This window comes from Cryptomeria japonica, chromosome 8 (assembly GCF_030272615.1).
Source record: "Cryptomeria japonica chromosome 8, Sugi_1.0, whole genome shotgun sequence".
Classification (NCBI taxonomy): domain Eukaryota; kingdom Viridiplantae; phylum Streptophyta; class Pinopsida; order Cupressales; family Cupressaceae; genus Cryptomeria; species Cryptomeria japonica.
The window spans coordinates 24793198-24865286 of NC_081412.1; the positions used below are offsets into that span (position 1 = coordinate 24793198).

The 72089-nt window shown below is 36.3% G+C and overlaps 1 protein-coding gene across 1 annotated transcript; it reads right to left on the reverse strand.

Annotated features, from left to right (window-relative positions):
* Window positions 1–2154: 2154 nt before the first annotated feature.
* Window positions 2155–43471, reverse strand: LOC131078566 (protein NRT1/ PTR FAMILY 8.1). The gene is made up of 6 exons (XM_058016299.2): window positions 42968–43471; window positions 38858–39019; window positions 6857–7001; window positions 6439–6656; window positions 5749–6308; window positions 2155–3714 (listed from the first exon to the last, which is right to left on the reverse strand). Exons 2-6 carry the CDS (start codon window positions 38903–38905, stop codon window positions 2853–2855), a joined length of 1833 nt encoding a protein of 610 aa, XP_057872282.2. The 5' UTR covers window positions 38906–39019; window positions 42968–43471; the 3' UTR covers window positions 2155–2852.
* Between the last annotated feature and the right edge of the window lie 28618 nt (window positions 43472–72089).

A 72089-nucleotide genomic window follows, 5' to 3' on the forward strand; every position in this document is an offset into this window, starting at 1 on the left:
ATATGATTCCACACAAAATTAATTTCACCCCACTCGGAAACATAATAACCAGCAGGTCCGACTCACCACTAACGAGCCTATGTTTTCTAAACATTAAAAGCCCACACAAAAATGTTTCGAATCATTTATTTCCCATCATCGTGCTCTATCTAAGGGAATCGAACCAAAAAGAGACGGCTACAGAAAATGTTCTGTTGGCACGGTATAAGGAATCAAATTAATTGAAGTTGCATATAATAGATATCACGACTTCAACAGTTACACGCACACCACTCCAAACCGTAAATTCTGACACAGATAATTGGAAAGTCCGATAAGATTTAAAAAAAAAACGGAGGAGCAAAGATATATACTTGGTTCGAATTCATTAAAATCCACTATTATGCTCTGCCAACACGTATACCCAATTTCCACGAAGGCACCAAAAGAATCACATAGAACGGGCCCCGCACATCCACCATATCAAAAAGATTAGTAAGTCTTCAACAAATAATGACCTGGCATTTAGGCTGACTAAGCTGCTTGAAAGATGACAAGTAGGCAGACACATAGCTGAAGCATACACACAGGCAGAACAAGTAGTCATACAGGCACCTCAAGCTAGTAGGCAACTAGCTCAACCAAACAACCACCTCAAGCAACCAGATAGGCACCTCAAACAGCTCAAGCTGGCAGGCAGGCAGCTCAATTAAACTTGGAATAAAACTTGACATCAATGTCCAACACAGTGAAAAACATAGTGATGGGTGTAGCAATTATCTGGAAGTTGCATTGCTAATAACTTGTGCAATATTCAAATGCCTCTAAAAACCTTCATTGCCTCGTTAAATCACTGCAAAAACTGCTTTAAAAACTTTCAAACACCCTTTCTGCTGCTGGAAAAATGCCTTTTCTGATCATGTCATTTTAATCTTTAAAAAAAATACCATATTGGCTGGGTGCAACTGGCAGTATTTGGAAGATTCCTCTCTAAAAACTAAGAGAAAAATAAACTTCAAAAGAGTTCAAAACACTTCTATCAAATTTTTAAAACGCCTCCACAAATTTTCAAAATGCTGCACACAATATTCAAATCAAATTAATCTTCATTCAAATGTCTGGTCTGTTATTTCAAACGGCAGACACTTCTAACGATTCCTGTGCCCAAAAAAATGGATTGTCACTCAATCTCAACGTCCGGTTCAAAAACACACCTGTAGCAGATGGGGTTTTGTATATAATTTACAACAATGAATAAAATTAAGTGTCAAACAATGACATGAATGAACACAATGGAGAGTAAAAGGAGAAATGTAGATGGTTGATGGAGTCAAATGGGTTTTGCACATTGTCTACATTGCTCACCTGTTGACGGATGCAAGAATGGTGGAAAGCAATAGCAGTTGCATGTGGTCTTCACTGCAGTACGATTGCAAACACCATTTTGAGGAAAAAAAAAATGAATGGAGGGTGATCAGAGAGACGTCCAAGAAGAAACCTGCTCTGATACCATATTGAAAATGGAGAGAAAAAAAATGAGATTGCTCAAATTGAAAATCCAGGCATTCACATTACATGCAAATCATTTACATAAAACTGGCTTTAAAAAGCCATTATTTCCATAGGAAACCATAATATAACTCCCAAAACCAAATTTATTTGATAACTCCAAACACCAATTTTTCATTTAAATTAACAACAGCATGTTAATTTATTTATTTAACTATTTATTCAAAAATGTCAAGCACTAAATTCTAACAATTTTAATGAACATACTTTGGAAAACCCTAATGAGATAAGATGCCATATAACTAATGTCTGGTGAAATTTGAAACAACATAACCAGAAACATTATATTCTTAACTTAAATTAGATTCCATGGAACTAGCCACAGGAAATATAGATTTATTTTTATTTCGAAGTATCCTTTTCAAAATTTAGTCATTCGACTATATAATGCATACCGTTGATTTCACAGGATTTTGCTTTTAGAATATAAGGTAAGATAAATTACAAAAAGATAAATTTATTATAAGGAGATTATAATTCAACCAAGAATTCCTAAAAATTTAGAAGCAATTCTTTGTTCATCTTGCAGTAAGGAGAGTCAATTATAATACAGCACTAACACATGGAAGAAAGAAGCATGTACAGAAGACATGAGAATCAGCAAGATAGACGTGAAAAATCAAAATTTTTGGCATTTGGTGGTGATAAGGTAGCTCCCATGTAGAAATTTCTCCCCAACCAAATATTACAGCTACCTCATTCGTACTGGAGCGAGATGCTAACAGGATAGAAGTGGAAGTAGCCTCAACAATTCAAGTTTCCTGGCATTTGGTGAGGCAATAAGTCAACCAGGACTTTCCTATGAAGCTACTTGTCATGTTAATCTGTTCTAAAAATTATCTGATGTAGATCTGATACAAAATAATTCATCCACTGAAAAGAAAGTGACCTGGCTACTTGCTGACTTCATCGGATGATCCTCTTGCCAGGATCTGTTTTCCTTTCTAGAAACTGTTTTGCTTTGACAATCAACAATATTGCAAGCGGGCAACTTATTATTGTAAAAATATCAATTTTTCTCAACTACTAAGCAATATGCTTATGAATACAGCATTTTTTTTTCAGGTAAAAGTAATTCTCTATTACAAAAGTCAGACAACGTAATATTTGAATCATTGCAGCATTTTTATAAACATATGGCCTTAGATCAAACCCAATATAAGTCATTTAATCTAAATAGAGGCTACAATCACATTCCAATCTTGCCCCATTTCCTTCATAGTAGACAAGAACCTCGCCCTTGAACTTTGAACTTTCGAACTTTCATTTCTACTGAAGGGAAATGTATCCAACTTCAGAAGTCACTAGGGGCTAGAAATTGTTGATTTACTAGCCGGAAATGTTATAGCAGTCTTTTTGCACTTGTACCAATGAGCAATTATTAAGAAGAGGAGAAAGTTCAGAAAGCTGAGGAATGCCAAAAGCCAGAAAAAATAATCAATGTGTCCATAGTTCAAATTGGTCGGTATCCAACCAACCTCACCATGCCTAGTCGTAATGTTTGTTACAATGGTGACAAGTAAGGTACTCAAATAGCTTCCCAATGCTATTGTTGTAAGTGTCAGTGCACTGCACAGGCTGCGCATACCATCAGGAGCTTGATCATAGAAGAACTCTAAGTTCCCAATGTTTGTAAACACCTCAGCGGCACCAAGTATAAAGTACTGAGGAACTTGCCAAAAAATACTCATTGGTATATGATCCTTCTCATAGTAGTTGTGACGCCTCACAAATCTAAGTCTCTCTATTTCAACAATGGCAGCAACTGCCATTCCAACAGTAGATATGAATAAGCCGATTCCAATGCGCTGTAGGTGAGTGAAGCCTCTTCCGTGACCTGTATATTTACATGCAAATGGAACAATGATCTGATCATATACTGGCACCCAAAGTATAACACTGATGGAGTCAAATATGCTTAAGGATGCAGGTGGGATTCGGAAGTTGGGACCCACATGAAGATTCATAGTGTCTCCCTGTAAAATGAACAAAGTACTCATCTGAGTAAAAACAGTCGCAAATATAACTCCACAAGCCCAAATTGGAAGAAGGCGGATAATTGACTTCAGCTCCTCCACTTGAGTCACAGTGGTGAGCTGCCATGGACTAATGGTTCCTCTTATCCTCTTTTCATCTTCAGTTCGCGTTGCTGCCTTGTCAAGAAATCTGCACAAATACAATTTCTGGTAATCAGACTTGTGCTCCTGTGCTACTAGCCTCTACCTTCAGATTCTGTAAAACTTGAAAAATATGATAGAAAATACATATTTATGCACAACTGTAGGATAAAATTTCGGGATACTTTAATGGCACAACAAATATTTCTTATATCATAACTTTAAATTTAGATAAGATAAATAATGGATGCAGTAACTTATCACCACGAGCACCAAGAAGAAAAATTGATCAAAATATTGCTTAGATGTTTTTTTCTGATTCAAATTCGTAATGGCTGCTTTACTGGCAATGCCCTCACACTTTTATTATTTAAGATGACGAGGTGCTGAGTGTAGTTCTGGAGTCTGAATTAAATACTAGGTAACTTCACCTCACTCGAAGATGATAAATGGTGGAGGCTTGTCCCAGTGATGTCGTTTAATCATTTTTGGACAATAAGAATAATTTATTGCTTTATCGCTCCAGTAATAATAAACTTATTGAGCCACTGTCACTTAAATAAAACCATTTAATCCACTTCCATGGAAATCAGTGTTCATGTGTAACATATATCTATTACTATGGCCATTTCCTTTTTCTTAGAAATTTTCTGTCAAGCCAACAATCTGTATCATTATTCTAGGGTTGTTTTTATTTCTGCTACTTGAAATCATTATCTGCTATATAGGAAAAGAAGTCAAAGGCTTGACAGAGTTTTTAGATGAAAGTATTAAGAAGTGCTCGAGGAAAGCAAGTCGTCGGAATAAAGAAAAGGGATTGAAAGAATTTTAAGATGAAAGTATCGAGAAACACTTGAGGCAAGAAAGTCGAGTTGTTGGAATAAAGTAAATGGCTAGCGATCAACAGTCTAACTGAATAAAATAGAACTAAAACGATTTGTAGAAAAAATCAAGCTGGAAGAATTCCCTAATTAGTAACACTAATAATAAATAAGATAGGAGAGTCCCTCTAAAGGAAGGCACCTAAGAAATACGATAGTTTTTGAATACTTGGGAGAATTAATTCTGTGTAAAATATATTTATAATGTTTGGCAGGTAAACAAATATTTGTTTCTATCTAATGAAAAAAAATGCTAACTGAAGTATCTGTAGAATTGAACTCTTATGCTTAAAAGGTTTAGAAAAAACAATTTCATGCTTTGATACAATTATGAAAAGAATGCAAAAAGAATGATCTTGCACTATGGCGTGTGAATTGCTGACTGTATGAATTTTCACTTCTCTATCATATGACATGCTGACTTAAGGTTTTTGACACACATACTAAACTCAACGTTCTGATTTTCTGCTGAGGATTGCCTCGTGATTTGAAAGCCACATACATGTTAAGTGTTCCTATTTAATCTCTTAAACATTTGGAAGTAAATCCAACATGTGGTTATGATCTTGTCAGCTATGAATATCATAGGTATATATGCATCCAATACTACTCAAGAACGTCAGTGCCCTTTGTTGACCACTCACATAAATCAAACAATCTTATATATCATATATTATCTATGTAGAGTAGAAATATCAATATATCATTGATATATATCACCTTCATCCTGGCACGAATACTTTTGTGAAGAAAATTTATCTTGCATGATTATTTCATGGATACCCTAATCCTGTTTGAGTGAATTATTCCTAATGGAAGAATATTAACATCGCAAAACTGGGGATCTGAGAAATGTGTCCAGTTTGCTAGATTTCATGTCTCAATTTGAGATAATAGCTAATAAAGTATGATGCATGACATGGACAGAAAGCACGGTTTGAATATTGAGTAGACCACAAAATTGCCATTTGACATAGTTTACAGATGAAAGATGCAAGAAGCATAATAATGCAGACCTCTATGTTCAGAATGGCATTCATCGACTATCTATCAATATGCAGTGTAATTTTAAGAAAAGCAGCTCTTATGTGTTCATTTAATCATAATGATCTCACTAAAGATGTCACCATCAAAATAATCTCCAGCACTTACAGGAATTAGTTTTACTAATTGAACTAATAAATACCAGTAGATGAACTTACAGAAAGTTGTCTGTATGATCAAGTTTTTGGCTTCCTTCAATAGCCAATTCCTTGTCATGAACTTCATATAGAAGAAACTTATCTGAAGGAATTTGAATTCTCCATTTTCGTGTTGATGCAACCACCACTTGAGCTATTCGGGTTAAGGCACTGCCTGCAGGCTTTTTATGTCGATATAACTTTGTTCCAAGGAGAAAACTACATATTGCTATGCCCATGGTCACTGTAGGTATACCGAATCCCCAACCCCAACCAACATTAACTTGAATCCAGACAAGAACACTGGAAGCTACAAGAGCTCCAATATTTATTGATAAGTAAAACCAGTTGAAGAAGGAACTTTTCTTTTTCTTTTCTTCCTCGTCCATCTCATCAAATTGATCTGCTCCAAATGAGGAAACGCAAGGCTTGATGCCACCAGTTCCCAAAGCAATGAGATAAAGTGCAAGAAAACTTACACCAATTTGGACTTTAGATGAATGGCATTCATCATTTCCTTTGCTGCAAAATGGAGGCTTTAGTTTGGGTATGAATGCTGATAGAGTCAAAACAGTCATTCCCTGAAAGCGACCAAAGGATACCCCTCAGATAATTTCTGCATATATTTCCTACATCTTACTCAAAACATGGATATTCTCCATTCAAGTTGAAGGGTTAGAAAATCTTGCTGTAAACAAAGTTGGTACTCACAATAAAATAGACTGTAGAGAACACAGCAATCGTCCAGAATCGCCCCCAGTATGAATCTGCCAAGAAACCCCCCAGTAAGGGTGTTATGTAGCATGTTCCAGACCAGTTGGTATCATTATTGGCTGCAGTAGCATTGCTCTGACCGAAGCCATTCTTTAGGTAATGCACCAGATTTGTAGTGATTCCATAGTAAGCCAATCTCTCACAGCACTCATTTGCTACATAAAAATAACAGGAAATAAGGGACTATTCCCTAGATATCTTTGGAAATATGGAAGTGAACTACATCCATGTCTATTTTATTGACTAGCCCAACCTCTCATACATAACTAATCAGGGATTACTTAATATAGTTACAGATTTTTTAAGTTTGAATTCGACCTTGAAATTTTTGGGGGTAAGGTTATAGAATCAGTACCCAAAATGAACAGGCAGGCCCTCCAGTTTCCTGACTTGCTCTTGATAGAAGGGCTTCCACGAATGTCCACAGATGCATCCCGAGTGAAGACCTCATCAACTGGTTGTACTGATGGCAAGTATTTGTTTCTATGTATTTTATTTTCCTGAACATGTATCAAAAACCTCGGTTAGAACCAAATTGTTTCTATAACAAAATAAAACCTTCCCATGAAATATACAAGAAGCCAAAGTTGAGTCCCATAGTAGCAAAAATCATTTGGGGAAAAAATTGGCAAACCAAAAGTATAAGTTTTTTTGAAAAAATAGGGAAAAATCGGCCAAAAAGGAAAAACTTGGATTTAAAAAAGCCATAAAAAATTGTAGAAAAAGAGAGAAAAACTATTTTTCAAAAAAAACTTAAGGGCATTTCCTTAGCATAGAGATATAAATAGCAAATAAAATAGAGTTTAACCCATAAATTGTAGAAAATAATCGGTTAACTATTTTTTGTTGTTTATATTCATATTGCTGATTACATAGGTAAATATTCGGTTAACTTTTCAAGAGGGCAGTTAGCAAATACACCAAATAGTTGTCTAAGTTTGAGATCAAATATTAGCTAAGTCTACAAAGTAATTGAGATCAAAAGTTAACAGACAAATAGTAAAAGTGGAAGCCATTTTGAAGTGATCCAAGAATTTCATTGTGATTTTGGCAAGGAGTTTTGTAGGGTTAATTCAATATTTTAGAAAGCATATCAAATCATATTCCACAATTGCAATGCTTTATATCATAGCAACAAAAATCGTTTGGGAGAAAAAATCGGCAAACCAAGACTACAAGATTTTTTGAAAAAATGGGTAAAAAATTGGATTTTAAAAGATCACAAAAAATTGTAGAAAAATAGGCACTACTTTTTTTAAAACTTAAGGGCATTTCCATAGCATAGAGATATATAGAATAAATAAAATAGAGTTTAACCCATGATTGTAGAAAATAGATTGTTGTTGTTTATATTCATGTTGCTGAATACATATGCAAATATTCATTTAACTTTTTAAAAGGGTAGTCACCAAATACACCAAATAGTTGTCTAAGTCAAAGATCAAAGATTAGCTAAGTCTATGAAGAAGCTGAGATCAAATTTATCAGACAGAGATCTAGCTATTATTAGGAATTTAGTAAAAGTGGAAGCCATTTTTAAGTGATCCAAGACTTTCATTGTGATTGAGGCAAAGAGTTTTCTAGGGGTAGTGCAATATTTGAGAAAGCTTATCAAATCAAATTCCATAGTTGCAATGCTTTATATTCCCTGATGGCAATTGGCACGTCTTTTATATGGGGTAGAATTCAACAAAAGGCATTTGTTTAGCTGAAGTAGAAGATTAGCAAACCACTGGTTTTGGCAATACCTAGATTGCAACTACTATTTTAGGTAGAGACAAATTGTAATGATTGTGTGTTGGAGGCTCTTTTATTACAACTATGTAAGCTTTGTTTGTTGTCATTCAGGTTTATTTCATGGAGCAATTTAGATATATTGCTCACATAATGAATGGTATGTCTTTGTTTGAGGAAAAATTAACTATATCATTTATAAATTAAATATCATATATATATGTCTTTAGACGTTTAGTGTTGTGGTAGAAATACTCAATTGGTGAGGTAGCCACCAAGGTTCAAACCCTTTCTAGGCCATTGAGCCCATAGGCTTTCTGCCTTTGTTGGGTCGTTGAGCTCATGGGTTTGAACAAGTGAAATGTGGGGAACGATGAAACCCCCCGAAAATGGACAAAATAACAAACTTTTTCAACGTTGATTCCACATTGACTTTGATTCCATCTCGGATCAACCCTATTTCTAAGCAATTAAGCAATTTCACAAGTTTTTCTAGGGTTTTGCAAGTTATTACAATGATTTTTTTCACTTTTTTTTGCCATTGTTTGGAGTTTTTAACATTGATTTTAATGTGATTTAAATGCAAAAAATCATTGAAATTTGGGTCAGCGATTTTTTCATGAATCGGGATTTTTCCGGGGAATAAATCGGTTGACTCTAGGATTCGGGATTAATCGGTTATAATCGCGATTTTTTGCAGACTATTGCTTCTTTGGGCCAAACAACTACAATTATCAAAGATGAAATTCATATAATGAAACTGTGGACAAGAAAATTGATACCCAATTAGATGCTCAAACAACATCAACCCAACATACTCTTTGTGACTTGGGCAATGCAGTAGTGCAATCAAGGATAACCAAATAAGTCCAAGAGACACATGCGAACCCAATGTACGATCAGCACATAGAGTGAGACTGTTACAGTTTCACCAACCAAGAAATCCATGCTAATGGGTATATATGTTTACGCTTCTGGCTATAAAAGATTTTTGTTAATTGTTTAATCTACACTAGTGGAGATTGCTTGAAAAGCAATCTTGGCATGTCTAGCAAGATGACTTATAATTTGTGGGCATACACTTGCAGAGATGCTGCAAATTTGTTATTTGATTAGTTGCATGTTTTTGGCTATCAAGGCAACCCTTCGTTGTGTAAGTACTCATGCAAATAGAAATTGTTCGATATCAACTAATTAAAAAGAAATGTAACAACTTGTTTACATATGGGCTTTTTGGGAAAATATACAGAAAAGATTCTTCATGCATTCCCCAAAAATATTGAAGGTTTATAATGTTCAAAATTTACAGCTATATAATGGCTTGTCTTCCTGCACTTGTCATGTTAATATCATACAAACTGAATTGCTTACATATGAGATGATGGAGAAGAAATATATCAATTTGTATATGAATGGGCCCTATGAGAAAATATGTAGAAAGATTCTACATGCCTCCTTGAAAAATATAAAAGGTTTACAATCTTCAAGTCCTACAGCTATATAATTGCTTGACTTCCTGCTAGATATTTTATCACTGATCTGTATTCTTATTATAACCTTGTTTCTTGGTGTGTGGCAATGTTGCAGTGATTCTTTGTTGCTTCTCAAGAGCAATTGGTTTATCGTCTTGTGTAGTTCCAACTATAGGTGGTATGGCACCATATTAAGTTATCATCCTTGTTGGCAGTCTTCATTACCGCAATTTGTAATCAGTCTTTGCATTCATTGTAGGAATGTTGATGAACTATTTGAGGATGCCCCTAGCTAAATGGTTTTTCATAATGTATAGAAATTACAATGTTTTCTTTTTCCTTCAGAAAGGATTGATAAATTAAAACATCCAAAGCAGACGAATTACATTCACAAGTACGATGCTTTGAGCCTCAACTATCAACTATCTCATAGATGGGGTAGTAAATCATTAAATCGAAGAAACAAACAAAAGTGTTGTAGAAGGTAGGCCTGGTCCAACAATACTTAAGGTAGGTTTTAGGCAAGAACTCCATAATATGAATGATTCTAATTGTAAGTGCAAGAAGAGTGACTAGTGTTGAACTTGTTAATTATGAAGTGCAACAAATCCAGCTGCTGCAAGTCTATTCTGTTACAATCTTCTGGGAAGCAAAGGTACACAAACTTACTAATGTCAATTTTTGTATGTGAAATGAGTGATGGAAAGTGAAAGGTGTAAGTGAGCTACCTTTCTATCAAAAAAGACTAAGTTACTGGTTTGGGTTCAGGCACCGGTTCATCAAAATTTTGAAAAGGGGTTTGAGTTCACTAGTACAAAAACTATATATATATATATATATATGGCACCTAGAAGCATGAATTAAGATTAGAATGCCACATAGCATCATATAAACAACAAAACCACCATAAACTTGTAATCATAGCATCATATACATAAGTTCAATATCAAAATAATAATATTGAGTTCAAGTATCATTGTTTCAACAATTGGAACTATAGTTTTTAAGTTCAATCATCAAATGGATTCTAAAAATCATCAATATCATCATTCTCATCATCCTCATCATTGACATTGACATTAGATGAACCAATGCAGATTTTACAGATAGTACAGTGAAATGAAGAGTTGGCAGGTCACCATCTATTTCTGATGAACAGATAGTAAGGCAGCAATATCTATCCAATTTGGGAATCCCTAAGGTTGTATCCAGTCAATCAGAGTTCTGCCACCATATCTAAGCAAACATTGGGTTAAGGTGTTAATGATGTTAGGGAACTTCAAAGACATCCCAAAAGCTAGGATGGTCCAAAGTACAAGAAAACCTTATGGCACGGAACAAAGATGTTTTGGAATACAAGGGACCGCAATGGGTACTATTATTCAACTGAAATGTTAGATGATGAGCCTAAGTTTGCTTCTGCCTATTGTCTGATTCCTTTGCTACGACGATACAATATTCTGCTGTAACCTGGGTAAATTATTGAACGACTATCAATTTATTCCTCTGACATATGTTATTTTATTCAGCATCTTTACAGACTGGGGTATCTATCAGATTAATCAATTAGGGGTGTTACTTCAGTAGTTTACCTTTAACATTGTGATTTTTCAAGTCACAGATGTCAAAATTTTATCAAATTATGCAAAATAAAGGTAAATTTGGGTGCCTAGGCGTCTCGGTTTGCCCGGGTTCCCCCTGGGTTCGCCATGAACGAACCGGCTTGTTTGGGCATGGACCCTGGCCGGACCTGCAGGCATACTGAACCGGACGGGTACTAGGCCCTCAAACCTGCCAACCCTGCAACTTAGAAAAAAGACAATGGCAATCCCTAAATAAGGTGATTCCAACATGTCTCAAGGAAAAATGCACTCTTATGTCGCCTACTAGAAATTTAGAAGAATTCGAATTAATCAGTAGAATGTACCAATTAATAGTAATTGTATAAATCTCAGGCTTTATTAGTTATTAGAATATTACTTATCAGTTGTTAATTAGTTATTGCATCCTAATCAGTGCAACAAATCTAGCTATTGTAAGTCTATTCTATTGCAAACTCCTTGGAAGAAAAGTACACAATCTTACTAATGTCAATTTTTGTATGTGACTTCTCAATTTGCAGAGTCCCTCCATAGCTCGAAAATCGTGTGATAGGGCATTTTAGAAATCTCGCACAAAGACCCTCGCAAGTCCGAAGTTGTGATGAAGGCGTTAAATTTTGCAGTCACCCCCTTTGTGCCGAAATGCAAAATCGCGCGAAGAAAGGAAAGGCGTTTGACCTATAAAGAACTTTGCAAAATCGCCTAAGTCTCCGATTCAAGAAATCGCACAAAGAGGGGGGCATTTTTGCTACGCAATTTGCAGAGGGTTGTTTTTGGCCGAAATCTCCATAGTCGTAGCGTTAAACATTTATTTGCTAGGGCGCCCAGAGTTTCAAAATTGCAACCATTGGCATTTGGCCGAAGATCATTCTACGTTGGGCAATCCACCAGGTAAGTTTGATTCTCTCCTTTAAGTCATTAATTTGTGCAAAATTGGTCATGATGTTTAAGTAGGGGATAGACAAGGGTGAGAAAGTGAAGTTTTGTAGGTTATGATTTTAGAAAACATCAAGCATAGCATGCAACAATAACCAGCTAGGGAAATCAACCGTTAGAATGGAATTTCAAACTTAGAGAAATTTTGGAAATTTAAATCTGAACTTAAACAAAACTCTTTTCCAAGTGCGAAAGATTGGCAATTATCAAAACATTCGAACCTTGAGTCGCAAGCTAGAACATTTGCTCTTTCCGCCGTAATCGATCGGAAGTAGCATTTTTAACTCGCTCCAAGCAGCGAAATTTAAACGAAACCAACTTAATTTTTTGCTTCAAATAGCATTTAGTTTCCGGATAATCAAGCTCTATATAGTGAAACGTCATGCTTTTTTCAAATTTTGATGTTCCTGTTGATCATTGATTTTAAGCGCTAACGTCGTCCTCTTTTTTGGCTAACCCGTTTTGTTGCTTTATCTCGTCTTGTAATCTGTGTCCGGTTGTGTAGGATAGATGCCTAGATCGGCGGTTGAATCCTCAAAGACACCTGGTGCAACCGGAACGTCTCGAGTTTCCAAGTCTGACATTCCTCGCAAGGTCGAGAGAATGAAGTACCAATACCAAAGGGGAAGAGTTAGGGAGTCGAAGATTAAGAGTGTATGGGAGAACATAGGAGACACGGACTTGGGCCACATAGACATCCAAGATTTCAAGAACAGGGTGTACTCTCCAAACACCTATGGCAGGCCTAAACGGATGATGGAGAGTGGTATTGCTCAGGCAGCTGGTTTCCCTCCGGCCGTGCATAATTATGAATTAGTGGTTGAGGCTGCTAGACATTATCAACCAAAAACCAGATTAGTGGTGCTAGAGGGGATGGTGCTAGCTGATTTCACACCTGAAGCCCTTGGGGAGGCATTTGATATCCCATTTCTCGATAATCCTATTGCTACAACCATTGATGAGGCGCAGGTCGCTTATGACATGAATCCTGCTAAATGCAAAACATTGATAAACGAAGAATGGTACAAAGAAAGAAGACCCCCAAGCATTAGGATCAGTAAAAAGACCCTCAGAAGTGATTTTCATAATGAGTATGGTGATATGGTTACCTTACTTAGCCGGGTCATGGGACTCCCTCAATCTAATCTTTTTAAGGAATGGATGTTCTACTTTACTGAGAAGGTCTTCGCTGGGAAGTCTAAGTTCGACTGGGCTCAGATCATCAGCTACAATAGCCATACACAGTTGATTGAGCTTGAAGAAAAGAAGTACTTTACCATGACTTCCTACTTGGTCTACATGTTTGCCCGACACCAGCCGCTGACGGGGTTAATCAAGAAAGGTGAGATCGGGAATGGGCCGAATCAGATGAAGGTGTACGAATGCTACCCTCAGCTGCATTATTATGACATTGCCCAAAGAGAAAAGAATAACATCGCCTACGCAATTGGTCAATATGAGTGTGTCAATGATGTCTTTACAATGCACCTGGTCAGATTAATGCAAGGAGGATTGCATATAAGGCTCTCAAAATAGGCTATCACTTTGATCTGGAAATATGGTGCGTGGTTTATCCAATTTCCTAGGTTCACTTGCATCAGAATAGAAAGCTTTGAGGGAACACCATTCTGGCTTCCATGCTATCCATCGGATAAAATAGTCCTCATGGAAGTTGCAAGACAGGAACACCCAGCAGGCGGTCTACTTAGAGATAAGAAGCAATCCGGGTTCACCTTCCCCATGATTTTGGGTATTCTTGATGTGCACTAAAAAAATTCGGTGCAAGCTGAGGAGTCCTTTGCTAAATTGGCGTCCTATGGCCTACATGAACATTTCCCTAGGAATTGCTTCGATCATGATAAATTGGCAAAGAGAGCCTAGGGCAGGCACTACAGGGCCAAGGCGTCAATAGAGGATTATTGGAGCAACTGTTCCGATGACTTTGAGGTCTGTCGGCGTGAATATTCTAGGCTAAGTGTTCAGCAAATGCGGCTTTATGAGTACCACCAGGTCCCAGATCAGGTGACGGACTATGGAAATTGCTTGCAAGTCCGAGAATTTGAGATAGTCAAGAACCTCTTGCCAGGCGTTGATTGGACTCAAGACCCAATCACAGATTTTGAGGCAGTTATGGAAGCTCCAAGGAGGTATACCGATTACTGGCTATTCCAACAAATTGAGAGACTAACCCATGAAGGGACCCAATTTACATACAATCTAATGGGTAGTCTCGATTCCCAGTCTTCGGAGGATGAAGGAACCTCAAGCGCGCCAAAGAAAGAGGTTGAGAAGCTTGAAAAAAAGAGGAAGAAAGCAAGAGCCAATAGAGGGACTCGAACATCAAAAAGAACAAGGAGATAAAAGATCCCCATTAGGAGGTCGGAGGTTAGTTCATCATCCAGGGACCTGTTGATGTGTTTTTCATGCACATGCGAACACAGAATAAAATACCAAGGTATCTTATCCTCTCTTGAACAAAGTTTCCCTGAATGCTGAAGATTTCGCCTAAGGATCAATTGAGGCAACTCCAAGGTTCTTATATGTAGGGTCTCTACGTGTGGATAATCTCTTGTGGTATGATGTGATTTCGCTGGAATCACAAGGGGACTTACATTCGAATGCCTGAGTGTCTGATTTGCTGGAACTCAAGTCTTATCTACTCATCAGGAGAATGAAGAAATAACAAAAGGTGTAGGGTTTAGAGAGTCTAATCTAAGACCTAGAATGCAAGAAGATGGATGAACAACTAGTTGGAATCCTACTGGGCTGGGTCTCACCATTAGGTTGAACAATCCGACACCACCTTAGTGCAATCTTCTAAGGGATGCTTCAAATATATTCAAATCGTACACCATCAGACACTGAACACCATTCGAGTTAATGCATGAACAATAGACGTGTAACGACTCGAGATTAAGCTCATTTTATGCCAGTTGACCACGCAAGGCGCACTTAAAATCAGCAAGAGGCTAGTGGTTTGGACTAGGCGGATTCCACACGAGTGCATTCAATAACTTCCTTCATTCAATCTAATTTTTACCATCTAAAATGAAGATTCGACAAGAGACCATGCATATTGCAAAGAAACAACACACTTCACCATAACTTCAATGAAAATGGAGTTCATTTACAATTTAGGCAACAATTCCTCACCTTCTCTTCCTAATCTACTCTAATTGCTATTCTATTTTACTGATTATTAGCTATTCTAACCTCCATTAACCAACTATTAACTATATTAACCCTTACAAATGAAGAGCCAAAGCTTTATATAGAGAGCTCTTTACATATCAAAGGCTCTGATTGATTTACAATCAATGGCTAGGATTACAAGATGAAAACCCTAATTAGGGTTTGTCACAACAAACTCCCCTTAGCCAATGAGAAAATTACATTCAATATTTGAGAACCAATAGGAAACAGGGGTAGGTGCCTCAAAGTTTGTGCCTTCGGGTATAAGCATGGTTCACTGAATCTGGACATGTTGATGTGGACCTATTTGACTGGAGGAACAGTGACTGGGATGCCACCTTGTCTGGTACTTGCTCGTATCTCTTTTGATACTCAATTTGGTGATGTTGAGAAGCTAACTTTGATTAATTCTTCTAAAACTATCTGCTTCTTCAACGTAACCTTGCACTAACCTTGGTTGATCCTCCTCTGTCTTTGATGCGCTTGATGAATGATGTACCTCTCTTTGACTCTCATGTATTTGATGAAGCCTCCTTCTTGATTTTGCATTATGGTGATAGGAAGTCATGGTCAATTCACCTTCTTTAGTAGCTCTCTTTGTCTTGAAGTGTTTGTAAGATCTTTCTTCTGATATCTTGTGGTTTCTCCATATGGTAGAATGAAGTCCTTGAGGATAGCTTGGTCTATTACTTGCAACCCTCTGATCACTTGAATTCCTTAACACTTTGAGTCTTCTTTTATGTGCTTGAAGTGTCTTTGATGAATGATGGAACTGGAAAAGGTCGCCCCTATCCCGGCTTGATCTCCCTTGAACTTGATTTTGTTGATCTGCAAAATAAACAAAAGATGATTAAGTATACATAATATATTTATTCTAATATGGTATTTCTCATCTCAAATCATCAACAAGAAGGCATTAGAATCAATATCGCTTTAGACCCTCTGGAAGGACAGGACCTATAATAAAATACGCTCTGGATCCTCTCTAGGGACATGACCTATAATCAGATTTTCGCTCTGGATCCTTCTCTCACGAAGACATCACATATTTGACCCTCAAAATGGCCTAAAAGAAGGATTTCGCTTTGGACCTTGGCCAAGGATAGGACCTATCATGAAATTCGCTCTGGATCCTCTCTAAGGACAGGCCCAATAAAGAAATTCGCTCTGGACCCTTTGGAAGGGTCTGGAGCGAAATTTGTGATTTAGCCTCAATTCTATCATTTTCTTTGCTCCAAATCACTTCTCAAGGAAAGACTTAACAGTTCTCTCCCAACAATGCCTTGGGAACCAAGATCTTGATCTCAAACATGAGCAATTTTAGGAATTTTGCTCTGGACCCTTTGCAAGGATCAGGAGCTTGGAAAAATTTCGCTTTGGACCCTTTGGAAAGGTTAGGAGCGAAATTTTGGTATAAGTGACATTTCCTTATATCTTTCTTCTTTCTTATACTTTAAGATATATTCCATATATATTGTTAGGATGTTTGAGAGTGGTTTCAGACCTCCAGGAGTTATAATGCAAAATCTAGTTTTGGAGGATTCTTCAATTTTCCAGACAGTCAAATTTCAAGATCAGGATGACATTCGAGACAGCCAAATTTCAGGACATTTGAGGATCAGGATGACATTCCAGACTTCTTAAGGCGAATTCGCTCTGTCCTTGATGTAAGGGATGGGACCTAGGAGGACATTATGCATTCAACCAAGGTTTGATTTAGCAACTTGAAGTGCGATCGGATAGTACACAAAAAACACCCTAGGAATGATCTAAATAACCCCTAATCACCCAATTGACTTGACTGAGGAGATCCACTTGACTCAATCCCTTCAATGTAAAGGCTAAGACACTAAAACAACTAACAACAAAACCAAAAGGGCTAACCCCAAAAAGCAAAAAGTGGGGGTCCCCATTTGCAATGGGGCGATGTGTGAAAACGTCACAACAAGACCCCAGTTTAGAGGATGATGTGGTTGAACTTAACTACATGCCCGCTTCGCCTTCACAGAGTGATCTTGATGCATTCAAGGCAAATAATCCTCAGACACAAGGTGAGCAAGATGCAAAGGTAAGGGTCGTTGGCCCTGATGAACCTGGAAATTAGGTTGAGGAGGGAGAGATTGCACCCGATCAAGAGACTGGTAAGCATGAGCTCACACAGGGAAGTAGGCATTAATTGCAATTGAATAGCGGTGGCAAGGATGACACCATTGTTGAGGGAGAACAAAAAGGGGATGAGACTCAGGAACCCGACAAAACTGAAGAGCAACCATCACAAGATGATACCCGTCAGTTGTTTAGCGAGGTAGGAGAGAACTTAGCCATGAGTAAGGGATTGGATATTGCATCCATTCCTTCTATGACCGATCAATTGCAGGTAGGCAGTGAGCCAGCTGAAGCCTCCAAAGAACAAAGTGGGAATTTGGCAATTACATTTGGACAGACCATCCCTCAGGACTGGCTAATTGCTCATGCGCAGCGAAAGGAAGCTGTCAAGCCACCAATTAACCTGGAGGATATCTTCTCTCGAATAGGAGAAATAAAATCCAAAGGTAAGAAAAAGCGAAAGACTTACTCCAGGATCACTATGGATGAGCAAAGGAACCACACGATTCATATTACCACCCCACCTATAGATAAGCCAATAGATCATATTGCATTAGTTGATTATAATGTTGTGACCATCCCAATAGGGCGAGCCACCAAAGAGCAGGAGAGGGAAGAGTTCAGAGATTCCATGCTCGACGAAATGATCGCTAAGAAAGACATGTACCGAGTTTGAGCTGAGCAAGCTGAGGTGTACATTGATCACCTATTGAAACCGTTGCAACATGCCGCTGAATCCCATGTTCCCCCATTGGCATTGGCACAAAGGACTACAACTGAGTTTGAAGGAGTGCGTGAGACCGCCAAGGCCGTCAGGGAATGGATTCGGGACATTAAAAAAAAGGGAGAGCAGATCATTGAAGATATGTGGGAAATGGCCCACCACCGAGAGACCATTCATGTCAAGATGTTTGAAGTGAAGAGGGAATGTTTTAAGGTCCATGAGGTGGTTGGTGTGATTCTTCCCCTCATAAGGACTCTTTTCTAGACCCACACGCAGATTCCCACATTGCCTACCATCCTGGATCCCTATGACATCAACACTTTCAAGGAGTGGTACTGGACTACCAACATGAAAAATGATACGAAAGTTACCATTAATAAAGAGCAGGAGGAGTGTGAGGAAATTTTGTCAAACATGAGGGATCTTGGTAAAAAGATCCTCAAATCAATGGTCCTTGGCTGGAAGAATAGTATGTTGGATAATGAAGTACAACCAAGGTGGGAGGATAGGCTGAGAATTGATAAGGTAGCATACTCCATAGAGGACCTGGAATTTGCCAATGGGCTGCATACGGACATATTGAGTTTTGAGGCTCATCGGTCCGACTAGAAGGATGGATTGAAGCATGTAGATCGCCACCTAGAGGGTATGCAATACAAAATACGCCATCCTCCTATGCTCCCAACTGTGCATAAGATTTCAGGATTACGTTCGAGTAGAGCGTACAACAGGTCGGGACATCTGGAAGGAGTACTTGCACGACGAGGCCAAATTTTTGGAAAAGGGGTCCACAGCAAGGAAGGAAAAAGTGCTTTCCAGACATAAAGTTTCTTTCTTAACTACCAAAGTTATTGTAAATTTCGAGCTCCATGCATGTGCACTTTTTGGAGCAGCTTTATTTGGTAGTTATTGATTACCGTTTTGGTAGTTATTGATTCTCCTTTTGGTGGTTGTTGATATTTTGCCTCCCATTTGTGGGTATGGGCAATTTTGATTAGAGGATGAATCTGGCCCACTTGTCTAAGTTTAATTTTGGTCATTCATCCATTTTGAGAACTCTATATGAAGGAGTTAGTTTCTCCTTTATTTTAGGTAGAAAGTTAAAGATTGTTGCAAAAACTCTAGCAAAATATATACAGGTTTTAATGGATGTTAAAGCTGTGTCTTTTTTACTGTGAGTGCATGGTCCTCTTCTCCATCTATTTTATATTTCTGCAACTGTATTTACTTTTCAGATAGTTTGTTTATGCATGTATTTGATGGAAATCTTGGTTCATACCATTTGGAAATAATTGATTATTATTCCCTCTGCATGGTTAGTCTGAGCCCAATTTTGTGCTAAGTTCAGTTGTTAGATTTGAATGAGTCGGTGTAAGAGTCCAGCATTTGTATTTAGCAGCTTGAAAATTCAAAATTCCTAGATGATTGCACTAGTTTTTACCTAGTTGTGCTAATTAGCTGGCAAAGTAATTTCTTGTTATTTTAAGATTTTCGTCTATGTGTTCAAATATGCTATCTTAGTTAAATTAGCTAGCTGTTCTTATTTACTCTTTATCCTTATTCCCCCTTTCTCCCTTTTCTATTAAAAAGAAACCCACAAGTCGAGCTGAAGTAGCATCAATTAAAAACAAATCAAGTGAAATAGGATTGTAAGATTTTAGGGAACCTGTGTGAAACCAATTCTGTCTAACCGTAAGTCCCCTTTGTGTTTCCAGCAAAACACATCAACTACTGAGCTATCTTACAGTCAAGACCTAACAACCGAAACCTTGAGGTCATCCCCCATTGATCAATTGAAAACAGCATTAGGGATTTCCTTAGCTCAAGAGAGGATAGGATACTTAGCATTCTATTCTGCGCTGGCCGGATGAAGTCGTAGTTCCACGATTTTAGCCACGTCAACAGTAATAAAGTAACTTTATTTAACTTTATAATTGAACATTATAAAGTTACATTATAATTAACTTATTCTCCTCTTTTAACTTTATAACTTAAAATTATAAAGTTACTTTATGATGTCCACAACTTGCCATAAATAGTCACTTTAATGATACTTTGCTATTTTAAACAAAAGAGATTCTCTATTTGTAGCAAAAAGTGACTTGGCCAAGAAAATAACATTATTTTCTCATTAAATAAGCATCCAAAAGCTAGTCGCTAGTGTGTAAAGTCCTCCCATGCTAGGCACAACATCTTCTATCCACTGGATTTGTCTACGGAGATGGATTATAGGCAGAACTCACCCCCTGAGTGATCATATAGGAAAGAGGAGACATTACATAGGTCCCATATTTGAAGAGTTTCAAGTGCATCATAATGGTAATGATGGGGGAAATCCAATAATTCAAAAAGCTCCTTTTGTTTGGGCACCTTAGCATTGCCTCTTGTTTGTTCCTCAAGTCCATCCTCTCAAAGCAAGATAAGGCCTTCAGTTTCTTCTACTATGAACAATTTATCTTCAAATTCTCTATTTAGTAAATTGCTTGTTCAGGCCTTATTGGACATTGCATTCCAAGGTACAATCATTCATGAAAATGGTGAAAACACCATGCATGCATCAAAATTCAAGGCTATTATAGGCATACAAAGCACATACGATGAGAATGACATGTGGATGCCACTTACAACACATCATCAAAAAATTAGAATAATGTGTATAAAAAGAGAAAATTGACTATCCAAAATAATCAAAGCAACTCTTTAGTACACCTAATATAAATGAATAAGGAAACCTGCACCCCATTCAATGCTTATCATGAATGCAAACTACATAAAAATTAAATAGTGAATAGCTGAAACACCATTTTAGCAATGCATCCCAAAGCTTGGGCATTCCCCAAAATAACCAAAATACCATACATGCCTCACAATTCAGCCAATTGCTAAATGTAGTATTCATGAACCTCAATATGCTTGGTATGGGCATGATAAATTGGGTTCTTCACTAACTTCAAGACACCTTGATTGTTATAGAAAAGGCTGGTGTAATATGAAGTTGTAAGTCATTCAAAACTTAGCATAACCATACTACTTCACAATTGGCACTAACAACTCTTTTGTCATCTAGTAGAAGATAAAGCTTTAGTGTGTTGAAGTCTACTCTACCAGAAAACAACTCTTGAGCCCAAGAAAAATATATCTCCAATAGTTTATCTCCAAGTGTCAGTTGAACCAGCCTAATCAAAATTTGTATAGCTTGGCAACTTGAATATTTTTGCCCTCTTATAGTGAATGCCAAAGTGAAGGGTAGCTTTGATGAATTGCAACACTTGTTTTGTTGTTTGCCAATTTGTGCTTAAAATTGAGAGAAATAACAAACAAACAAAAGAGAGAAAGAAGTTTAAATTTGCTCAAGAGTACGTTAAGCAACTCTTGAAGTAGCTTTGATGAATGTGTCTACTGAGTTTTGATTAAGATTGTTTAATAATATGGTTTGAATGGTTTGAAACATAGGTAGCGTATTTGAAAAGTCAACGAATACTTGCAAGAAAAACTGGGGCTGAGTTACTCAAATAGTAACTCATAGGTTTGGGAAAACAAGTTTTGGTGACTAAGTGTCAAACTTGCCATGAGTAATTAACAAGTGGAATTGTCCAAACATGAGTTGGATGCTAAAATGCAGAAAAAATGCACCTTAGCGAATGAAAGAAACCTCGAAATGAAAATTCTGTCATGATTTGCAATTGCCAATTGTGGCAACACGTTGAATAAAGAACCAGTTGTAAGAGGGCATCAAGTAAACAAGGCACACATCCAGTCAAGTTGCAAACACTCTCATATGCAGATTTTGTTTCAAATTGCAATTTGCAGACAATTTTATAGCTTTTACATTCACAATTTGTAGTAGTGAAGATTATTAAAGTTGTAAGAGCCAAAAAATCCACATCTGAGAGGGAAAAATCTTAAAAGCTATATTTTTAAGATGCCAAGATTTACTGAGTTTTTATTGAGTTGAAAACTAATCTTAGTATGCAAACTATCGTTTATAAGGTATTTTATATTCCCAAATTTTGATCTTTTGGGATTTAGGTTTGAAGTTTGAACTTGTATGGTGATTGAATTTTGATCACTCGTCATAATATTATTTTTAACTATTTGCATAATAACAGAACAAAGATCCAGTCATGTGGATGTAAAATGCATCAAACTACCCAGCAATTCTCTATAGACTATAGAGTGATTCATCAACCATTGAATTATCATCTTGTGCTAACAACTTCAACCTTATCTCGCATACCCATTCACATCCAATGGGTTTTGTCATAGAGGCAATTCAACCAACTTTTTTTTTTTATTCAACCAACTTTTAGGTACAAATTTTTGTCAAGGTGTCATATTCATTCTGCATGGCAACCTCCAGTTTGGGTTTATTGTTTGCTTCTAAATACTATTGTAGTTTAGACACCTTGACAAAGTTAGAAATAGATCAAAATGAACTTGAAATCAACTCATGTTTTCATCTTTACTACAGCAATGGTGTAAGACAAATATGAGCTAGAGGCTAATGCATTGGTGACAATAATGGAGTATAATGGCTAGAGCCTTCATCTTTCAAAGGAACGTCAATAGTAGTTCTAAACTATATCATTAACACCTTGTTGGCTAGTTATAGTTGAAAAAGGTTTTGTTTCTTTTACATAAGCATCCTAACTAACTATGACTTCGTTAGTGGAAATATCAATGAAGTTGCATGCCTTAGTTTAGTTATTATTCCCAACAAGGAAATATTTGAAGCTAGGAGTATTCCCTTTACTCCTTTGGCATCAACTTCTATTTAGGATATATGTCATTGTCTTCACTACTTGTAATGTCCCCTTCTCCTTAGTCTGCAGACATTCACGGGATTGGGCTATCATGGGACCCTCGTAGGCCAAGGAGTTTGATTAGGGGGTCAATTTGGCAGTAATTTGTGGCTTCACATTTTGTGTCTACTTGACTTTATGGTAAAATAAGGAGATTACACGTATGTTGAGACGTTTGCACTTTAGTTATAATGTAATAATATTCTAAAGTGCAATTAAATTAATAATATGTGTAATAAAATAATAAAGTATAATAAAAGGATATGAGAAGAATCTTCTAGAAGGAACCAATTGATTGGAGGAAAAAAGAATAAATAGAGGAGGTTGGTTCATTGTTCATCATCGGTTGTTTGGATATCTTCTCGTGTAGACTTGTGGAGCCAAGGGTTTCTGCAGACTAATCATTTGGGAAAGAAAACTCCCTATGATTTGTATAACTAAGGAGGTGAAAGATTTTCCGAGGGGTTGCAGCTGAGAGTGGGAGATAATTCAGTCTCCCATATTGTGGCTATTGAGTTTGTTGCATTTTCATGGTGGTTGGGGTTCATGGTGTTTTTAGATTATCATATTAGATGTCCTAAATGCATCGATTTCCATTGAAGAAGGTAGGCGATTTTATTGAAGATCATTTAAGGTGAAAATTAGGTGAAGCTGATCAAATTTGCAGGTCTGATTCAAATCGGGCTTCACCCACCAACCCACGATTTTGTTTTTATTTCATCATTAAGGCATCATAACATTCCTTGGATGACAGCAATAGTATTGGTGATGAAGGGTGATGCCTTTGGGAGTATTTTGAAGGAGTATTTAAGGAGAAATCAGTGACAAATCAGGTCTGAAGACAAAATCGTATCAGACCTCCATTCCCTACGAATTTGCTCATAGTCTTCCATTTTGGCAACGAATCTCATCAAGGAGGATAGCACCACACTTGAGGGGATGAGGCGATCATGTTAGGAGACAAAGAAAAGATTTAGCAGCTGATCTTTATTTATTTTCAGAACTCCATTAGCAGCAGGGGCGATTTTGAAGAACCATTCGATTTGGTATTGGTGGAGGCTCAACAACTCGGATATTGATTGATTCTTCAAACTATCAAGCTAGGCATTTCCAAATCAGGTTCTTTGGCATCACTTCATGTACTTTTCAGATATTTGTTTAATGTCCATGGCTGTCCATTGTCTTCAGAATTACTGAGTAATGTATGCTAAGAGCTTGGTCATTAGTGGTGATATTGTATGATGCTATTTGATCATTATCTTTGAAATAAAGGAGAAACAAGGTTTCATTTCAATTGTATGAATGTCTGAAGATTTCATGGCAAATATTTAATGTAACGACAGCTAGCTGTAGGTATATGTTTTTATGTCTAAATGAATGTAATGGCTTATAAACTAGTTGCATAACCATCCTAGGCAATCATTCTATCATTAGAAGTCATTTGTGGTTATTCATTAATGGGAAATATGTGGTTGACAACTCCTACGCAAGTCTGAAAATTCTGAGACAGAAAACAACATAACATGCAAAATAGACAAACCGCATAACATGCAGTTGGACAGTCATTTGTTAGCAAATATTCCTTGCATCTTCAGTCAATCTACTACAGGGGATATTTCACTACTTCTCCCCAATGTTTTTGCAACACATTTCTACTATGCATCATGCATTTAGCATCTCCATAATAGTTCTGTTTCTCCTTTCAACCACCCAATTTTGCTAAGAGGTGTATGGGACTACAAACTATCTCTAAATAGATTTCTTTTCATAGTATTGAAACTACTTGGAAGTGATGACACCCCATTATCAAATCTTAGGGTGTTGATCTACCTACCTCTTTAATTTTCAACCAATGTTTTGAACTTAAAAAAGGTTCCAAAGAAATCAAACTTTTTCTTTAAAAATTATAGACATATTTTCCATCAAAAGTCATAAACCAACAACAAAAAATATCTCATTCCAAGGATTGTTGATGATTTCTAAAATAGACAATAGGAACTTGCATGAATGAGATGTAAAGTCTCATTTGTAAACAATGACCCTTCAATTCTAGCATCCTCAAATTTTCAATTATTACTTATGCAATTTTACTTTAGTGTATGATATCAGATAGCATCATAAGCCCACTAAAGTGTATGCAAAATGAAGAGTTGAAAATTAGCTACTTTGCAATTCTATTATGTTATGCACTCATTTTAGTGTCTACAACCATAGCATGTTTTAAAATTCATTTAAGCCAATTCCCTAACCTCTCAATCGATTGTTAGGATGCCAAGTAACACCAACATTCCGAATTTCTATTTTTCATAGTTATTAGTAGACCCATCTCCTAACCCTGGAGAAGTATCCAGTACCAAAGACGTATGGAGACACGTCTCCGGTACTGGATACTTCTCCGGAAACTTCTTGATGCATAAGGTTCTTTTGGTTGCCGTCTCTGAAGTCTCCCAACCAAAAATTGACATCTCCTAGAAAACTTAGGGCAAAATGCAGTAAAAAGGCAAAAAAAATAAAGCAGACAAATAAGATAAGCTTGCAGCAAAGCAAAGTCGTAGGGAAATGACTAATAAGGAAACTGTTTCACAGGAAGACAAAAATCCATGCAAAGTTATAATCTAAGTCACCAGGTTCGAATTCGAATTCGAAGTTCGACAGCTTTGAAATTCGAATGAAGTTCGATGCGAAAAAAATTCGAATTAAATTCGCCATATGTAATTTTAAAATTTTTTTTTAATAAATATATGTAATATATCTATAAATTTGCGTAAATAGTTTAACATTGATAAATAGATTTGAAATCATTACAAAAAGATGACACATTTATAAAATATAAACCGTAGGAAACATATGCTTTCACTATTGCAAAGATGTTCTTTTGTCAAAAAGGTACAATAACAGTCAAAAACTTTAGAACTTTAAAATAACTCTAAGTCATCAAGAGCACTTGGCTGGGATGCCAAATCATCATCATCTGTATCACTACTCAGTTCATCATCTGCAAAGTCAAGCTCATCTGCATCTGGCATTGCTATGCCTTCAAGAGTTTGTTGTAAAGAAGTGTTCTTTGCTGATTTGTTCATCAGCAATTTCAAATTGCTGCGAACATAGACAAGATCTCCCAACTTTCCAGTCAGCAATTTGTTCCTCTTTTTGGAATGGATGTGGTCAAAGCAACTCCAGTTCCTCTCACAAGCTGATGAACTTGCTCCCTGACTCAAAATTCAAATAGCAAACTCTTGCAGTTCAGGAGCTGATGATCCATAAGAGATCCACCATCTATATCCAAGCATACGTGGCGAGTCATATTTGGCTTCTGCCCCTCCAAACATCCCTTCTCCTCTCTTGTATTGCCAACTTTGATCTCTGATTAGTGCTGCAATTTCTGGATTTGGTACATACTTGCTAATGGCTTGGTAAAGCCCTGCCATGATTTCATTATCACCCCTTCTATCAATAGAAAACAACTTAGGCTCCAAAAAGCAAGCTGCTGCATGTAAAGGTGTGTGCATCATTTTCCATCTGCAATCAACTGTCTCCCATATCTGCATATATTCTGCTTCTTCATTATTTAGTGCTTTTTGAATAGATTCCTTACACCGGTCCATGCTTTCATAAAGCATGCCAAGGCAAGGAGTGTCACCATCAACCATACGAAGCACGTCAACAATTGGTTCACATACAAGCAAAACTTTTGTTGCACTTTCCCAGAAATTGCTGTTTAGGATGATTTGCTCTATGTTCTTCCACTTGGGGCCTTTAGAAAGCACTGAACTTTCCCACTGATTGGAACATATAATAGACCTCAAAGCTGCTTTTTCTTCAACCACTCTTTTCAAAGTGATATAATATGAAGCAAATCTTGTTTCACAAGGCCTCAACAATTCCTTTGATGCATGCTGCCTATAAATACTCAATGTGAGACGATGATTCCGTATGAAATTTGCAATTGCTCTCCCTCTATGAATAGCTTCATTTACCCATGGGAATTTAGCCAAGTCATGAAGCAACAAATCGAGACAATGGGCTGCACATGGGCTCCAATATATCTGTGGGTACTTCTCTACAATCAGCCTCCCAGCTCCCACACAATTTGCTGCACTATTAGTTACCACTTGAACCACATTTTCCATCCCTACTTCAAGAATGGCTTCCTCTAATATTTGAAAAATATACTCTGAAGTTTTTTTGTGGTTCATGGTGTCAATGACTTTCAAAAACATAACACCTTCAGGACAAGACACCAAAACATTAATCAATGGCCTTTGACACATATCTGACCATCCATCACTCAATATAGTGCAACCTGTTTCCTTCCAAGTGGCTTTGACATCAGCTAATTTTTCAGTCACTCTATCTTTTGACCTCTGCAAAAGAGTTGTCCTGATAGCCTTTGAACCTGGGGGTGTGTACCCTTTGCCAAACTCTGCAATTTTCTAAACTACATTACGGAAATGAGGATTTCTCGCAACATTGAATGGAATAGCACTTGTGTAAAACAAATCAGTAACTGCATCATCCACCTGTTGTTTCTCTACTGGTTTCCAAAAGTTGTTCAGTGTTCCACTCTGTTTTGGTACACTCGCCACTTCGGATTGCACAGAAGAGGAAGACATGGCAGATGTGAATCTAGATATATCTCCTTCAATTCTCTGTTTCTTTTGTGCCTTCTTCATTTTGCCTACCGTTGAAGTAGCCAACTCTTTCTCTAGAATAGCTTTAAGTTTTGGAGTCGCACCTATGCATGCTTGAACACCTCCACCTGGACCCCCTGTATTAGCAAGGAAATGGTCCCTAAGCCTTGTTAAAGTTCCAATAATATTTGCCTAACATATGTTACATTTGATGTGAGTTCCATTTCGGGTCACATGCTTCCATGCCTCAGAAGTTGATTTGGGAGGAGCCATTAAATGAAAACTTGCATGTTTGGAAAGAAAAATTAGAAAACACACTACTTTTATTTCAACCTTTTAAAAATATATAATATTAATCAATATAATAAAAAACCATTAATATAAAATTATAAATTATATAATAATAATATTAAACAACATTATAAAAAATAAACATTATAAATTTATAAATAAACATTATAAAGTATAAACTATTAATTAACCTAAAAAAATATTAAATAAACAACATTATAAATTTATAAACATTTAATAAACAACATTATAAATAAATAATAAACCTAAAAAAATATTAAATAAACAACATTATTAAATAAATAATAATAAAATTTATAATAAACATTATTAAATTGATTATAAAAATATTAAACCTAAAAAAAATTAAAAAAATATAAAAATATATAATATAATATTACAAACTATTAATATAAAATCATAAATTTTTAAACATTAACATTATAAACAAAAAAAAAAATAATAAACTTAAAAAAAATGGCGGCTTACCTGTGCGGGTCGCGGACTGGTCGCGGACGTGTTGATGCTTGCCGGTGGCGTCGCAGACTGGTGGCGACGCGAGCTGGTGGCGTCGCGGACTGCAAGTGGCATCGCGGACTGGTGGCGATGCGAGCTGGTGGCGTCGCGGACTGGTGGTGGCGTCGCCAACTGGTGGCGACCGAGCAACTCCTACGGCCGGGAAGACAAGGCTCCTTTGGCAACTCGCGTGGCGGTCGGGCAAAGTGGGCTCCGTTAGCAACTCGCGTGGGTGTGATTGCAACTCCTGTGGCCGCCCTTTTATAAAATCTGTGACAAAACCCTAAAACGCAAACCCAAAAAAATAAAAAACACTTTATCACAAACCCTAATTTTTTTTTCAAATTTAATCGATTTTTTGCATAGTTTTTCAAGTCTGCCGAATTTCGAACTTCAAGGTTCAAATTCGGTCGAACCTGGTGACTTAGGTTATGATGATTGAATCTATTGACAGTGTAGACTTTTTGAGAAGACTGATTTCTTATCATTGTAATAGACTTGTTCTCCTCATTTTTTGTTTTCAAAAATGAAGGACCATTACATAAATTTTTTGTGAAAAAATGAAAATTTTACTCTATGGAACGCTTCCCGAGGCAGAATTTAGACTAATCCTTGGACTGACTTAATCCTCAGTCCATCCTCAAACTACGCTTCGAATTTAATCGCATTTTGGATTCGTTTGCTATGTCTTTCCTTCAATTTCGGGTTTTTTCTCCCTGATTGCAGGTGGAGAATTTTCCTTGAACTGCAAGTTTTAATGATTTCCATTGTTTTGGCCTTTGTAGGGAAATTTTTAGCTTATTACATGTGCACTTTATTGGAAAATAAAAACTTGTAATTTGTTTTTCATTTCCCCTTTGTTGTTTTTGTTGTTTTTTGACTTTTTCAGTTAAAATAGGTATTTTTTTGGTTAAGTTACAAGTAAACTTGTAGTTCTTTTCTAAAATCCATACTTTAATGGTTTTTACATGTAATAGGGATTTTAAACCTCTATTACATGTGTGCAACTGAATTATAACTTGTTGTAGGGATTTTATTTTCCCTTTACAAGTGATTTTAAACTTGCACATCTCTCTCCAAAACCTGATTTTGCCTTGAATTGAGAAAAGTGACATTTAAAACTTGCTATTTGGTCTAAAACACTCGATTTTGCCTATAAAGTGCATTTTTGACGTTTTAAACTTGCTATTTGGTCTAAAAGTCTCGATTTTTGCCTTATAGTTGAAAAGGTGAAATTTTAAACTTGTTATTTGTTTCCAAAAACCCGATTTTCACAAGTGCAAGCAAAATTGAACTTGCACTTCTTTTCCAAAAACCTGATTGCAAGGAAAAAACGGTTTTGAGGATTTCAAGCAAGATTTTGTGGAGGAATTTTTGGAGGAAGAAGGCATTTGGGATTCTTCCCTATTCTTGTGCATTTTCAAACATCTTTCATGCCATTCTAGGGTTTTGGGAGTTTGATTTATTGCTGGTTTCTTGGTGTCAAAATGCAAACACGTTTTTGCCAAAAACCACGTTTTTCTCCCCAAGGGTGCCACGAATCAGCAATCTCCCAAGTCGTTTTTGCATCTTATGCTAGGGCGTTGAGGTTAGAAGAAGATTCATTCCCTTTTCACACCATTTCTTTTGGATTTGCTACCACATTTTTTTACAAAAGGCGTTTTTGCAAAAACGTGGAAAGGGTTTGCATTGTGGAATGTCTCTATTTATTGGATTGTCTTCTTCATTCTAAGATTGTTGCATCTTTTGGAGAGACATTTTCAGTTTTATGCAAGGTATGTTTTCTTTTCTTTCCTTTCTTTTTCTTATTTTCTTGTTTTCTTAGTTTTCCTTTCTAGTTGTAAATTTGTAAATATGTTGTTTTTCCCCCAAAAATCGGTTTTGTGAGAGAGATTTTCCCCTTGATATGCAATTTTTGAATTACATTGTTCTTCTCCATTTTCCCTCTTTACTTGAATTCGGGATTTTCAATCCCGATTACAAGTTGGCTGGAAATCTTTGTTCTTCCCTAACGGTTAAAGAATTTAACCATTTTTTGTTAAAATTCCAAGTTGAAAAGATGTGAAATACCCTCCCTTTCAAAATCAGGTTTTAAGAACCGGATTACATGCTGAAAAGTTCTTCCCATTTTCATGAAAATGACATTCCTAGATTTTCCCATTTTTATCCATTCATGTCACCCATATCCGTACTTTCCATTTTCGTCATTTTTTGCAAGTCTAATTCTCATTTTTCATTCATTTCTCCATTTGCAAATTTACAAGTGTACTTGCATTCGGGTTTTAAAAATCCGATTGCATGTATGCCCTTCCCAACTTGTATACTTGCGAAAATTTCTCCAAGATCCGAAATTGGTCAAAGTCAAGGTGCCCCCCATTTCCATTTATTTCCCCTTTCTCTCACAAAATCGTGAAGTTCAAGAGTCGAAGTTTTTCCCATTTGAAGAAGGAAAAATGTTATTTGCACCTGACTATGATGTTGCCTTAAGGCTTGTAAGTCTTCATCATAGTATTCCAGGTTGTCCATCAATGTCAGATTTGCCGTCATCTCCAATTCCAAAAAAGATGAAGTACAAATATGACAAGTACCAAAATGAAGTTGCGCCTTCCCAAGTTTCCTCTCCTTTGGATCATATCAGAGATACAGAGATAGGGCATGTGGATATGCCAAAGTTTGTCAAAAGGGTTGAGGATCCACAAGATAACAATATGCAGCGGTTGTTGGACAGCCATATCCATCATGCATCTTCTTTCCCGGTGGCTGCCCTAGAACCTGAATTTGTCCTCGCTTGTGTCCATCACTTTGACAAGGAAAGGAGAATCATCAAAAATGATGATGGTGAAGCAATAATCCGCCTTGATGCAGACACAATTGAGAAGGTCTTCAGAATACCTCCCACACCTGTTTACATGGAAATCTCCAAAGAGAGTGCAACTGAGTATATGTAAAAAGGGAAAAAGATTGTAAAAGACATATCAACAAATGGATTCATGAGCCACGAGCTGCCTTCTCAAGGTGGGCTAAGTTGTACCGTTGTGACTTCAAATGGGAAATAGGAGACATCATAACCCTCCTCAGCAAGATAATGGGCCTTGAACACTCTAATGTTTTTGAGCCCTGGATGTACCAGTTCATCATGTTCATAAGGCAGTCCCATCATATATCATGGGGAGAAGTCATTAGCGATGCCTTCTGTGAACAACTTGCAGCAGTCCCTTCCACCACGACTTTCTATATGAATTCATACTTGGTGTACTTGGCAGCATCACTTAGACACTTTCCAAGTCTTTCTACCAAGGGTGATCGCTCGCTTATATCAGTTTGGGAATATTATGATCAGTTGCCTTTGAGACCCAACAAATTGCATTTCAGAAGAGTCCAAGATGCGTTCTTCAGTTACTTCATGTGTCAGTTTGACAGAAATCTAAGGAACAAAAGGGTATCAGATGAGGCATGGGAAAGGGTGAGCGAGTATGGATGCTTGTTTCTACAGTTCCCCACCTTCACCTATATGAGAATCGGATGCTATAGTGGTCAGCCATATATGCTTCCTAGATACCCAACTGATAGGATCATTCTTATGGAGTTGGGAAGACAGATCATGGCTGTCCACACTCATCAGTCTGCTAGACACAAGGTTGGAATGGGAATCTCTACAACAAACCCATTAAAAATTGGCCGGTATTCTCGTCACATCCGTTAAAGCTAAGGCCATGGAGACTAAAATGCAAGAAATTAAGCTCAAAAGGTTTAAACCTAGAGCTGATTTTGATTATAGGGGTATGAAGGAGAAGATCAAAAATTCCTTTGTGCATGTGCATCGCATTGAGGATATCTGGGTAGATCTCCGCACAAAGGTCGAAGTTCTGAAGATGGATTACTGCAGGCTCATTGTTGAGTAGGTTGTTGATTTGAACCTGGTGGACATTCCACAAGGGATGATTGATGATGGGCACGTACTTGATCCTGAATATATTTCATGAAGGGTTGAGGAAGCTCCACTTCCTTTGATCCAATGGTCACACAAAGAGTGCATATCCATTCTTGAAAGATTTCAGCCTATCTTGGCTAACACCAACGCTTGGCTGAAAAATAATGCTGTTGGACTCATAAAAATCAAGATTGGAATAGAAGATGATTCTATGGGGCCTCTTGGACGTAAGTCTGAGATTCAGGTTGACAACAAGGTGCATCATCTTCGGGCACAAGGATCAAATTGCGAGTTAGTCGGGCAGTAGTGCTTCCTCCTGAGGAGACGATAGTTCGTGGGAATGAAAAATCATGATTTCATGTTCAGGTGGTCGATCTAGATAATCCAAAAGAAGGGCAACAATCTAATGATGCTTCTAAGTCTCCAGTTTCAGACTCGCCTCATGAGATCATTCCCCTAGTTTCCATTGAGACGCCCCTTTCTCCTCCTGATTTGCTTGTGGATGAATCTCCTCAGAATGCCATTCCTATTTTGGCATACAAGCCATCTCCTAATCATCAACAAGAGAGTGTGTGGGAAGTTCCTGAGGATACTCCTGCTTGTATCTAGCTGTCAGAAATTGATACCTCTACTTCTGGTTTTGAAGAATTCATGAGGCAATCTTCATGCCCATTGGTAACTGAGCAAACCGTGGTCGCTGTCCAAACAAATATTCCTCCCAGGATGACCATGGTTATTCGAATAGAAACTGCTTCTCCTTTGTCTACAGTTGCTACTGAAGGGGAGTTGATGACTTTACCTCCATGGCTTAGTTCTTTTACTCCAAAAAGGAAGAAGTAAGAAATCTCACCTGATGCCTTTGATTATCGACAACTAAAACAGTCTAGATCCAAGGTTGCTAAGAAGGCCAAGACTATCTCCAGAGTAACTGTTGACAGTAACAAGATAAAGGTAGCTAAAATTGTTGAACCCATTGTAGATAAGCCACTTGAAAAAAAGTCAGCTGCTGATTACAAGGTTACAAGGATAGAATTGAGTAAGCAAATGCATTAAGTGATTAAACATGATGCTCAGTTTTTTGTAGCTTCACTGGTACAGCGGTGTGATGAACTTCTAGCAAAGAAAGATAAGCTAGAAGAGGAAAACCAACAACTTAAGGCAGTTGTTCATAAAATCACAAAACCTGCTGCTGAAGGGAGTAACTCCATAGGTTCTTCAGGTTCCCAAGAATCAATTCATGGAGTGGAAAGGGCTGCTCAGAAGGTACAAGCATTGGATTCCTGGGTTGATCAGCTTCATGATCTATGTGCACAAGTGATGAAAGACATTTTTCAGATGATGTCTAAGTTGGAACCGTTGAAGAGAAATTGAATCAAACTTCTGATACTTTCAAAAAGAATCTGGAAAGTGTTGAAGATAGTTTGACAATCTAGCGTAGCATGCCCCAACAACAGTTGAGTGTTCTACAGGAGCATGCCATCATCACTTCCAGGGTCATGTACTTGGAATTTGAAGAGCTTCTGGAAAACAAGGCCCTTGTTCTTAAATCCCTCATTGAGGAGATTGGTGATGCGATGAGATTCCGGGGTGAAGTTTTTCGAGATATTGTCTCTCATTGTGAAAAGGCCTCTTGCAACATATTAAGTCAGGATGGAGAGCTAATTCCAGAAGAAGAAGTTCTTGCTGATTTACATAAGAGGATACATAATGAATGGAGGAGCGAACAATTCTCGGTCGCTTCAATTCAAATGTTGATGAAACACCACATCTTTTTGCATGAAATCCAATCCATCCTGGATAAAAACAGCTCTGCCTCATGTCATGATACCATTGTGAAGACCATGGTTGTTGCCAAGAACACCCATGAACCGGATCCCGAGGAACTACAAATGATCAATCAGAAGTTTGAAGGATTCATGTCTTCACATGCTGCAACTTAAGTGTTTTTCAACACTTGGTTGTATTTTTTCCACTTTTGTAATCTTTAGTTGTAGTTTTCCTTTTGACAAGTTACATGTAAAAATCTTTTTGTAAAATGCAAGTTAACTCATTACTTGCACTTTTGTAATTACATGTAAGGCAACTACAAGTTGTGTTCAATTAGGACTGTAGTTGGAATAAGTCTTTGTTAGTTATTGAAGTCTTAGTTAGTTATTGAATAAGTCTTGGTGGTTGAGAGATTTTCTCAAGTTAGTTAGAATCCTCCCACCTTTTTCTCAAGGCTCCTCTTCTATAAATACTTGAGGGGGTCTATTGTAATCTTTATCTTTTGGAAAGCAAGCAAAAACTCTACCAAATTTACAGCAAAGAAGTCTTTGAGCTTTCATGTGTAAATTCAAGAATTGAAAGGAATAGAAGGAAACTGCTCAAGCTTTGAGTCTTTGTGCTACATACTTGAGTTTGTGTTCTATATTAACTTTCTTGCAAGTGTTTCTTAAAGAGCTTAATCACATTTGATTTGCAGTCTTTGTGTTGCAAGTATTTGAGGTTAATATAGATTAAAATAAATATTCTGTTGAGAGAAGTTGTAAGTCTTTGTGCTTTCATTTGTTCTTAGGAGAATTTAGGAGCAGATTTTGTGAGAAATAGCTGTGAGTCTTTGAGCTTATACTACTTCCCATTGTTTTAAGTAGAAAAGAATAAGATATTCCAGTCTTTGAGCTGTTATAATTTGTTCTTGATAGCACTAGTATAGAAAAGGGTAGATAGGACTTCATATAATCAAGTCTTTGAGCTTGATATTGCTGTCTCGTCACGAAGGAAGTGACGGAAGTCTTTGCATTTTCAGGAAACTTCATTTCCTTTCTCTCATTTCATTTTGAAAGTGGTTACTGCTGTTTATATCAAATCGCTATCCTTTTTTGTGAAGAGAAAAGGATATTGTCTTTCTTGAAAAAAGAAGAAAGATTGTTGTCCCATCCCATTTTATTTTCAAAGTTGTAGTTAGATAGGGGGAGCCTTCCCTTAATTAGGAGAGTTTTACTCACATGCTGTGGTTGAAACCACAATTTTGTATATTTCCCCAAGTGTACAAAATTTTCAACCAACAAGACTAAAGAGAAATTGCCTTTACTATTTAGCCAACAATATTGAGTGTGCTCAACATCTATATTACCTTACTTTCACTAAACAATTTAGACTGGCTATGGTATCAGCAATATAAGCAATTTTAATTTCAATTTTTGTTCAATTTTAAATTTAATGTTAAACTTTACCACTTTTCTTATTTTCAAAGTTCTCTATCACGATATGTTTTGGAAATTATTAAATATTATTTATTAAAAAAATTGGTGCCTCCAAGTACCCCCACCTCCTATTTTTGAAAATTAGTCGTACTAGTCTCCAAGTACCCCTGTCTCCTAGTAACCTTGCTATTTTTGAGTATTTCCCAAACTTTCTAAATTCTTTGTCAACCTAGATGCTGATGCAATTGCAGTACTCACCTGGTCATGATAGTGATCATAGTAGCATATGTGCATGATGGAATGTTCATTTTAAAACAACTAAAAGCTGACTTGTTGGCATTTTTTGACAACTACCATTCATGTCAACTTCTTGAATAAGCAATTTTGAATCCTTTTAATCTTGGGATTTCTAAAAACTCTAATTGAAATTTATTTTTAAAAAAGATATTACTCTTATGTGTGTTTTCTGAAGCTTCTTTTTCCTCCATTATCGAGCCTCTACTAATTTCTTCCATAGCTTCCATTACTCGCTTACTACTGTTGGTGTTGGAAATAAGCCACACTTGGACCGGTGATGGACTGGTCCAAGAGGGGCCAGTAGCTCAGTGGTAGAGCACTCTAGCAGTGTATGGAAGGTCCTAGGTTCGAGTCCTAGTTGGTCCATGTCTCAACATGGTATCAAAGCTAGGTCCAAGCTAGGAGCCCCAAGCAAACGAGAGGTGTGGCTTAAGGGGGGGTGTTGGTGTTGGAAATAAGCCACACTCGGCCGACGATGGACTTGTCCAAGAGGGGCTAGTAGCTCAATGGTAGAGCATTCCAGCAGCGTATGGAAGGTCCTAGGTTCAAGTCCTAGCTGGTCCATGTCTCAACAACTACCACCCAATTTACTCAGTCACAAACCTATAGCCTCATTTTTATTTACAAAACGTTCCCTTGAGATCCTTAAAAATTTCCATAACCCTTACTTCTCTCACCATTGCATTCACACACTTGTAGAAACCTTGTAGGAAATCTTTGAAGTATTTATTTTACTAGCATTCTCTATGCATAGGCCAGTAGATGTCCAATATTTCCCATAGACTGCAAGTGGAGGTAAAAGAATACTAAATAGGCATTTAATTGAGGCAAACTACAAATTTCTACTATATAAAGTGTCTTCCAACAATGCTGAAGGAAATGAGAGTGTGTAGAGCTAAGGAGAAAGTTGACAACAATTTCCAATAACCGAGGGTACTAACCAGACAATCTTGTTCCAAGCAATAGCCTCTAAATGCACACCAAATATTTGCTATTTTAAAGAAATTGAAGATTGACTAAGGCAATGAATAGCATAAGTCTCAAAGAGTAGCATAGTTTGTCGATGTTCACTTATTTGAATTCCATATGCAGTATGTTGTCTAAGAAATGAATGTTAAATTAGCCAGTATACATCGTAAATGAGACCAAACTATCTTCCTTGCTTTCTAAGGAAAGGTGAACTTGTACTTTCTTTACACATATAGGAAACATTAAAGAAAGGTTTAAAATCTTAGATACAGTAAGATGACATAAAAGTGGACACATTCACCCCAAAATCTTGCTCTGCCTTAACTAGCACATTAGCTAGAGACTACGCTTCCTATGGGATAGATTTTATTGTCACTTCCAGCATTAATTTTTGATACACCCAAACTTACAAGAATAAAAATACTGCACTTTGTCTTTGGATTGTGAATTGTAAGTTAATCTTTTTTGTCTTTGCCCTGATACTATGCAGCAAGTGCACTCTCAGGTTGTCTAGAAATTGACTCAATGACAAGCATTTGTCTCTATTTGTTTTGCGACAAAAATCAACTTTCTCAAAGGTGAAAGTCTGAAAGCTTGTAAGAAATCCTATTGGCAGAAGTTTCAAACTTTGGTCACAAACTATTGATAATTAAAGAATCTTCTTCATAAACTAGTTCATTGACAAGAAAGAGTTAATCTCTTGGGAAATCCGTCCTAATTAGATGCTCTAACAATGATCCACTCTCACCCAATTTTATGAAAAACATCAGTTTTTTTAAATGCAGGACGAGCATTTCAGAAGTTTCATATTTGTTTTTACAGACTCCGAAAAGGTCACCAACAGAAGTGGCATTCCAAACTTTTGGGATTGAGTCATCAGACACAAATGACTTTAATAAGGCTTCTCTATGATCCTTATCAAAACCTACAAGATTTGAAGCCATTCCGGTTGCCACTTTTAGGATTATTCTATCACAATGCCTATAATTAGCAATGTAAAGTATTTTGTGATTCCAAACATTAAAGTTTTGGCCTATCAATTTTTGGGCTTCAAAAAACCCAAGATTCTGTATATGCGGTCTAGGTTTACAAGAAAACTTCCAAATCAAAATTATTCCAGGCCAATGCAGACTTCTCACAAAAAAAGTACATAATTTATATGTTTGCAGAAAATAATTGCAATTTAAAAGAAAAACTCTATAGCCATGCATTTGTGAAAATCACTCCTTCACACCACAATAGTAGCCGTTTTTCCTTCAATCAGCCTTTGACTGAAAACCGATCACCCTTAACAACAAATTACAGTTGGCCTTTGGCCAATGAAAAGCGGCAAAACAAATTTTAAAATCTTTTTTGAAAAATGTACTCAATCACTATTCATCTGTATTGTGCCATATTGTATTGTTCATCTCAATCTGTATGGTACTGTTTATTGTTCATCCATAACACAATTTGTCTCCCTGGACAATGCTTTTGACAGACTTTGGCAGCAGATTTCTTCTCCTTTTGATGGTGATTTTCTCTTTGGAAAGCAATTCGATGGTGTGATTGGACAGATCTTTTTTGACAGTGATTCTCCTTTCTTCATGATTTTTTCTCAATCGATGTACCCCCTCCATAGGCTTCCTTGCTGTAATACTATGTATTAGAAGAATGAATGCACAGAGTTTTTAAGGAGAATTGGATGGAAACACTTCAATGAGTATGGCTTGGATTTATTATTCGATGGGGAAAGGTACAATGTGGTTGTAACTCAATTCTAAGTTATTTTTTAGACATAATTATTGTGGTGTTATTAGATCACTAACATAAGCAATAAATGCTTGTGTACAGAGTGTAACATTATGTCTTAACATTATATCTCATAAGCACTACAATCCAACTCTAATTAACACTCTCAATTTGTTAAATCACCATAAATGCATAAAAAATCAAGACAAAAATCCAAAGCATAGGAGATGAGCCTTACCTTTATGACAGTTAAGTCCGGTTGTTCAAATGAAACTTCCATCGTCATCCAAGCTTCAGTCACTCGCTAAATTCCTCGTCTTTGTTACAGGCCAATGGGGTATACACAGTTGTAATATATTGTTCTCAAGCACTACATTTGGATTTCACTTACAGCCCACACCTTCAAGAAATTAAGCTAATGGATTTCAGAAAAGACAGACTTTAAATGAAAAGTGAAAGAACACAGGCAGCTTCTATGCTACCTAATTTTACATTATACATGCACGATGCATAAAAGTGAACATTGAGAAAGTTAAAACGATTGTTTTAACATTGTTGTCCTAAGGCTCAGTTAATCCTTGGAACAGATAAAAGCCTAAAATGTAAAACATCATATGTGCATGAGAATTCCCTTCTTGTCTGATATTATAACATTATGCATGTAGGATGAATGAAAGCAGACAACATAATAGCTTAAGCAAGCCATTTGGACATTGCAGTACAAGACATAGTAATTCCCAAAAATATCTAAAATGGTGTACATGCGTGTAAATTCTTAATTATTGTAGAAATACAAATTTGAATGCCCCTTGCAGAAAACGTTCAAAAAAGATAGGGTAATGTATATAGAAAAGCAATAGTCAATGCAATATGAGGGAAACAAAACTGTCTTCCAAACTATCTAAGATTGAAACATCATACTTGGAATACACATTAGAAGCAGATAGTGAAAGAATTAACTAATATTTGGGTACTACTACCATAGCTAAGTAACTCTTTGATAAAAAATACAATGCGTGCATGAAAATCAAGACTTGAAAATGTAAAACGCATTAGATGATCATTACTTTTGGATGCCACTTGCAAGAGACCTTAAAAAAATCAAGTAAGGTCACATTACCCAAAGTAAGGTCACATTACCCAAAATTGTCAATGCTACTCATAATTATTTTCCACACGTAGACGGGAAGAATATAGGAAACTATAGTATATCTAAAACTAAAATTTGGGCATTGCAGTCCAGGGCCCAGTCAACAAATAAAATAGCTAAAAAATCATACATGCATGAAAAATTCAGTAGTATTTCAAGAATGTAAAGTAATCACTTGCAGCGCAGCTAGGGGGGAATTAAGTTAACGGGTACAGTAATCACTTGCAGTGCAGCCAGGAGAGAATTCAGCTAATGGGTATAGGAAAAGAAGGCCGGTTACCAAAATAATCGAATGAAAAACAGGAAGAAAAGGGCAACCCTCAACCCACCTAATATTACATCAATACAACATACTTGTCAAATGTTAGAGTAGACAATGAATAGCTAAAACACCATTTGGGCACTGGAATCCAATGCTAAAACATCTTAAATGCTTGAAAATTTAAGATTATTATAAAATACAAAATATTGAGACTAGAATTACAGTTGGAATACCACTTACAACAAATCTTTAAGAAAATTAGGAAATGAATATAGAAAGGCAAGGCTGATTAGCGGAAGTTTTCAATACAAGTAGTGGAAAAACAAATGCAGCTTCCACCCTATCTCACATTATAACATCATATACACAATATACATAATATTGGTCAGTGAGATACTCTAAATCAGCGTTTTGGCACAGGATAGTCTAAGGGTAGGCCATTCCTTCAATGGTTAGAACATCATTATTTGGTGAAGATTCCCATCCTAACCAATATCACCATGTCATACATGCAACAGCAAAATACATGAAAATACACATTAGAATAGCTAAACCCACCATTTTATTTAGATACCACAAATAAAGTTTAAAATCCGCTGATAGAAAAAACGTCATTAATCCATGAAAATTCCCATACAATCTGGTGTGACAACATACATGTAAAATATATAATATCAGAGAATGTAATAGTTCAAAATTTCCATCTGCATACTGTAGCTAAAGATGGATATTTCCTGAAATAGCTAAAATATCGTACATACAGGAAATTTTAACAATATTTTAGACATGCGAAGTACGTGAGATGAGCATTACATCCAGATACTCCTTGTTGAATAACTTCAACAAAATTAAGCTATTGGACACTAAAATAGGAAGACTACTTTCAAAATATAGAAAATTTGTTTATGCAACTCAAAGTCATCCACGTTAAAAGAAAAGAACAAGGCAACTCTGACCCCACTTAATTTTACAACATTATACCAGCAAAATAGATAAAACGCTGTTTGTGAACTACAAGCTAATGCTTCTTTATTCCCTAACATAGATAAAACACCACACATGCATGAACCTTGAAAATTTTAAGTCTAAAAGGAAAACAGAAAGTATGAGAAGCAAGTTGATCAACTGAATCATCTTTTATCATAACCCCAGGCTAAAAAGGTTGTCATTAAAGTAGCTATATCACCACATCTGAATGAAAATTGAAGACTACTTATAATTATAGAATCGTGGATAACATGAGATGAAAGCATCTTGATGACAGTTAGGCACGTTGGTCAAATGAACCATCTTCCATCCCAGACCAACAAGGCTCTTTATTAAGGTAATGGTATGAAGAAAAAAGCAGGCCGATTACACAAAATAGTCAACGTAACAAAGGAAAGAAGAAGAGAATTTGCCGTCCTCTATAACATTAACATCATACATAAAAATAACTAAAACAGGCAGGCAGTGTCAAGTGAAGTGGAAAACAAACTCGGTCCGTGAAATAATTAAAACACATTTACCGCATGGTACATGTAAAATACATAAACCCAAAAAGTGAAACACGATGAGCCACCATCTGTCTACTGCAATCGAGGGCTGTCATTCTTTGAAATAGCAAAAACAGCACTACAACATGATACCTGGAAGATGCAGAAAACAGATACAACCGCCATTTGAGTACCAAGGCCATTCCACCCCTGAAGTAGCTTATATGCAACTACATCATAATACATACATTATACATAAAGCAGAAAGTAAAACAGCTAAAGCAAGCATTTTTATACCACAAGTCAAGTGTGGACCAGTGTAAAATCATGCATGCAAAATACCTTAAAAACAAATAGTAACAAAAGCAAAGGTATAATTTGAGTTGCCGTTTAAGGTTCATTCAATCCCTTAAACAGCTAAAATTCCATTACAACATCACACATGCAAAATGCATAAAAGTAGACAGTAAACAAATGATAACCATAATATGGGTACTGCAGTTCAAGGCTAAGCCAATCTATGAAATACCTAAAACTCTATTACAACATAGTACATTCACAATACATAAAAGAAGACGAACAGTTTAAACCAGCATTTGGGTACAGCAGAACTTAGTCAATCCCTGAACCAACATAACCACCATTACAACAATATATACAAAAGCAAAAGGCGAAACACCTTAAACCATCATTTGGGTAGAGCAGAACCTTGTCAATCCCTGAACCAACATAACCACCATTTCAACATTATACATACAATATATACAAAAGCAGACGGTGAAACATCTTAAACCATCGTTTGGGTATAGCAGAACTTAGCCAATCCCTGAAGTAACATAATCACCACTACAACATCATGCACATAATATATACAAAAGCAGACGGCGAAACACCTAAAAAATGTCATTGGGTACTGCAGGACGGAATAAATCCCTGAATCAAAATAACCACCATTATGACATCATACATACAAAATAGTTAAAAGAGCGTGGCAAAACAATTAAAACCACCTCTGAGTACTGCAATCCAAGTCTCAGTCAATCCCTGAAATAGATTGAACACCATTACAACATGATACCTACAAAACATTTAAAAGTAGACAGAGAAACAGCTAAAACCAACATTTTTGCATTGGGGGTCGAAGACTCGGTCAATTTCTGTGTAACACCGTTACAAAATGGTACATATAGAAAACATCAAAGAGGACAGTGAAATAGTTAAAACCACCATTGCGTACTGCGGTTCAAGGTTGTTCTGGCAAGCTCTTAAATAGCTAAAACAAACTTACGTCGTCCGACATACAAAATAAGAAGACAGAAACGGATAAAATCAACATTACACCATAAAATAGATAAAATTTAAAACAAATAGAGAAACGGTTGAAATAGACATACGAGTACATGCATGTATGTAAATTCAAAAAACTCTTACAGAAGTGCAGAGCAAATGAGATGAACTTACCTTTATGACAGCAAAGGCTGATTGTTCACGTTAGTCATCTTCCACCATAAGGCAAAGGCTCAGTCATATCCAAAATTACTCCACTTTGTTCTAATTCCAAGAAGCAGGCTACACAGCTGTACTTTTTAAAATATATCGTGTAGTTCTCTCAATAGAATGTAACTTGTATGAATCCCTCAATTGAGTATAACTTTATGCACAATTCATTGCAGAGTAAATTGTGCTATGAATTATCAGAGTCTTTATTTGTTCTTTTGCATATTTAAGTCTCTCTGTCCCACAGTGAATAATGTGCTTCTCATTCATAGAAGAGGAACTCCTTAAATAAGGACAGCAGCCGTGTGGCTGCAGAAGCTCTGCAGGAAGATCCCCATTGTACGAGATTTGTAGACAGCACAAAAAGATTTTGGAAATCAATATAGAAAACCACGATTAAAATATTCAAAATTTATAGCAGTTAAGTGACTCATGGATTGGAATGCATAATGACATAATAAAAATAAAAGCATGGTGTGGATGTTGGCCAAAATCTCGGAACAGTGCATATAGAGATGAGTATTTTAAGAAAGTACTTGGTTTTGAGTTAACATCATGGTCAATTTTTCTTGCAAGGTAATGTCTTAATCATAGGAGCTTTAATTCTAAAGAATTTTTATTTTTCTTTTAGGCTCAAAATGTCTTGATTCTAATCAGTTTATTAAATAACATAAAGGTTATACTTCTAAAGGTAAATATCCTTTTTGACTGGGTCTGAATAACTTTATAATTTTGGTTGGACAACCCTGCTGTTGACACAGGTCAATATTCTACCCATTTCCCATAATCAGGATTCATCATTGAAAGATTATACAAATATAAAATAATGTGCAAAGTTGAAACAATCACTCCCAATACTAGTACCATCACTCACAAAACCAAGGGTAAATAAAGAACAATTTTCGAAAGGCTAAATTGCATCACCCTATAGACGCAGGAAGTAGTATTTTTTGAAAATTAAGTTTAGCCTCACCAGAAAAGCATGTTCTTTATGCTTTTTTACAGATAAATTATAGATATGCATCTTGAACCTTTCATGTTAAAAATTGAAAGAATAATTTTGTCGAATTATTTTAGAAGGAAAGAAGATAATTACATTAATATGGAATGGAATCATATCTCTAAAAAAGTTGAGGAGTTGTATTCTATCTTTGAGGTTTTTATTCATCATTTTTAGATATTATAATTACAAACCTTTATTCATGAGACAGATTCTTCTTGTAGATTTTCAATTCAATATATACATTCTCAATGTCAATTTCATCTAGTAAAATAAATGAATAGAAGAGTACATGGTATTTCATGTTCAAAGAGTTTCCCTTAACCATCTAAAAGAGGAAACAGCTATCCAATCTCTATAATATACCAAGGCATCATTATCTCTTATAAATTATAAAGATATTATAATAGATTAGTGTGTTCTAGATGTCGAATAGTCATTTTCACTTGACTATCAAGAATTGACCCACCTAGTGTAGGAGAGGATTGGTTCCTAGTGAGGGGGTGAAGGTCCAACACATGTAATTGTACAAGGAGTATTAGTCTAGTGCTAAACAAGAGTTTGCAAATGAGAAACTTCAAGGAGCAATTTTGTTAGCTTGCATCTAAATTAGCAACCAAAAAAAAAGAAGAATAAATTAGAGACTTAGAATACAAAAACTAAGAGACAATAGAAATTCTTGCAAAAAAGAGTTGAGTTTCTATATTTCCAAATGTTAAATAAAATCTCTACTTTGAAAGCATGTCAAATTTGACTGAATTTAGCTAACGTTCATGACCGCTCACCCAAAAAAATCTAAAAGGTCTAAAGAAATCATGCAGCTTGAGCTTGGTAGAAAATCTCAAAAGAGGAGCTATGTGATTTTTAAATAACATGTAGATGAATCAAATGAAAATAAATAAAAATATTTCAAATGTTAGTGTGTTTTTGAATCATATGCAAATGTTAAAAAATTGTGAGATGACTTCATCTCTAAATTAATAGGAATCAGTTTTATTTGTTAATAGATTTTTATAGTTTATCATTTCAATTTTTTCAACAATAAAACCTAATTTTGAATCAATTCTTTATAAATATTTTTATTTCATTAACAAACCCAAAACTATTTAATTATCAAATTATTTTAAATAATTAGATAATATTAAAAAAATTCCATCAAAACTGCTTTAATTAATTTTTTGTCGGAATATTCTAAGACAAGATTTGGGTGGTTGATGTGGTAAAGCACCCTTCATAAATACTTAAATATTCTGTAATGTAATCCCTTAATAATAGAACCTTCCATTTTTCTTCCATGGATAGAACAAAGATAATCCTTTTGGAGAGAAAGATGAATAAATTAAGGTTATATTCTAACTACCTTGGATATTTGCTACAATATTTTAATAGATAGATAAAAAATAATTATAACTTAGATATGAAGGGACCATAGTCAAAAGGTGGTCATGCTCAATATGGTATCTAATAGATTTTATTAGTAAATTACAGTCTTTTCTTTTTGATATTTTAATAACACGAGATAAGAACATGAGAAGTCTGTGTTTGCTTTCCATATTGGAAATTCTTTATTTACAAAATTATCTTTTTATAATCCACTTAAAGTTTGAGCCATCCATAGAGGGAACATCTTGAATATGAAAGAACATCTTGAATAAGACCTTTTTTAATATTAAACTCATATAATTCTTATTCTGTGTTACTTTATTTACAATAATGAATGTGTTAATTTGAAAATTTTGTATAATTAAATTTGAAATATATAAATATTAGATGAGTAATGGTTCACAAAAGTCTATTAGATAATTAGTGGATCATTTTCATTCATGAGTATTCATGAATGTTATTTTATGAATAATAGTTCAAGGAATGGTTCACAAAAGTCTATTAGATAATTAGTGGATCATTTTCATTCAGGAGAATTCATGAATGTTATTTTATGAATAATAGTTCAAAGAATCTATGAAGAAATAAATGAATTATTCATACTTATAAAATATAAATCAATGAAAATTTATTAAATAATTAACTAATTAAATCTTCATAAAACATCATATAAATTATATTTCACTATTAATTACAAATAATTTTAATTAAGAACAATTTACTGTTAAAAAATATATTTTTATAATTATATTAATAATACAAAATAATAAAAAATGCAATTTCTATTTTTTCTTTATTTGAATATTTTTATGAATCCGTTTGTATTGCTTAATCAGTAAAATTTATAAAAGAAATTGGATCCATCGTGGTATTGAGACTACAATCTTATATTTGCTAAATAGAATACAACTTTCTACTCACAATTGCGCGCGCGCGCACACACACACACACACACACATTAAGATTGATATCTTGATTAAATATAAAAAATATTTTATTTTATTTTAAATTTAAAAGATGATTAAATCTAATTAAATTTTAACATCTAAAATGTATTACATGCTTTCTAGTCTACTTAATAATAACTATATTTTTGTGTATCTAATTATAAATATTCTAGAAGAGTCTTAATTATGGAGAAATCTAAAAATTTATTTGACCTAACAAAATTGAGACATAAACAAACTCTCTCTTTGTAATATGTATATATTTTTATCCATTTTGTTAATAATTCTATTACTCGGAAAGAATCTAACTAAAAAAAAAATTATAATATTTTTTATTTCATCGTCATTACATTTTTTTATGGAGGTTTTTTCATCCACAAAGTCATTTTAGCTATCGAATATGGGAGCACGAGCCTTGATTACATTTTATAAAAATAAATTTTAAATTATGAATTATTATAGAATATCGTACTTGTAAAATAGTTTTTAGTTTAATTTATATACTCTAAATAGAAAATGCTTATTTGGAGTGACAATGACAAAGATGCAAAATGTATGTTCAAGTCAAATGAAAAATTAACCCGTATAATGCAAGCTTAATTTATATACACAAAATTTTTAAAAATGCTTATTTGGAGTGACAATTGAGACAAAAGATGTATAATGATAGATGAATGAAAGAGTGCAAGATAAAGACACCCCTCCAATAGTCAATTCAAGGGCTAAACTCTTCTCTTCAAAAGACATCAAAGAAGGAATTAAAAAGCTTGTAGGGGGTAAAGGACGAGACATAGATGGTCTACAAGCAGAATACATAAAATGGGGCATAGAAGCCTTCATATTGCATATCAAATTTAGAATAGGTTTTTGACACATTGGACGACTACCATCATCATCCTCTTGCTCAAAAGTGGTGACATCAACAACCCATTAAATTTTTGCATTATAATGATAAATCCTCTCTTTGGTAAACTTTTTTGGGAGCATGATAGAAAGATAAATCGATATTTGAGAAAAAAAAAAGGAGGGAAAGAGGGCAAAAGGGCAAGTAAGGTTTAGGCCAAAGCACTCTACCATTGATCACTGTATCACACTTAGATAGTTGATTGAGAAGGTTTGGGATAAACAAATAGGAGAATTCTTCTACTACTTCATTGACTTCAAAAAAGCATTTGATGTTGTACTTAAAGGCAAATTATGGAGTATAATGAAAGCATTGAGAGTTTCAAAACAATATAGGGCTATTGTTCATAGGTTGTATGATCAAGTTTGGGCCAAAATTAGAACCAAACAAGGATTATCAAAATGTTTCAAAAGTGACATTGGGGTCCAACAGGGTTTCTCATTATCTCCTATGCTATTTGGTTTGTTTATTAACAAGTTAGAGGAGTGGACATACATGTTTAGTGGTGGGGCTATTCACTTGACTCAGTATGTAATAAATTTGCTTCTATATGAAAATGATCTTATTTTAATGGCAGAAATAGCACATGATTCAAGGGAACACTTGAAATCTCTAGAATTGTTTTGCTAAGAGGTGGGGATCTAGGTGAACACTAGTAAAACTAATGCCATGATCTTTACCTTGAAAAGAAAGAAGGTTCAAAGGGAATTTGTCTTAGAAGACATCCCTTGCAATGGGTTAATGATTATAAGTATCTTAGCCTCAATTTCCACAATAAACCCAATTGGTAGACATGTAGAGAAAAAAGGATACAAGAAGGATCCATAAAGCCTTATACTCATTACAAAAAAAAATGCAAAAGAGTTGAATCGTGGGATTAGATGACTAAGAAAACTCTTTTCGGGTTGCTAGTGTTATTGGTGGTGCTATACAGGTGTGAAGTTTAGATCGACAACACATCGGTAATGAAGTGGATATAGATAAAGAGATTACAAAAATATCTAATTACATACAACCGAAAATAAAATCATTCATTCCATATGAGATTGTTGTGGCTGAGATTGAGGCTTTTTCTATGGAAGCATTGGCTATGATCTAGTTGCTAAGTTATCTAAGAGGCTAGAGAACATGGAGTTGCCTCGTCAACCAAAAATGATAACAAAAGAGAAATTTGATAAAAGGAAGAGTACATGGATGAAACAAAATGACAAGTGGATGAATAAGTGGGGTATTAGATAAAAGAGTGCCCAAATAACATTGGGTAAATAAAAAAAGTACATACAAGGATAATTCAAAGAAAGCATATGGACAAGGCAACTTGGGAGGAAGAGAATACCATATCAAACATCTTCAATCCCAAATATATGACCATGTACAATAGAACTACATAGAAGCATAAATAAAATGGAAAGCAACAATGTTAATGGCTCAACTAAGAAGCAACTTGGGAGGAAGAGAATACCATATCAAACATCTTCAATCCCAAATACATGACCATGTACAATAGAACTACATAGAAGCGTAAATAAAATGGAAAGCAAAAATGTTAATGGCTCAACTAAGAACTAGTTTGCATCAACTTAGGTGTGAAATTGATTATAAGTATCTTAGCCTCAATTTCCACAATAAACCCAATTGGTAGACATGTAGAGAAAAAAGGATACAAGAAGGATCCATAAAGCCTTATACTCATTACAAAAAAAATGCAAAAGAGTTGAATTACGGGATTAGATGACTAAGAAAACTCTTTTCGGGTTGCTAGTGTTACTGGTGGTGCTATACAAGTGTGAAGTTTAGATCGACAACAAATCGGTAATGAAGTGGAGATAGATAAAGAGATTACAAAAATATCTAATTACATACAACCTAAAATAAAACCATTCATTCCATATGAGATTGTTGTGGCTAAGATTGAGGCTTTTTCTATGGAAGCATTGGCTATGATCTAGTTGCTAAGATATCTAAGAGGCTAGAGAACATGGAGTTGCCTCGTCAACCGAAAATGATAACAAAAGAAAAATTTGATAAAAGGAAGAGTACATGGATGAAACAAAATGACAAGTGGATGAATAAGTGGGGTATTAGATAAAAGAGTGCCCAAATAACATTGGGTAAATAAAAAAGTACATGCAAGGATAATTCAAAGAAAGCATATGGACAAGGCAACTTGGGAGGAAGAGAATACCATATCAAACATCTTCAATCCCAAATACATGACCATGTACAATAGAACTACATAGAAGCGTAAATAAAATGGAAAGCAAAAATGTTAATGGATCAACTAAGAACTAGTTTGCATCAACTTAGGTGTGAAATTGAAAGGTAGATGCTACCCAAAGAAGAGTGGGCAAATAGAAGATGTTGCTATTATACTTTAGGAATGGTAGAGATGGGATGACATTACATTGTGGAGTGCTTAGTTTATAAGGTTATTCAAATCAATTATATTGAGACTTTGAATGTGGGCTCCTTGAGTAATTTGTTTGAAAAAAGAAAGTATAACAAAATTTACAAATTATTTGATCAAGATACATAGTGGAAGATCCAAGATATAGAACGGAAAGGGGGTTAAGTAGGCACAATGTTGCCAGACTATTATGTTTTTAAACTTTCATGCTTATCTATTTTGTTGACTATATTTGGATTGCATAAGTTGTTTGGCACATGGACGTTATTAAAAATAAAAAACATTCATTCATTCATTTGGTGAAAATTTGTGATGGTATTCTTATTGATGATAAAAGAAACCAAGAATTCATGTTTAAGTCTTGATGTTGTTATTGTCTTCTTAGCTTGGTTGTACTCAATTAAAATTTTCTCATTCTCATAACTATTTTTTTCAAGTTATATATTAATTTGTACTTTTCCATTATTCAATAGAAAAAAAATATTTTCAATTAATTTGACATTTTAAAATATTATAAAACTTCAAATATTCTATTAAAATTTGAAATAATTTTATTAATCATTAAAAAAATATCTTAACATTAGAATTATCACTTTATATTTAATTTTGAAAATATGAATAATTATTATTATAAAATAACTATCTTACCAACTTTTTGTTCTAAAATACTCAATAAATTATACAATCCACAATTACGTTTACAACTTCAGTAAATTTGAAAATATATCATTTAATAATAATTATTGAATAATTTCCATTTTCTTTGACCAACTTTATAAGCTCTTTAGAATCACACAAATACTAAATTTCAGTTCCCTATATTATTTGAAACTTTTAATTGAAATGTTGTATATGAAAAAAAAAATCCACTTTACAATTAAACTTTATTCTTATTGCCTTTAAATGAAAAAGTGTATCAATTTTTTATTTTTTTATTTTATATCTATTCTATAAAAGAGATGTTATATTCATCTTTTTAAAGAAAATCATTTTTATTATTTTAAATGAACGAAAAATTATACAATATTATAAAATTAATCTTTAAAAAGCATGAATTGAAAAGAGATCATTTTCAAATAAGCATATAATTTTTTTACATTATTTTATCTATATTAATAATTGTATCATATTTATATCATTTTTCATAAAAAATAACATTTTATGGTTGAACATAATCACGTCATTATATTAAAAAATATTGAATGTAATTTTTCTTTTCACAATATTTAATTTTAAAAAATCAGTCATCATTTTATCTAAAAATTAAAGACATTATATTTAGAATCTAACTTTTTAGAACATTTATAATGTACAAATTGACATATACTATATAAAATATAAGTGTATGTGTATGTGTATGCATATGCGCACGTGTGTGTTACTAATTGATAAACATTTTTGAATAACAAAACATTTTATATTTGAAATATTTCTTGTCATAGTATATCTCAAACAATATTCTACAATTAAATTTTTTATAATTCTTTTGAAATAAATCTTAAATTTTTTAGTCATTCAAATATTATAATACAAAAAAATCATATTGAAAAATTATAATGATAAGTAACGCAACTATAACAAAATGAAAAATAAGTTATATTAAGAATCATTCAAAAAAGACCATGTAAGTAATTATTTTCTCAAATTGATATAAAACTTCATATCTTATAACAATATTGACCTCCTCTAAGATCCACACATATAAGTGACCAAGAACCTATGATTATCGAAGACATGCACTAAAATAAAGCATAAAATTAACCTTACCACGAACAAATAGTTGATTACTAATTTTTCAATTATTTAATCAATTTCATGAAATTTTCACAATCCATAATGATTTCAATATTTTTCTTCTAGATTTGACCATATAGAATTTTTGTTGCCAATGTTTCGGATCAAACTCTATGACCCATCATTAGGGCACATAGCAAGAGAAGAGGATTGGTAGGATGTTAGTAGGCCAAGCAAAATAAATAGATGGAGCAAAAGAGGTCTAAGACAATAAGGACAAGAACATAAAAGCTAGAAGTTGGAAGAGAAGGGTAGACTAAGAAATGCTTAGGATGAAAGAAGAAAAGTTGGAAGGTTAGGTGCAAAGGATTCAATTGGGAATAGGGGTAAGAAGCTAATAGAATATGGAAAACTAATTAAATTATGATTAAATTATGAAGAGAGATATATAAGAATGAAAGAAAAAAGTATAAGAGATAAATGAAAACTATATAAATTAGACAAAGTCAATTATTTAAATTAAATCAATATAAAAATAGATTGATTATTAACAATAAATTATTGTACTAATATGATATGATATAAATTAAATTAAATAATTATAAACAAATAATTAAAAAATAAAAGATCAATTTAATTTAATTTTTATTTTTATATAGTGTTAACTAATATTACTTTGTGACTTACAAATTAATATTAGTTAGGACAATGTATAAAATTAAATGCATGCAAAAGAATTTTATGTATATAAATAAGAACACTTATTATAATTGATATTTATATATATTTATATATATAGAAAGAGAGAGAACATAAATAAATAACATTTTATTATAGTTGGAATATTTATAAATAAACAATACTTTTCAATATAGAGAGAGAGAGAGTGGGAAACAAAGAATAAAAAACGAAAAAAATTTAAACAAATGCAAATATATAAAAAGAGAATAATGTAGAATATTATATATATAATAAACAATAAAAATAAGGTTAAATTATTTAAATTAAATTACAAATGTATAATATTATAAAATATTCTAAATATATTATTATATAAATTAAATTTCCAACTATTTGCTTATAGGATGAAACAGAAGAAAGTATAGAATATTATTCTAAACACTATGCAAATGGTGGGTTTCAAAACAAGCATAAGTCTTCATAGCCAACGTCCAAAATAATCTTTCCTAAAACGGAATCCATGTAAAATAAAGTAGTGAATATGGATGCAATCGTGTAGTTCATTAATTTTGTCCACAACATGTTCAACACTACATCATTGCCAACAATGCTTGACTAGGCTATAGATTCATTAACAAAGAGAATTACAATAGAAAATGCCCACCATCTTTCCACTGAGCACTAAAGTAAATGCTTGTAATCTCAACTGAAGGTGGGCTAACCAGTAGACAACTTTGACTGTACTTATTTTGGAGTAAACACTGAATTTCAACCATGTAATCAGATTGCTCATTGTTAGCCCTAAACCTTGCCTTTGAGATTTATGTCATCCATAATTTATTTAGTCAATAATCCAGAATGCCAATGGTATTTTTGAATTGTTGATACTCCACATTCCAAAGTTGATAATTGAAGTCCACATTGATCCTATGTGAACAGCCTTCATCGCTCCTATACATTAAAATATCAAGTACAGCAGATACTTTTAAGTCAATTGCACTTTCAAATATATGTTTGAACAGTGAGAAAGATCTCTTAGAAAACTTTTGATCGTCAAAGTTCATTTTCCCACAAAACATTTATTAAGGGAAGAATTAAAAAAAATTAAAAAAATTCAATTATCTATGTCCCACATATCAAAAAATTGCTTGTTTTCCAATCATATCATAAAATTTCTTATTTCAGTTTTTTCCTTTTTCTTCTTCTTTTCAATGAATAGATGTCTGTTATATTATTTTTAGAATATGGCTTATCTTCTCCCCACTGAATATTGGGAAAGCAGAGCCCGGACTCGCCGCGAGTCCGGGTCTGAGTCATGCCTCCCGAGTCTACAAAGCTCGGACTCGGACTCGGCCGAGTCTAGGAGGCAAACTCGCTAGACTCGCCGAGTTGGCAAGTTTGGCCTAAAATCGCCAAACTCGACGAGTCCTGTGCCTGAAAATCAGCCACTGGCTAGGTTAAATAAAATGACAAAAAGAAACATTTTTAAAAGTTTTTTTAACTTCTTTTTTTTTGTTATTTATCCTTAGCCCCTAAAAGTGAACTTCATTTCATTCACTTGCAAAATAGGAGTAAAGTGAGTTGTGAAGAAAAAGCAGCAAGAAGGAAACTCAAAATTTCTTTCATTTATCATATTGGGGCTGCATTGTGTTTGGATTTGGTGCATCAAGAGTTGGATAGGAAGAGGTTGCAGCTCATTTCAAGCTTGTTGTAAGAGGTAAGATTTTTTTTTTTTTTGAGATTTTTTTGTTTCTTGTATGCAAAGATTCCATTTTCTATTCATTTATTTTGAAAGTTTTACATTTTCTTCCAAAATCTTTTGTATGTTTCTATGTAGAGTTGTATGTAGCGTTTGTAAAATTTCTTTTATTTTTAAAGTAGGATTTGACAAACCCTACATTTTTCTTTTAAATTTTTTTTTACAAACCCTACCTTAGTTTTTTTGAAAAAATTGTTCAATGAGAATAAATGCACAAAAAAGAATGAATGTATTAATTTCTTTTTGTATTTGTAATGTTTTATTGCAGCAACCTTCACTTTCTTATTTGCCTCAAGTTTCACAAAACTATCATACAATGTCTTCTTCTAGACCCCCCATTAGAAAGGACCCTACTTGGAAATTTTATGAGGATTTTCCACGGCAAAAAAAGGGGTGGACAAAGTGCTTTTTTTGCAAAACAATATTCCATGGAGGCATATATAGATTGAAATCGTGATGTTCCCTGACCATGCGGTAGTGTAACTGGAAAGGGCGTACGGTGTGAAGACAACTCTAAAAGAGAGTGGTTGTACGGTGAAGAGGCTGTACGGTGGTGTGGAGAGGGAGTGGCCGTATGGTGAAGAGGTTGTACGATGGTGTGGAGAGAGAGTGGTCGTATGGTGAAGAGGTTGTACGATGGTGTGGAGAGAGAGTGGCCGTACGGTGAAGAGGTTGTACGGTGGTGTAACCGTACTATGGACTTCAACGTGTGGTAGGAGCGAGGGGAGGGGGTTGCCGTGCGGTGAAGGAGATCGTAGCCATACGGTGGTTCAGTGGACTACCTTCGGTTTCAAGGGTTGATTTTCTACTAGCATATCAAATATTGAACTTTGAATGATAGGAATCCTTGGACAAATTAACATGCATGTATACCAAAATACCAGATATGAAACTAGAAGTAAAATTTGATTCAACAATGATGAGGTTCTAGATTTGCCAGATCCGAAACAAGTACACAGAGCAGAATAGGGTGAGAGATGAATCCCACCGAAACTATGGATACCAAGTAGGGAGGTTCTTCCACCTCCGAAATGGCTAACAACCGAACTCCAACTGGAATTCGCACAAACAAAGAAAAATGCCGAATTCGCATGCCTACAACAATGACCATCTCGGCCATAAATATGGGCTCCGAGAAATTTCCCGAAGGGTTACAAACGAGCTGACACGACCAAAATAAAACTTGACTAATTAAATAAAGGGTTCGAAAGATTTATCATTAAATTTGGAGCCATACAATAAAGTATTTTGATTTTATTATTTAATTATATCGGGGACATCACAGTCTTCCCAGACCAAGAATTGCTTGCCCTCAAGCAATTGCAAACTTGGATGCTCCAAAATTTGCTCGCCTTCCCTGGTGGCATCCTCGATCGGTAGATCCTTCCAACACACAAGGAACTCCTTGACTGTACGTGATCTCAGCTTCCTCTCTCTAACATCGATGATCTCCACCGGTTCTAGAATTAGTTTTCCTTCTTCGTTGATGGGTGGCAAATCCTTGGACACTGTGATGCGCTGCCCGACGACCTTCTTGAGGCATGACATGCAAAAAACATTGTGAATCCGACTCCCCTCAGGAAGTTCCAACTCGTAGGCGACCTCGCCCACCCTTCGAACCACCCTGTAGGGTCCATGAAAATGTGGCTTCAACTTCTCCTTACCACTTGTCCTCAAGGAGGATTGTCTGTATGGTTGACGTCGGAGATATACCAGATCACCCACCTCAAAATTTTGCTCAATCCGGTGTCTGTCGACATACATCTTCTGCTGGTTCTAAGCCCTTTGCAGGTTATACTTGAGAGATCTCAGGATATCCAAACTCTCTTGAAGCCAGTCTTTGGCCCTCAGTGCACGACTATCTCCCAATACCAGATCAACAATGATGAAGGTTCATAACCATACAATGCTTTGAAGGGTGGCATGCCTATCAACATGTGATAGGTGGTGTTGTAACAGTGTTCACCCAAATGTAACCAACGAATCCAAGCCTTCTGTTGTGCTAAGACATAGTTCTTGAGATAACCCTCCAACCATTTGTTCACAATCTTGGTCTGTCCGTCTGTTTGCGGATGGTAGCTCGTGTTGGGTGACAACTCGGTTCCTGCCAACCGAAATAACTCCATCCAAAAGGTACTCAGAAAACGACTATCTCTGTCGCTTACTATGTTCCATGGTAGACCATGTAAGTAGAATACCTCACGGAAGAACAACTTGGCCACTTGAGCTGCTTGGTCTCTTGTGGGAATGGCGAAAAAATGGGCATACTTGGTCAAGCGGTCTTACCACGACGAAGATGCAATCCTTACCTTGCACTTTGGGGAGCCCAGTAATGAAATCCATCGAGATGCTATCCCATTTCTGGTCGAGGATTGGCAATGGTTGAAGCAGTCCAGCGGGTAAGGTTTGCTCAGATTTGTTCTCCTGACAAGTGGGGCATTCTCGCACATACTGCAGAATGTCGTTCTTAAGTCCCTTCCAGGAAAACCTTTCCTGGATCTGTCTGTAGGTTTTCAAGTATCCCGAGTGTCCGACCAAGGGAGAGTCATGCATTTCCTTCAAAATCTTCTCCTTCATCTTGGACTAGAGTACTAGATAAATTATGTCCTTGTAGTAAATGATGTCATCAACCACCTTGTATCAATCATTCTGCACTTGACCATCCATCAGTTCGCAAGCAAAAGTATTCTTGGAGTATTTAACCAATAGATGTTCCTTCCAATCCGTCGAAATCTAAGATAGAGAACATATGGTAGGCCTTCTTGACAAGGTATCGGCTACCACATTATTCTTGCCCTTCACATACTCAATGTTGAAATCAAATGCCTGGATTTTGCTCACCCACTTCTGTTGTCGTTCGTTCAGATCCCTCTGCTCCAAGAAATATCACAGGCTATTGTGGTATGTCCGTATGACAAACTTTGCTCAGACGAGGTACTGCCGAAACTTCGCCAGTGCGTGCATGATGGTAAGCATTTCCTTGTTGTAGATGGAGTACAACCGCTCAGCTACCAAGAGTTTTCGACTCTCGAACGCGATGGGGTGATGGTCTTGCATCAACACTGTTCCAATGCCTTCACTTGAGGCATCACACTCCAAGATGAAAGGGCGAGTGAAGTCTGGTAGTGTCAGAACCGGACACGTACTCATAACCTCTTTTAATTTGTCGAACGTGTGTTGCGCCTACACATCCCAATGGAAGGATCCTTTCCTTGTCAAATCTGTCAGTGGTGCACCAAGTTGTGAAAATCCTTTCACAAACCTTCTATAATAACTGCACAATCCAAAAAATCCACACAGCTCGGAGAGAGTCTTGGGTGGAGGCCAGTCCATAATTGCTTGAATTTTCTCCTGGTGAACTTGTACCCCCAAGGCACTGATGATGTGACCCAAGTACAGGACCTTAGTCATTCCAAACTCACATTTGGACCTCTTGGCATATAATGATTGTGATTCCACAATCCCCAATACTTCGTCCAAATGTCTCAGATGTTCCTCCCAGGTCTTGATGTAGATGAGTATGTCATCGAAGAATACCAGTAGGAACTTACGCAGTTGCTTGTTGAAGATGTGGTTCATGCAGGACTGAAAAGTGGCCGAAGCATTGGTTAACCCAAACAGCATGACCAAAAACTCATAGTGTCCGCAATGGCAACGAAAGGCTGTCTTTTCCACATCTTGCTCCCTCATACGAACCTAATGGTAGCTGGAGCAGAAATCAATTTTGGAGAAATAGACTGCACCATGTAGTTCGTCCAATAGCTCATCGATCCTGGGAATGGGGTATCTATTCTTGATAGTCTTCTTGTTCAGTGCACGGTAGTCAACACACATTCTGAAAGTTTCGTCCTTCTTCACCAGTACCACTGAGAACGCAAAGGGGCTAGAGCTTGGCTGGATCCATCCTTTATCGAGGAGTTCCTGGATCGTTTTCTCTATCTCTTCTTTGAACTTCTTCGGGTCGTGATAGGTTGTGGTGATAATGGGTTTTGCTCCTTCCAACTCGATGGTGTGCTCAAACCCTCGATGTGGGGGTATACCAGATGGAATATCAACGAAGGCCAAACTATGCTTATCCATAACTGCCTAAAGTTCCTCATCCTGGTAGTAAGTCAGTTGCCCTTTCACAGGTTTTGTCGAGATCAAGCAATGTGCTGCCCAGACTACTTCATCATGTCTGAAGATGGCTTGCATACATTTGGCGGAAATCTCCCTTGGGCCGCCATTCGACGTTCCTTTGAGAACCACCTTCTTGCCATCCACCTTGAATGAGAACTCCATCTTTTTGAAGCTCTGCGTGTACTGGTCAAGGGTCTCCATCCATTGAATGCCCAATATGACATCCGTGTCATCCAGATCTATTGCAAAGAAATCGTCCGTCACCATGTAATTTCCCATGTTGATGATCAGTTGTGGGACCAGGTGAGTGCATGATAGGAGATTGCCTCCTGCTACCTTGACATCGAACCCTTCATGCTCCTTTGTACGCAAACCCCTTCGAGTGACGAGTGATGAGTATATGAAGTTGAGCGAGGCCCCACTGTCGAACATAACAAGGACTCGTTTCCCTTGAAGCGTACCACGCACCCTAAACGCACTGCACCTTGGGGTACCCTCCAGTGTGGCAATGACGCCTCCCCTCCGTACCAATGTGGAAATTCTCTCCATCAAGCTTGTTTCTTCGACAGATTCTTCCCCTGGTGTTTCACTTTCCTCATGCTCGTCTTCTCCATCGGACATCACCTCAATATAATGAATCTTCCCTTTGCCCAAACATTGGTGTCTTGGCTCCCATGGCTCCCTGCAAATGAAACAAAGCTTCTTCCTTCCGAGTTCCTGTTTTGTGGCCCCATCCAGCGATGACTTCTTCGAGAAGGATTTATTATCCTTCTCCTTCGAAACGAAGGGTGGTTTGGGATGTGCAAAATTTCTGGAAGAGGAAGATGTTTCCATGTTACGGGCCTTCTTGATTGCTTTCGTGGGCGTGCTGGGGTTGAACCCTTTCACCCAACCCTTTAGGGGTTCCATCAATCCGTCCATGAACAAGACTACCAATCTTTGCTCTAAGATGTCTGTTACCAACACGGATAGCCTATGGAACTCTGTGATGTAACTGTCCACAGATCCCAACTGTTTTACTTGCGCCAGCTCCTTGAAATTGAGTTCTGGATCCTTCCCATCAAATCGGTCTATGAGCCTCTCCGTGAAGTCGGCATAGGAAGTTATCTGGTCATGGCCGAGAGTGACCATTCCATGATGCCACCATTCATGAGCGACTCCTTCCAGGTGAAGTGTTGCAAACTTGATAGCTTCATCTTCAGGCATCGGGTTGAGTTGGTAGTAGGTGTCTACTTTTTGTACCCAAACTCGTGTTGAGGTTGCCTCGGTCCCATCAAAGGATGACAAATTGATCTTACCAACCTTCCGCTTGATGTCATCGTTATAGTGACCATAATAGCCTCGACTTCTGCCGCCAGAGTATTTCATCTGGAGCTCAACATAATCCTTGAAGGATATGTCCCCCTCGAGATTTGCATCCCTCCAATCTTGGTTCAACTGTGCTTGCATCTCCTGAAAAGTGGGTTCTTGCTCCCCGTGTGCCACTTCTGACTTTTGGGGAAAAGTCGACATCAACGGTCGTGAATGTGAGCGCTAGGAGTTTGATCTTCCAGTGACCAAATTATCGCCCTGCCCATTCTGTTCTCCATTAGTTTTTCCCAAGGCCAATTGTCGTAATGTTTCCGCCATGAATTGTTGTCATTGTTCCCCTCTGGTTATTGGCTTCTGGTTAGCTCCCTTAGTAGTGCCATGACTTCTCTTGCACTACTACTCGACACGCTGGCAAGATCACCAGCTTTGATACCACTGTGATGTTCCCTGACCGTGCGGTAGTGTAACTGGAAAGGGTATACGGTGTGAAAACAATCGTAAAAGGGAGTGGTCGTACGATGAAGGGGTCGTACGGTGGTGTGAAGAGGGAATGGTCGTATAGTGAAGAGGCTTTACGGTGGTGTGGAGAGGGAGTGGGCATACGGTGAAGAGGTTGTACGGTGGTGTGGAGAGGGAGTAACCGTATGGTGAAGAGGATGTACGGTGGTGTAACCGTACTATAGACTTCAACGTGTGGTAGGAGTGAGGGAAGGGGGTCGCCGTGTGATGAAGGAGATTGTAGCCGTATGGTGGTTCAGTGGACTACCTTCGATTTCAAGGGTTGATCTTCTGCCAACATATCAAATATTGAACTCTGAATGATAGGAATCCTTGGACAAATTAACATGCATGTATACTAGAATACCAGATATGAAACTAGAAGTAAAATTTGATTCAACAATGATGAGGTTCTAGATTTGCCAGATCTGAAACAAGTACATAGAGCAGAATAGGGTGAGGGATGAATTCCACCAAAACTGCGGATACCAAGTAGGGAGGGTCTTCCACCTTCAAAATGGCTGACAACCGAACTCCAATTGGAATTCGCACAAACAAAGAAAAATACCAAATTTGCATGCCTACAACAATGACCATCTCAGCCATAAATATAGGCTCTCGGAAATTTCCCGAAGGGTTACAAACGGGCCGACACGACCAAAATAAAACATGACTAATTAAATATAGGGCCCGAAAGATTTATCATTAAATTTGGGGCCATACAATAAAGTATTTTGATTTTATTATTTAATTATATCGAGGACATCACAGAATTACCATATTGTTGGTGTGCGTGGGCATGATGCCAACCCATGCACAGAAGCAACCACTGAGGCCATACGTGAGTTCTATGTAATGGTTGAAGAAATTGAAAAGGAAAAAAGCAAAAGGAGGATCTCGCGGCCATTGGAAGAAGGGCAGCTTTAAAGACACCTTTAGGTTGTGTTGGAGGGCCTTCTTCCTTACCTCCATATCGTCCCACTCACTTTGCTACTGCTGGTGCTTCCGCTTCTGCTTTTGCAAGTGCCACTTCTCATCTTCCTAGCACTGCCAATGGTAGTGGGAGTGTTAGCATTGGACCTAGAATTCGTAAATCTAGGTTGGATACCTTCTTTGTGCCTCACACTACTCCTGGGTCCCAACAGTCACTTGAGAGCATGGTTTGGAACAAGGAGGTCCATGATGCCGCTAAAATGGCAGTTGGCAAGTTTTGGGTCTACGACAGTGTTCCATTCTTCACAACCAAGTGAATGTTTTAATTTTTATACTTTGATTGTTCGTTTTATTTTTTGTTGTACATAGTACATAGCACATAGTTCATTACTACATGCTTATCTCATTTAAATTATTTGTGAAAGGTCTCCTTATTGGCAATCAATGGTTGATGCCCTTACCATATGTGGGGCGAGGTTCAAAGCCCCTTTTGAGTCTGATTTGAGGGGATCCATTTTGACTGAATTGGTGAATGATGTGAAGAAGGAATTGATTGATCAATGCCAAGTATGGATAAAAGAAATAGAACTCTCCTTAATTTTCTTGTTTCTTCCGTAGGTGAGTGATTAATTTTAGTTTCATTTAATCATTAATCATTAATTTTTCATTTAATGATTTATTGAATGATCGTTGATTTTGCTTTATTTTTTTATTTCAGGGGGCACCGTTTTCATCAAGTCCATTGATGCCTCCGCCCATTGCAAGAATGCCACCTACCTATGTTAGCATATAAAGGAGGTGATTGATGAGGTGGGTGAGGAGAATGTGGTACAAGTGGTGACCGACAATGCAACAAATTTATGTTGTTGCAGGTAAACTTTTGATTGCAAACTAATTTTGTTTGCAAATTAATTACTATTTACAATGCAACAAATTATGTTGTTGCAAGTAGACTATTGATGGAGAGGCAACCATCTATAGTTTAGACTCCATGTGCCGCCCATTGCATTGACCTCATGTTGGAGGATATCAGAAAACTCCCATGGATCAAGAGATGTCTAGAAAGGGCAAGAAATGTGTGCAAATTTGTATACAATCATTCATGGGTGTTGGCTCTTATGAGACAATACACAGAGCAGAAGGAGTTAGCTCATCCAAGAATCACAATATTTGCCACAAACTTCATCACATTGCAATCCATGCTTCACTGTAAGTCAGCCTTGAGATGTATGATTGTTGGTGAGGAGTGGTCTTCCTCATCCTATGCTGCCACCCCTACAGGGAAAGATATGGCAAACTGCATTTTTGATGAGCGAGACTTTTGGATCCTTTGTGATGAGATAGTGAAGGTAAATTTTTTATAAATTCTACAATTTAACTTTTTGTTTTATAACTTATTCATCATATTCTCTTATTTGCTCATTTTTCTAAATTACACAATATTTTCAATTTTATAGTTTGTTAAGCCCTTGGTGGTTCTGTTGCGAGTTGTGGATGAAGAAAAGCCCCCAATGGGCTACATATATGAGGGCATGGATAGGGCGAAGGAGGGCATCAAATCCGTCTATGGAGGAGATGAGAGCAAGTATGGTCCCATTTGGGACATCATTGATAGGAGATGGCATCATCAGCTTCATAGGCCCATCCATGCAGCAACCTGTTATCTGAATCCGACATTCCATTTTAGCTCTACTTTCAAGGTTGATGTGGAGGTCCTTGATGGGCTATGCTCAATCATGGAGAAGATGGCACCTGTTGGTTCTACTCAGATAGAGCTTATGCGAGCTACAATTGTTCTCAAATGCACAAGGGGAGACCTTCTCTCATCCTATTGCCAAAGAAAGTAGGACAATATGATGCTAGGTAAAAATAAATTGTAAGGCTTGATTTTAGTTTTATTGTATATTGTTAAATGGGTTTATGAGTGAGACTGATTTTATTTATTTTTCTCATTTCAAACTCAGATAATTGGTGGAGCTTTTTTGGCCCAATGGCACCAAATCTTCAGAAGTTGGCCATTTGCATCTTGAGCCAACCATGCAGTGCATCTGGTTGTGAGCGCAATTGGAGTATGTTTGAGCAAATACACTCCAAGAGGCAAAATAGATTATCTGTGGAGAAGATGAATGCTCCCGTCTTTGTTCACTACAACCTCCACCTGAGAATGAGAAAAAATGCATTAGCTGACATCTCTCCTATCATTCTAGATGAGGTTGATCTTGATGCAGAGTGGGCCACTAAGACAGATCCTGTGGTTGTCTTTAGTGATGATGACACTGATTGGATCGACCAGGTAGATATAGAGGTTGAGGTTGTAGCCATGGCAGAGGAGCGAAGAGCACAAGCAGAGACAGGAGATTCAGAGGCAGATAGTGACACAAATGTTCTTGATGTTGGTGAGCATGGCATGGTGTCATGGGGAGCAGCTATGGATGCCGAATCATCCAAGACCTACCTTAGATGCCTTCACAGGGGGTCGGGGCTGGAGGGTGCAGGCTCCTCTGAGCCATATGCTTGTAGTTGTATTTACCTTTGGTATTTGTATGTAACATTTGATGATCATCATATGATGACATTATTCCATGAGTTTTGCAATATTGTATAAATTTGACAATATTTATATATCTATGTTTGTTATTTCCTTCAACTACAATTTGCGTTTATGCTTATGTGATTGATGTAAACTTGTGTATGTAATCAAATGAACCGAGTTTGATGATGTTATTGTGTCTTTAAGGTGTATTCAATAAAGGGTGCATGAAACAAGTTTTAAATCTTTAAAAATCTCTAAATTTCTTGAGTTTTTCACTTTCCCGAGTCCAGCCCAGTCTGACTCTGAGTCCGAGTCCAGGTCGGCCTTGCCGAGTCCGAGCTGAGTCCGAGTCCCGTTTCTTTGATTAGGAGTAGCTAGAGATTTGCTTCATCGCTTCCTCAAAAGACTCATTAGTGTGACCCTTACACAAGTTGAAGATATTCTATCCTCTTTCTAAGGCCTCTAGGAACCATCCTTAAGCTTTCTTTCATTCAGTTGTGGTGGAGGAGCACCCGAGGAAGTTGGCAATCGGCACCGCCCAAAAAGATTTTCAGTTTTGTTTTGGTTTCCGATTTCAGTTTCTGTTGACATCTCTTCTCAGTCGTTCAACATTTCGCTATGACTTGAGCAAGATCTAAACCTCTCAAAGAATTATTGTCTCATTTAATGATTGGAATAATGTAATTCTCTGAAGCCTCCTTAACCATGTCAAGCATTCTCCTTGCCTCTGCTAAATAGGCAATTTGGAACAGGGCATGGACATTGAATTATATATAATATTACCAGATGTTGAGGTTGCGATTGTCTTGGTAGACATGCATTCAAAATGTGGATGCATAGACCTGGCACGTGAAACAGAATGCCTTTATCGAACTGTAATCTCATGGATTGCAATGGTTGTAGGATATGCACAAAATATAACTGTCGAAAAGACTTTAAGCAAATTTAATTGGCAGGCGCAAGAAATGTATTCATTGGAAAGGTTTTAGAAACTTAGAAAACCAAAAAGCACGTATGGACATTGGCTGCATGGCAGTGATGTGGAAATCGCAGCCTGTATAAACCTTTGAACAAATGCCCGATTCAGCTTTTAACTTAAAGCAATGAGTGGAGAACCAGAGTGCAGGGAACATATAAAATGCAATCGGTCAATAAAGAGAAAGGAAAATGCCAAAGCAACGCAGGGAAAAAGAAGACAAAACGTCTCATCTGGAACTGAGTGCCACATGGAAGAGAATTGGAAGTGTGCAATAGAAAAGAAGAATGCGTGAGGGGAAGAGTGAATGAAGAGTCACCAGCCTGGGGAAACCAATCGATGGCTACAGAACATAATAAAGAGAGAAGAGGCATCAGCTACAGAGTAGAGTGTGGCTGCATAATAAGCTGAATCGGCCCATTAAAAAGATTAGGGCTATGCAAGAGGTGGGTATTTTGCAGCCAAGTTGCAGAGTGTGTGGCTACAAAGAGAGGGTAGAGTGTGTAGCTGTGAAGAGAGGGTAGAAGGAAGAACAAAGATTATGAGATTGGAGAGGTCATTGAGAGGCCAGAACTTTGTAGTTACTTTCTGCAGATATGTTGATAGACTGTAAAGAAAATTTGAATGAATTTGAGAGAATGTCTTTGTTCTTAGTTGTGTGAATTTGTGAATTAGTTGCAGGAGGAGTTTTTTTTGTCTTGCATCAGGTTGTCAATCCATAGCTCTTTCTTTAATCTTGTATAGGTCATTCACAAAGCACTCCACAATTGATTCTCAAATTAATTGTGTGCAATCTTTGAGGCAGTAGAAAGTAAGTTTAATTAATAAATATTATGAAATGACAATTCATGATCCACAGACCGGTACTTCGGATGTATTACAAGCACTTCATGAAAAGGGTTACATTTTATGAAAGAAACTTTTAGCAGTGTCAAAACAAAATAGAAAACATAAAAGGATTCTTCTACATGTATGAGACATCAAAAGTCATTGGGTGAAGAGTTGAGGGTAGACATCAACTGTCATTAAATCATAGGACACCCCAAATTCCATTGGGTGAAGAATTGAGGATAGACATTATCTGTTCTTAAATCAAAGCATGAAGGTAAGAATATCAAAATAAAATTTCAGACACCGCAGATGTCATTTGGTAAAGAACTGAGATGAGATATTAGCTGTCATTATATGAAAGCATGTAGATAAGAAGGTCAAAGTAAAATTTCAGCCACCGCATATCATTGGGCGAAGGATTGAGGATAGACATTATCTTTTGTCATTAAAAGCATATGGATAAGTTCATACTGCTAACACGTTGAATGAAGAAAAGTGAATGGAGACTATAATTATTATCATTAAATGAACTTGCAAAACACAAAAAAAAACAACAGCAAAAACTCTAATCCTTCACAATTTGAGGGAGAAATTTTGACTTAATATAATCTATAAATGCTTTAAATGTCAAGATAAGTTTATAGATTGATTTTCCTAGGTATATCATATTAATACCCATAGCAAAATCATTGCCTTTCCTTCCAAATCAGAAAGATAATTCTCATCTTTGTAATAGCATAAGCATCAAAGACAAGAAGCAACTCAGTAGGCACAAAATGAAAGCACCTTCTGCTAACCTGAATTCTAATTCAGAGAGAAAACAAAATCAAGATATCAAAGAATCTTGACTTTTGACATGTTAAAGATAAAGATTTGTAAGCTATTATTCTATTTGGGTTATACTATTTTTCTTTGCAGCTTCACGCTCTTGTCTCCTTTGCTCTCTCTGCAGGAAGAAAAAAAAATTGTTAGCCAAGGTTCACTATCATCACAAAACATCTAGTAAAATCAACGCACGATGACAAGCTCTATAAAAAAATCAATTGTAAGAATGGCATTTACTAAAGACAATCTTGTATTGTCACAATTTCTTCAACTGTTTATTCACTAATCAACAATAAGGTAAAACTACAAGACGTGGAAAAAAAACATATTCATTTCTTACACTTCAATGAATTAAAGGAATGAAAGTCACAGGATAGAACAGAATGAGCTAGACTAGTGCTATATGCACTATTTAGAGATTAAGTGAAGTCGCTAGAAGTCTAGAAGACAATTGACTTCTGAACAAGTTAGCCCCACCAAGATATCCATTTTACTTCATAGAGAAAACATGAGGAGAATGAATTTACTAGGTTCCACGGCATTTCAGAACTTAGTATTTACAAGCATAGCTATAAATGACATTGAAATTCAATCTTAGAAGTTCATGTAATGTATGAATTTTGATATTCAATGTAACATATTCATTGATTTGAATATCTCAGCAATAAAATTAGAAATTTCTGATTTTGTTGTTCAAGGTTTTCATTATAACAAAAGGTCCAAAGGATACAAAATCATAAATGAAAGTTTAATGAGAAAATACATTTCTTACAACTTGTTGTGACGTTTTCACACATCGCCCCATTGCAAATGGGGACCCTTGCTTTTTTTGTTTTTTTAGGGTTTGTTTTTTAGGTCTTTTAGCGTTTTGTTAGTTGGCTTTTTGCATTTTTGAGTGTTGTCGGGGAGATCAATAGGATAGCAAGTCCGGCTTGAGTGATGTCTTGATCCTGAAATTTGGCTAAGTCTGGAATGTCCCGAAAATTTGGCTAAGTCTGGAATGTCCTGATCTTGAATTTGACTAAGTCTGGAATGTCCTGATCCTGAATTTGACTAAGTCTGGAAACTGAAAAACCTCAAAAAACTAGATTTTGCAATATAACTCCTGGAGGTCTGAAACCACTCTCAAACATCCTGAAAGTATATATGGAATATAACTTAAAGTATAAGTTTCTTATACTTAAATGTTATATTCCATTAAAATTGTCCTGATAGAGAGTTCGAAAAGTCAAATTTCGCTCCTGTCCTTCACTGAGGGTCCAGAGCGAAAAGCGCTCATGTCCCTCTCCAAGGGTCCAAGGCGAATCGCTCCTGTCCCTCACCAAGGGTCCAGAGCGAAAAAGCTTAGTGGAGTCATTCCTGACCTTGTTTGGACAAATTGAGACATCAAAGGCATGATGGAGGACAAAATGAACGTGATAGAGCATCCAGACTTGATTAAGGACGATGAAATGATGGAGTATTTGTCTAGAAAGGTAAATTCGCTCCTGTCCCTCACCAAGGGACCAGAGCGATTTTATTCATATACACATTTTTAGACCTTGTTTGGACTCGAACTTTTATTCATGGCGTGTAAAGAGATGATATTTTCCTCAGCGAAGGAAATTTGAAGTGAAAAGTAAAAAGATTTGGCCCTGAGAGCAAAAATCGCTCCTGTCCCTCACTGAAGGACCGGAGCTTGAATTCCAATTTCGCATTATCCTTGCAAGATTTAAGTGGTTTCGCGATTTGAGGAGGTCAAGGGAAGTATGTTTTGCCCGTTGAATATAACTTAAGTACGCCACAATGAAGAAAATCGGCCTAAGTAACAAGTTTGCCCCTGTCCCTCTCCAAGGGACCAGAGCGATTTGCTTAAAAGACAAGTTTTGGGCGAAGGTGAAGTGAGTTTTGAGTTTGAGGCAAATGAAACAAGGTGTAACCACTCTATTGAAGATAATTTTGAAGATTGCAAGACGCCAAGTAAGCCCATATTTGCCTAGGCGCTCCTGTCCCTCTCTCAGGGACCAGAGCGATTTCCTCCTAAGACAAATTTCCCACCAAGTTGAAGCGAGTTTCATGTCAAAGATAAGTGAAGGGGAACATAATGAATCCGTTGAAGACAAATTTGAAAGTTGGTAAAGCACAAATGAGCTTATAAGTGCAAATTCGCTCCTATCCTTCTGTCAAGGACCAGGGCGAAATATAGAATATCAAGTCTTTTCCTTCAAGATTGGGCGGATCCAAGCCAAGACGCATGATGGAGATAATGTTTGGAACACTCCGAAGAAAAACAAAGTTACAAGGACTATGAGAATTTGATGGAAATAGCTAACTCGCTCTTGTCCCTCTCCCAGGGACCAGAGCGAAATAGTCAAGTATGCTTAAATTTTGAATGCCACTTCCTTTTCAAACGTTCAAGGAGTAAGGGACACTATTTTACGCTTTGAAGACAATTGGAGGTCGATATGATCAAGGATTAGCACAAGGAGCAAAAGTTCGCTCCTGTCCTTCAGACAAGGACCAGGGCGATATTCATTGAAACAATCATTTCCTTCAAAAAACCATATCAAGGCGAAGTCATGCAAGGTCCGAAATGTCATTAGAAAGGTGATGAACAAGGAGTTAATATTAAAAGTTGACAATTTTGAGCTAAAATACAAAGTTCGCTCCTGTCCCTCACCAAGGGACCAGGGCGAAAATCACTCAAATATCAAATTTGCCTTGCAAGGGACAAGTTAAGTATGCGTAGAATGAATGGATGAAGTTATTTCTTGCCTTGTGACGTAAGTTGGCAATTAAAATGATCAAGGATCAAGGAGAAAAGCAAAGTTCGCTCCTGTCCCTCATCAAGGGACCAGGGCGAAAATGGTCTAAGAGACATTCATTCGAAAGATTGAATAAGATCAAGCTCAAGGTTCCCAATTGAAATGCCAATTTGGACGTAAGGGAAGTGACTTTGAACGTAAAAGGCGAGAAATTCAAGAACAAAATGCTAAAGCGCTCCTGTCCCTCTGCCAGGGACCAGAGCGATGAGGTTAATATTCATTATTCTTCCCATATCTAGGCGCCAACATCATTTTCAAATTGCATTAAATGCTAAATTTCGATGAACCTTGATATTTTTAATTAAAATTGGTATTTAATGGGTGCGCACAAGGCATTTAATTGATTAATTTAGCCTTTTAAAAATCATTAATTACGAAGGCATTTAATTAATTAATTATTAATTTAATTAAATAAGAGGGAGAACGCTTGGGTTTTATTTTTATATTTATACAAAAGTTGGCCTCCTTTTATTTTAATTTTTTGTTATTATTTGCCTTATTTTCAAGTCGGCCTAGAGGTAATTAAAGAGGTGAGCGCTTATATAAGGAGGGTACTTTGAAGCATTTCAAATCATCATTTAATCATTCATTTGATTGCGATTTTGGAAGACAAGGAAAAGTGCGAAATTTCCATCCAAGGAAGAGTGCGAATTTGGTTAGAAGTGGAGCGAATTCTCTATCAAAGCGTTGAAGTCCTCAAGGTGGTGAAATTAAGTAAGGAGGTGCATTTTATCCAAGGGAGAGCTTTGATCTACACTTTGCCTAGCCAAAATTCATCTATTTTTTTTGAGTTAATTCTCAAGAAGAGGTATGGCAAAATCATCTTGACACCCTTATTCAAGGTTTGATTTTTTTTTAAGCATTTTTGGGAAAAATCTAAGTATTACATGGTTAATTAGGAAATGATAACTCAAGATTTATCATGAAGTTTCCTAATTAAAATCTTGAATATTCCTTTTAAAGTTTAATTTTTAGATTTCAAGATATATTACTAATTTTGAAATGTTGTGTAGGCATCAAATGGAGATCCTGGAGTTGGAAAATCAAGCCAGATCAAGGACGATCAAGCAAGGACAAGGACGACCTTCTTCGATCCAGCCTAGCAAGGACAAGGGCGACCTCCTCCAGCCTAGCATCGACAAGGACGACCTTCTTTGGACTAACGTCATCAAGGGCGACCTCTTCCAATCTAGTATTCCAAGGCGAGGTACATCAATCGTCCTGCACATCAAGGACACAAGAAGTTAGAACAAGGGTTCGTTGAAGAAGCAAATAGTTCCAGATGAATTAATTAAAGCTAGCTTCTCAACAACACCAAGTTGAATATTTACCAAGTTACAAGTGTCAGACAAGGTGGCATCCTAGTCATCACTTCTCCAGTCAGTGTGGTCCACCTTAGCATTTCCAGGTTCAATGTACCTAACTCATGGAAGGTGGCATGAACTCCGATGTACCTACCCCGGCTATCCATTGGTCGATTTTTTCCAGAGAGGACATGTGTCCAAGCAATACAATTTTATCATTGGTCAAGCATTAAATGTTATGTAATGGTTGTAACAAACCCTAATTAGGGTTTTCATTGTTGAATCTTGGCCATTGATCTCGAATTGATCTAGGCCATCGAATTGTATTGTGGGCACTATATAAGCCCTGGCATTTCATTTGTAAAGGCGGATTAGAGAGAATTAGCAATAGTTAGATAATAGTTAGAGAGTTGAAAATAGTAAGAAGATAGAAATAGAATAGTAACTAGAGTATAGTAGAGAGAGAAGGCAAAGATTGTTGCCAAGATGTTGTTGTAAAAGACTTGTAACTTCATTAAAGAAATGGTGAAATTTATGGGTCGATTCGACAATTTGCATGGTCTTTATACTTCTCGTATTTGATTTCATGTTATTAGATGAGTAGAAGAAATGTGCTTGATTGATGGTGGAATTCGTACATCCATACTACTAGCAGTTTGTTGATTGCAGACTTGCCTTGCGTAGTCAACTGGAATCATTCAGCTTAAGCCTAACTTCAATTGTCGCTTCTTCATTGATATGCATCAACCTGATGGTGTCTATGCCTGCAGTGATGATTTGAACATCATAAAGCTTCCCTTCGAAGATCGCACTAGCCTTGTGGAGATGGTCCTGCTATGTCAAAACAAGACCTAGTTAGAGTTTCATCAAAGATCAATCATTGCTCCTACATTCTTAGTATTAGGATTAGATCCTCTCTTCGCCCTCATCTTTTTTCCTTTTTTCAAGTCAAAGTTAGTAAAATCCTGTGTTCCAGCAATATTCAAAGCAAATCAGAAGTCCAGGCATCAAATGTAAGTCCCCTTGTGATTCCAGCAAATCACATCATACCACAAAGAGCTTATCCACACGTAGAGACCCTACATACAAGAACCTTGAAGTCATCCTGATTGATCCTTTTTCGCGATATCTTTAGCAATCAGAGGCTTTACTCAAGAGAGGATAAGGTAACTTTAGGTATTTTATTCTGTGTTTGATAGTGTACAAAATACACGTCAACACAACTGTACACTCTCCTTTGACATATGCCTGATTTCACTTTACAACTATATGCAACCAAGCTTTTGCTTATTCCACACTCATTTTATAATTGCCTACTCTCCTGCAGATGTATGCAGTAATAGAATTGCCCATTGATGAAAAGAGTAACAACTGTATGTTGCAATTCAACAGGGGTACATTTACATTCCATAGTAGCATGCAGTTGTCCAACAAGTGTAAGTTTTTCTTTCCAAAGTTGCACATGGTCACACATTTCCACTGATGAAAAGAGTAACAAATGTATGTTGTCATTATGTTTTTGTTCTACAATTATATGCAGTCATTCAAGAGCCATACAGTTTCATTCTAACGCTGTATGCAGTCATTCAAAAGTTTTACACTTTATTTCAAATATTGTATGCAATCATATATTTGCTCTTTGTACAGCAGACTTTTCTTCCTTGGATTTCAGACTGCTGGGGGAACATCTGATAATCCCGAAGAGAGTTGAGGAATATCTCAGATGTCCCCAGCCATCCTAGGGATAGTGGGATCCCGTGAATGTGGTCTCACTGTCTTGGTCATGCCAGGTGAAGGGGTGCGGGGGCAGAAATGCATCCCCATATAACATAGCAAATTTACAATGATAGATCATTCAATGTTCTATCTTTTTGGAGGAAAACTGGGAGCATTCATCTAACTATGGGACAAGCTGTGAATAGGTTGTTTCTTCAAAATGAACTCTTCAAACAAAATGAAAAAAATGTAGACCTACTTCCTCCATTATGCCCTGTAATATTCCCCTAATTTTTTTTTGGGTTTTTAGCAATAAGAATTACAAAGCAAACACCATAACCCATTAAGGTTAGAGAAATAATCCATACAACTGAAAGCAACCCTCCACTTTCTGATCACCGAGAGCCCAACCTAGGAGGGT

Excerpts from the sequence above, each read along its gene's own strand:
- LOC131078566 (XM_058016299.2), bottom strand. The coding sequence starts at position 38,905 with ATGACGATGGAAGTTTCATTTGAACAACCGGACTTAACTGTCATAAAG. Across the intron at positions 7,002-38,857 it reads CGGACTTAACTGTCATAAAG|GAAAATAAAATACATAGAAA; the intron begins GTAAGGCTCATC and ends ATACATGTTCAG. Across the intron at positions 3,715-5,748 it reads GATCATACAGACAACTTTCT|ATTTCTTGACAAGGCAGCAA; the intron begins GTAAGTTCATCT and ends GTATTTGTGCAG.